This window comes from Arachis hypogaea, chromosome 6 (genome assembly GCF_003086295.3).
Source record: "Arachis hypogaea cultivar Tifrunner chromosome 6, arahy.Tifrunner.gnm2.J5K5, whole genome shotgun sequence".
In the NCBI taxonomy this organism is placed as follows: domain Eukaryota; kingdom Viridiplantae; phylum Streptophyta; class Magnoliopsida; order Fabales; family Fabaceae; genus Arachis; species Arachis hypogaea.
Window position 1 is genome coordinate 2,412,753 of NC_092041.1, and position 72,089 is coordinate 2,484,841.

General features: G+C 34.3%; 6 protein-coding genes and 1 non-coding gene across 14 annotated transcripts in view; 4 read left to right on the forward strand and 3 right to left on the reverse strand.

The window, feature by feature from the left end:
• Positions 1 to 429, forward strand: part of LOC112695303 (transcription factor MTB1) — a 2,963-nt gene extending 2,534 nt beyond the window's left edge. Inside the window, exon 1 of the mRNA XM_025747591.3 lies at positions 1 to 429. This exon is cut by the window's left edge and continues 2,534 nt beyond it. Within this exon, the coding sequence (XP_025603376.1) occupies positions 1 to 110 (110 nt within the window). The 3' untranslated portion in view covers positions 111 to 429.
• Positions 430 to 31,579: 31,150 nt separating this feature from the next.
• LOC112695304 (protein DEFECTIVE IN MERISTEM SILENCING 3) lies at positions 31,580 to 34,893 on the forward strand. 2 transcript variants are annotated; one of them, XM_025747593.3, is made up of 6 exons: positions 31,580 to 32,058; positions 32,662 to 32,782; positions 32,980 to 33,235; positions 33,467 to 33,658; positions 33,920 to 34,240; positions 34,498 to 34,893. In XM_025747593.3, the coding sequence occupies exons 1-6, from the start codon at positions 32,050 to 32,052 to the stop codon at positions 34,682 to 34,684; spliced, it is 1,086 nt and encodes a 361-aa protein (XP_025603378.1). In that variant the 5' UTR covers positions 31,580 to 32,049; the 3' UTR covers positions 34,685 to 34,893. The 2 variants fall into 2 exon arrangements, with proteins under 2 accessions (XP_025603378.1, XP_072053993.1); XM_072197892.1 differs by having other exon boundaries at positions 32,052 to 32,240.
• A 1,564-nt stretch (positions 34,894 to 36,457) lies between these two features.
• LOC112695305 (uncharacterized) lies at positions 36,458 to 39,834 on the reverse strand. Its single transcript, XM_025747595.3, has 4 exons — positions 39,113 to 39,834; positions 38,632 to 38,737; positions 38,023 to 38,113; positions 36,458 to 37,689 (listed from the first exon to the last, which is right to left on the reverse strand). Exons 1-4 carry the CDS (start codon positions 39,443 to 39,445, stop codon positions 36,771 to 36,773), a joined length of 1,449 nt encoding a protein of 482 aa, XP_025603380.1. The 5' UTR covers positions 39,446 to 39,834; the 3' UTR covers positions 36,458 to 36,770.
• Positions 39,652 to 39,723, reverse strand: TRNAQ-CUG (transfer RNA glutamine (anticodon CUG)). The gene has a single exon. It is a non-coding gene; the product is annotated as a tRNA-Gln (tRNA).
• Positions 39,835 to 42,757: 2,923 nt separating the features above from the next.
• On the reverse strand, positions 42,758 to 43,359 carry LOC140173548 (uncharacterized). Its single transcript, XM_072197846.1, has 2 exons — positions 43,210 to 43,359; positions 42,758 to 43,117 (listed from the first exon to the last, which is right to left on the reverse strand). The coding sequence occupies exons 1-2, from the start codon at positions 43,357 to 43,359 to the stop codon at positions 42,758 to 42,760; spliced, it is 510 nt and encodes a 169-aa protein (XP_072053947.1).
• A 1,671-nt stretch (positions 43,360 to 45,030) lies between these two features.
• LOC112695306 (lysine-specific demethylase JMJ27) lies at positions 45,031 to 53,980 on the forward strand. 7 transcript variants are annotated; one of them, XR_011862791.1, is made up of 16 exons: positions 45,031 to 45,488; positions 45,615 to 45,716; positions 45,872 to 45,996; positions 46,160 to 46,259; positions 46,344 to 46,470; positions 46,557 to 46,620; positions 46,830 to 47,604; positions 47,688 to 48,017; positions 48,526 to 49,071; positions 49,160 to 49,232; positions 49,318 to 49,403; positions 50,149 to 51,512; positions 52,217 to 52,329; positions 52,422 to 52,950; positions 53,448 to 53,567; positions 53,710 to 53,980. XR_011862791.1 is itself a non-coding variant. In XM_025747596.2 (13 exons), the coding sequence occupies exons 1-13, from the start codon at positions 45,171 to 45,173 to the stop codon at positions 53,782 to 53,784; spliced, it is 2,841 nt and encodes a 946-aa protein (XP_025603381.1). In that variant the 5' UTR covers positions 45,031 to 45,170; the 3' UTR covers positions 53,785 to 53,980. The 7 variants fall into 7 exon arrangements, 2 of the variants coding, with proteins under 2 accessions (XP_025603381.1, XP_025603382.1); XR_003150370.2 differs by having other exon boundaries at positions 52,253 to 52,329; XR_011862792.1 differs by having other exon boundaries at positions 50,149 to 51,495; positions 52,253 to 52,329.
• A 15,491-nt stretch (positions 53,981 to 69,471) lies between these two features.
• On the forward strand, positions 69,472 to 71,781 carry LOC112695307 (aspartyl protease family protein 2). The gene has a single exon (XM_025747598.2). It carries the CDS (start codon positions 70,090 to 70,092, stop codon positions 71,548 to 71,550), a length of 1,461 nt encoding a protein of 486 aa, XP_025603383.1. The 5' UTR covers positions 69,472 to 70,089; the 3' UTR covers positions 71,551 to 71,781.
• The last annotated feature ends 308 nt before the right edge of the window (positions 71,782 to 72,089 follow it).

The following is a 72,089-nucleotide window of genomic DNA, read 5'->3' on the forward strand; positions in this document are numbered from 1 at the left end:
TTGTAATTAAGTCCCAACAAGGATGTGAACAGCTCACAAAGGACATGTTGATTGCAGCACTCTCCCCAGAATCCAATTCTTTACAGCAATTGTCATCTGTTGGTGGGTAGCGCAGAGGATCAAGAGAGTTGCAATTAACATAGTTTATAGGCAATGATTCATAGTCTAAAGAGCTTCCTCAGAAATTTTGTTATACTGTTGGGGGATCTAAAAAGAGAAGCATTTGGAACTAGGGTAGTAGAATAATAGTTCCTATTAACTGTGTAGGACAACCAATTTATTAATGTTTGTTTATAGTATACACAGTTTATCATAAGTATTATTCCTGCAATTGTCAAATTATTTTTGGTTTTTGGTTGTCTAGATTAATGATCATAGGGTTTATTTTTTCTGTCTTCTTTTTTCTTATATCTCATATGCCTTCTCAAATCTCAAGTTCCTATTCTTTCTTTCTTGTATTCTATCAACTTCTATGCATAAGAGGAAAGTAGTGATTAGTTATGTTTTTGTCACCTATAGAGAGAATCCTGTCTATAAAAAATTTTATATTGTAATTAAAAGTTGCAGCATTATTATTATATTATTACCTTGGTTTTAATGTTTAGGCCTTATGAAACATTGCAGTATATATAGTCTTGCTCTTTAATTTTTGCCTTGGATATGGTATTCTCATTTAATAACTATGATTATCCAACAAACACAGAAGCTAAAATGTTTTTTATTTCCTTGTGGACATGTATAATTCTTGTAATAATGCTATCAGCCACTCTTCATACTCATTTCAATAGTTCTTTATGGTTAAAAGGGAATAGCTTCATCTCATGTTGCCTTCATTTTATCCCCCTAAAAAAAACCCACAACTTGTCCATAGTTTTTCTACTTGCTTGTAAAAGGAATGAAAAAAGGAAAAAGAAAATGACGGGTGTTGCATTTTGTTTCGCTAGTCTAGAAGTCAAAATATGGCAACACTCTTGTGCACAGAACATCCTTGTTTTTATCGCATCAACTAAATAGAGGAGCCGTAAAAGGATTTTCATACTGTAGTACTAGTACCGCTACTAACATTTTTTATTTTTGCATTATGTTTACTATATCTTGGGAAACATAGGAGATCATATCATTCATGCACATTATACAAACTCAGAAATCGTTTTTGAGCATAGACATTAAAATTATATAATTAATGTTGGATATTAGAGGGTGTTCAAGAACCTCGGTCCAAACCCAAAACAAGTTAGTCAAATTCAAATTTGTCATTTTTATCTTGTGTAACTTTTGAGTCAGATTTGAATCATATTTCAATAGACTTGGTCCATTTCAAAGTGAAATTTTACAACTAAATATATACTTTACAATGATTTGTTACGTTTATATTCTATTATATTATTTTGTTTTAAAATAATTTATTTTACTATAAATATTATAACATTTAAAAATTTATATATAGTAATTATACATGGAGTTAATTCGATTTAACTTAATGTAAGAATTAGATTCGAATTTTTAAAATAAATTTAATAAAATATTAAAATCTGGTCTAAATCTAATCAAACTCGCTCTCTCGGATACACCCTCTTGAATAGAGTTTGAATTCAAAGAAATTAAACGCAAAAATATACAAACTGAAATGGCAACAAAATGTTTGAGTGGTCCTGCAGCATACGCGTCATATTCCATTCCATTTTGAATTTTTGATTTGTGAATTGTGTAAAACGTAAAACGTAAAACGTTCACGTGCCGAGGTCCTTTCAACTAATGACCTCCTGCAATGACAACAATCATGTGGTGCATGTGTTTCCTTTTAAAAGTGATTGAAGCTTGGACTTTGCAAAAAGAATATGAAACAATGTTGGGAATGAAAGGCGTGACAAGAAAACCAATGTAGTCGTTAATGGGAGGCAGGGAGCAGGTAACAATAATTTTTTACACGAGATCAATACTGAACCCTCTTTCATTTTACAATTTACAATATCCTTTCTTTTTTTCTCGAGGAAAAGAAAAATACTTTTGTTTTAAGTGATTACTTAGTGCATGAACCATCAATGTCAAATACACATTCATTAAATTCGCATTGACAGTCTTGGTGGTTATTACATGCATGAAACTGCTTTGCTCCATTGTAATTAAGTGGTGTCTATGAGTAATAATGAGTTAGGTGTGCTAACCAGCAAAATACGTACTATATATATGGGAAAATTATTGCATTTAACTTTGTTTGCGGAATTTGGTGGACGAGTTAAATTAAAAAGGAAAAGTACGGGTAGATAATGAAAATACTAAATAATGTGAATAATGGATATAATTCAATAGGTATCCAGATGATTATGTTGATTATTTTTAATTGGAAGGTTATTTTTTTATTCGATTTACTCATGCACAGTTAACAATAATTGGATGTTTAATTCATTAGGTGTACAGATGATTATTCTAGTATTAAGGTTTACGAGGTAATTTGAGGGTGGAGTATTTTTTTACTTTATTTGGTCAATTCTAAAACTTATAATTCACATTATTTACAAAAGTTATTGTCTACTTAACAAAACCGAATTAAAAATAAACGATAGAGTGACGTTATTTTGTGCACTTTGTCAGTCAAATCGGTGGTAAAATTGTAAATTTTATATGGAATAAATAAAAAAAATTTAAATGCTATTTAAATCATAAAACTCTTCCACATAGTAAATTAATCTTTTTGATTGATGATAGGCTCTCGCTCGTGAACTTAAACATGTAACTTATTATTGATAAAAAAATGGAATTTTGTTTTATATAAGGCATTTTGACTGTTAATGATTTTATTACAAAAGTAATAGTTTTGACTATAAGAAGTGAAAACAGACAAGCTAAAGTTGAAGAAAGATGATATAAAGAACGTCGAAGTCGACAGGTAGTTAGTGCCTTTTCTTGAGCATCAAAGCTTGTTGCTCGACCTTCAAATTAAGTGGAGAACATGGGTGTAAGATTTGAGGAGCAAGTTGAATAAAACGTGGGACTTGAAGACCAAGGAAGATGTGGATGTCAAAATTTAGGGGTCAAGATTTTTTATGATCAAGGCAAGGTCATGATTGAGAAAAAGAAGGAAGTAAGATAGTAGACAATATGCTCAATGACAAGGCCATCGCCATGACCTATAAATAGTAGAAATTCAAAAAAATTTTGAGCCTTCTTCAAAAATACTAGATCATCATAGATAAGCCTCTACCAAAATTTTCCGTCCCAACGACGCAACGGAAGCTAATGAAGCATAAGTGTATGTGAGTATTGGAAGTCCATTTTTATTTTCTTTTCTTTTATTTTCTTTTTCCATTTATTTTCATTTATTTGATTTATACATTTTATCTTTTACTTCTGTTCTTCAAGCATGTTGCTTTCTGTCAATTGCAATTTTAAAGCTTCATCCGTTTATGTGCAATTCTTTAACATTTGCCACAATTCGAGCATGTCATATATTTTGACACGAACGCTAGATAATTCCTAGGTCGAGCCCACTCTTTTTCAGAGGAGTCGTATCTGATTTCCGATGCTTGAGATTTTGATACAAGCTTGATTCGACACCCTGTCGAGATTACAAAAAATTAAGTGAAACAAATTGGCGTGCCCAGTGGAATACTGGGTTAAGTAACGTGTTAAAATTTGTATGCAATTACACAGTAGCAAGTTAATAATGACCGATAAAGCCTCTACTTCGACGGATACATCGAATAATAATACTGGTGAAAATACAAGAGGCCTAGAGACAGAAGCTAGCCCATCAAGTCGACTGACGCACCTTGTTATCATTTAGGGAGTTCCTTCGACTGTACCCAGTATGTGGCCTCCATATGGAGTATGGTCTCCATACGGATTGCCTCCAAATTAATCAACATGGGATATATAGGAGGTACAACCACAACAAGGAACAACACTTTGTATAATCCTATACCTTATATAAGATATTCTCTAATAGGTATGCCAGTCAATCGTAACCCTAATATGACAAATTATAATGCTTATCAATATTTGATGAATAATCCTCCATATTTAGGGTGAATACTTATGTCCTTGCAACCTAATATAGCAGTGCCAAATGTTGTTTCGACACAAGGTATAGGGGCAACCCCAATATGGTTTCCAGTTGATGGAGGACATGCCTCCATATTTTAAGAGATGTCGAGACAAGTTTCTGTCAGAACAACGTCTCCTAACATGGTCAAATCTTTGGCTGTGTTTATACAATAAATTGAGGATAGCCATCAAAATTTGGTCAATATGCTTATACAGCGATGGCTACAGTTTTAAATCCTATGATGGAAAATAATAATGAAAGGATAGAGCAGATAGCTCGATGTGTCGATGATATTACAGGAGCAGTCAATCAACCGTTTATACCACCGATAGGTAGAATGTAGGGTAATAATCCTCCCCTAATGTTAAATAGAGGAGATGATCCAAATAAGATTTTGAATGAGGCTAGAGCAAACAATACTTCAAGCTTATGGTTAGATAACCTAAGCTGTCGAACAAATTTTAAATCGAGCAGGGTTAAATATCGTGGTGACAAATCAACCCTATTTCATATCTCCTTTCCAGATCATGTCTTTCAAGACGAACTTCCCACGGGATTCAAAATTCTCAAATCCCTCATTAAGTTTGTAGGTGAAAGCGAAGAGTCGACGGTCGCGCATATAACTCGCTATACAGTCAAAATCGGTGAGTTAGTTAGTAATGAATATTTGAAAATGATATATTTTTCCTCTTTTTTGACAAAGAATGCATACACATGATTTTCAAATTTGCAACCTAACTCAATCCATAGCTGGGTTCAGTTAGAAAGAAGTTTTCATGATCAATTCTTTAGAGGTGAGATGAAAGTAACATTGTCTAATTTATTCACGGTGAGAAGGAAAAAATTTGAGTTGAATGATGACTGTTTGATTCGATTCAAGAATATGAGAAACAAGTGTTTCACTCCTATTGCTGAACCTGAAGTAGTCAAAATGGCCATCAATGGTCTCTACTTCAAAATTCAAAAGATGTTAATGAACCAGCAATTTCTCAACTTAGCTCAGTTAGCTGATAAAGTTCAACAAATTGAAAAGGTAAATAAAGAAAAAGAAGAACTTAAGTCGAGTAAAAGAAAACCTTTCTTTAACAAAAAGGTAAATTATGTCGACTGTATTAGTGAAGAAGAGTCGAACAATGAGTCTGTCTTTACTGCAGAATTAAAAGATGGACCCCATATGTGTATCGATATCTTAATCTAGCAAAAGACAAAACTCCTTTGATAGGAGGAAGAAGCTACTCTTTCGACTTGATAAAAGCTGAACAAATTTTTGACATGTTATTGAAAGGTAAACAGCTTGTACTCCTTGAAGGGAAACGAATGCCATCTGTTTCTGAAATTAGAAATAAAGAGTTTTGTGAATTTTATCAAGCCTCTGGACATTATGCTGATAATTGTGTCCATTTCAGGGACCTGGTATAGAAGGCAATTGATGATGGTCGACTAACGTTCTCAGAAAAAATCTGAGATGAAAGTGGATTCTAATCATTTCCAGGTCACGTCAAACTTTGCAAAAATAGAGGAATTGACTTTCTCGATTAACATGGCCTCTGTTGAGCCTGCTGGGAAAAATGGTCAGTTCGAACTCGACATGTTCGAAACAAAAAGGCCCATCTATCCAAAGGCAGGAGAGGACCTATTGGATTTTTTGCTAAGGTAAAGAGAAGATGAAGAAAATATTGCTATTTATGCATCGATGCAGTGCTTTGTCCGAAACCTCAGCTAGTAAGGTTTTTTACTCATACAGAAAGAGTCAAGAATGTGTTTCTCAAGAGAAGTTGAGGCAAGGTCGACTGAAACAAGGAAGTAAGGGTCAATACCTTGTAAATGTCCCTGTTAAGCAGCAGATGCGTACGGCTGTCATAGTCAATAAGAACCCCGTAGAGTGTTGAGTTGAACAATAAATGGGTCCAGTACAATGCTCTAAACTACTCAAGAAACTACAACTTTAACGTTTCTAGAGGAGGTTTTGAAAATTGGGCTGGATACTAGAAAAGAGGCACTCTCAACAAAGGGGAAGCAGAAGAGATGGTGGTTGGGCCAAGTCTCGACGCAACCTTTCGGACAGAACTCCCTTCATTACAATAGCTATAGCTCAAGTACAAGGGACTTATGTCGACATATAAGGTCCATATCCCGAGTTGGGTAAAGACAGTAGATCACCCAATAAGGAAGAACAAACGGAGGATAAAATCTAAGACCCAAAAATTTCGAAAAATCTTATTATGAGTTAATTTCAATTTATTCATTAAAAATTTTATTTTCATAAACTATTTTATTAAAAGTAATTAAATTAAGTTTTAATAATTAAAATAGAAATTTTACTTAATTTTTTATATTATTGGATAATTTTCTATATTTAAACTATATAGTTTAGTAGTTATAAAAGAATAAGAATTTTATATGACTTAGTTTAAATAATTGAGATTTTAGAATTTAATATTTTAATTTTTATAAGCAAAGAAAATTAATTATATTATTTCTAATTTTGAATTAGAATACTTGATTAAATGCCAATTAACAAATTAATAATTAAATAATATTTTTAAAATAATTTTAAGGATTAAATTAAATTTTAAATTAATACAACATATCCTAATTTGATTAAAACTACTAAAGCGAAATATTTCCAAATTAAATCCAAACCCTAACATTAACCAAATTAAACCCTACCCCCCTAACCTAACCCTAACCACCATTCAACCCCCCAAAACCCTCAACCATTCATCGAAAAGAATGAAAGAAAGAAACAAAGGCAGGAAGAAAGAAAAGGGGAACGAACGAAAAAGAGAGGGAGATTCGAGAGAGCAAGGGGGAACGGAGAAGAAGGAGAGGGAAGAAAGGAAGGAGCTGGCCGGTGTCGTTGGGTCCGCCACCACCATTGCGCATCGCTGTCGCTGTGGAACGACCACCGTTGAGCCCAAGTCCAGAGGAGAGAGGGAGAGAAAGAGGCCGTCGCGAAGGTCAGAACTGAGACGAGAGAGCGAGCCGTGAAGGAGGATGGAACCGCGTGTCGCTGCTGTGCCCAGTCGCCGTCCGTGAAGCCATCGCCGTCGCCGAAGCTCTGGGTCGCCGTGAGCTTTGCACAGAGCTCCCATGGGTGTTGCTGTTAAACTTTCATGTGAGAGAAAGGGAGTCCGTGGGTGAGAGACGAAGGTGTTTCGCCGCTATTTGTCACTGCTCAACCATTGTTGTGCCTTGTCATCGTCGTCAAAGGCGCCACTGTCGTCTATTGAGGGCGTTCATGTCACTGCCAGAACTCTTGCCGGTGCCGCCGCTCTTCTAGTGAGCTTTACCACATTTCAGATTTCTCAAGTTATTCCGTTGCTGTTGTGAGGGTCATCGTTAAAGTGTTTATATTGAATAAAGTTATTACCTTGACTTACTCTGCTGCCTCTATCATTGAAGGTAGCTGCTGGAGCTGCCGCTGGTTCTGTTCGAAAGAATAAAAGCTGTTGCGACGTTGTCCCACTTCATTTCTCGTGGTGAGACTAATTGGTTTCATTCCTATTTACCACAATACTCTATTAACAATTATATTCTAATTTCATTTAATATCCATTTCGCGTTAATCCCAATTTACGTCTGATAATTCGTCGTTGCTGTGAACCTTGATTGTCATTGTTGATATGGCTTGGGAATCAACCAGTTTGGTGCTGTGAGTTAAGAATAGAAAGGGGACTCTTGACACGTTAACCTTTACGGGGGTTCGACTTTGAGGTAGGATTTTTCTTAAAATTTATTTATATTACAGAGATTTTGTGAATAGATATTGATGTAAAAAATATATTTCTGTGATTATGTTTGTCTTACAGATGTGGTTGTTTGCTGAACTGAATTACTGATTGCTTGAGTGGTGTGCGATTGTTGATTAGAAATTGGTTTGTAAAATTATATAGTTGGTTATTATGAAAAGTGGATTTTTCTTGGTTTTAGAGTTAATTTGATAATTTAAATGAATTGACTTTAGAAATGATTTGAGATATGGAATTGAATTGATTTTTGGAAGCAGTTTGATTTTGAATTAGTTTGATTTTGTAAATGATTTAATATTAGAGCTGGTTTGTAGAGCTCCTCCCATCAACCTAGGAGGTTTAGAAACTCATACTGATAGAAAATACAATGTGGAACTCGAAAATATGGCATAAAATTTTGAACAAGGGTGATCTTTGTCCTTTAAATACTAAACCAATGATTAAGGATTACATAAAAATAGTAAAACAGTCTTTTAGTGCGAAAATCCACTTCCGGAGCCCACTTGGTGAGTGTTTGGGTTGAGTTTAATTGAGATCCACGTGCTAGGAGGCTCCTTGGGCGTTGAAAGCCTGCTTGGGGGGTCCTTTGTGGGTGTTGGACGCTGGTCTCCTCCATGTGGGCGCTGGACGCTATAATAGGGCAGGAGGCTGGCGTTGAACGCCAGTTTTGGCCCTTTAATTATAAGCAAAGTATAAACTATTATACATTTATGGAAAGCTCTGGATGTTAGCTTTTCATTTCCATTAAGAACGCGCCATTTGGACTTTTGTAGCTCCAGAAAAGCTCTTTCGAGTGCAAGGAGGTCAAATCTTGACAGCATCTGCAGTATTTTCACCATCTCTGAATTAGACATTTGCTTCAACTCCTCAATTTCAGCCAGAAAATATCTGAAATTGCATAAAAGTACACAAACTAAAAGTAGAATAAAAAATGTGAATTTTGCACTAAAACCTATGAAAACTTAGTAAAACTTAAATAAAACATGCTAAAAACCATATGAAAATGATGGCAAAAAGCGTATAAATATTCGCTCATCAAAGACCCTTACAAATGTAGGTAATTCGAACATCACTAGTAGATCCCAAATCAATTTCCTCTAGAGGATCTTGGGACTCAAAGCCTTTTGCAAAGTCACCATCTTTTACTGAATGTTTCTCAAAACCCAAAGGTTCCAAATCATAGATGCATTCAAAAGAGAAATCAACAAATTCATTAAGAATGAAACGAACTTGATCATTTGCTGGTTTAAAAATAGCTTCATTTTCAATACAATGAAGTTCTGCTATTTCATCAGCATTTTGACTGATAACATCATTCGTTTTACAAGAAGAAAAAGAACTTAAACCATGACTAAATTCGATTGAAGAATCGAATTTTCACTATGAACAGAAGAAGAAATTACACTCCGAAATGATTCAACTTTATCAGAAGAATCATTTTTATTTTCTACTGAAAGGAAATTACTTATATATTTATTTAAAGTTGCTAGGTAATCCGAGACATCTTGTGCATGATCCATCGAGCAATGTCTCAAATCCCTTCTAAGAGGAACAGTCCCAACCAGTTGGGAGTACAGTAAGATGTGGATGACGCAATTTCACCGTCAAACCTTCTAAAGACAAATAGTAGCCCTCACAGTTTAAAGAATTTAACACCCTGTCAACATTTAAAGGCTTCAATTTTGGACTATATACTCTGAAATCAACATGTAGCTGTTCGACACACAGATTCGAATTAGCCTTAACAATTTTAGATTTTCCATTTTCTATCCAAAGGAGAACACTCTGATGCAAAATAGATGGTACAACTCCAACCCCATGAATCTAGTCCCGGCCTAATAAGTAATAAGGCATTATAACTTGCTTTCGAAGGCACTACCACGAAAACAGTATTTTGATCAGAAGATCCCACTCGCACCCCCTAAAGTAACCAAACCTTTAGCAGTAGTAAAAGTACCACTAAAGTCTGTTACAGAAATATAGGTGGGAACCAAATCATCAGAATGCTTGCCAACCTTCATCAGCATCCTCTCCGGCAAAAGGCTTATTGTTGCTCTGCCATCGACTAAAACTTTGTTTACCTTAATCCCACTCATGGTTGCGTTAATATGAAGTGGGCAGAGATGAGATTTTTGTTTTTCAAAAGGCCTCAGAAAATACCCTTGTTCATCTTCATATCGGATGAATGAAAAGACCTCTTCATCGTCCACATCATAATCCTCTTCAGGGTCACGTTCATACTCACCTGAATATTCAGTTGGGATAATTAAAATAGTCCCAACTATTTCATCATCCCCTTCTTCAAAATACTCTTCTTCTAAATTAACATCCTTGTCTTTATCAACACCTGAAGTGCTAACTACTGCTTTGCTTTTATCCAACTTCGCAGGAGAAGGAATACCCTTTGGACAAGTTTCTCCATCAGACGGAAAAATAATTCGAGAATGCACTGAAGGCGATGCCCCTTTGCCTCTATCATTTTTAGCCTTCTTTTTTTGCTAGTAATTCCTTCTTCCTCTACCCCTTGGGTATCCTGTAGCTCGGCCACGGTAATAGGGATATTGGCCTCGAAGAGGTCTTCGATGTCCCCACTGTGGGTTTCGCCTGTATTGAGCATCTTGATTCTGCAATTCTTGACAATTTTGAATCCATTGAACCCCTAGAGCTTAAGAGTGGCTTATTGGTGCGATTGTATTGTGTTGAGGAGCTTTAGAGCTTTGTCCTTCCACTCGTCAAATTGGTTGCTTCTGACGAGTCTGCTCCTCTCTATGAGCCATTTTTTCATCCTTTCTTTTTCAAAGATCGTTGCAACCTCAGCGTCAAACACAGCATTACATCGAGGACACAGAGATACGTCCCGATCTTTGAGCTTTTGCTGCACCAAGAAATCCAATAAATCATCCTCCACACGAGGGTATACAAATTGGACTTCCGATTTAAAATCACGCAAAGCTGCATCAAAATTGTAAGACATTCCAACCATATTCAGACCGAAACATGGCTCAGCGAAAATGGCTTCAGCATTAAAAGGATCAAAGTCAACCTTCATCTCCTTTTTTCCATCATCAAACTTCAAACGCCCTTCCATAATAACCTCCTGTATAAGGTCCCTGAAATGAACACAGTTGTTAGTCGAATGACTAGTTGCTTGGTGAAGCTTACAATAAGGTTTCCTTTTCAAATCTTTCACCGAAAGTAAAGTTCTGCCCTCAGGAAAAATTAACTGTTTATCTTTAAGCAACACATAAAAAATCTGATCAGATTTTGAAATATTAAAACCATATCTTTTTCCACTTTTCAGTTTTGAATCTTTTGACTTTTTTTTACCAGGGAGCTTTTTAAGCAAAGAACAAACATAAGTAGGACCCTTCTTAAGTTCGGCCAAATCAACCTCTGCTTCTAAATCAGATTTCTCTTCTGAGGATTCCATGATCACATAAGCAACTTTTTTTTTGAGTAAAGGGTCTACTCTTTAACCTTTTTTTATTCTCATATTTCTCTTTTTCCTTCTTCAAGAGTTCAAACTAACAATTCCTTTCAATCAAATGGGCTAAATCAGGAATATGCACATTAAGCATATAAAATCCTAACCCCATAATTGCTATTTTCACCACTTCACTCTCAGAAAATGACACATAACATATACTCCTAACATTTTTGAAACGTATCATATAGTCATCAATTGTTTCACCATCTTCTCAATTCAAAGCTACTAGATCAGTAACTGCTAGTTCAATTTCCCTCGATAAAATTGGGCATGAAAAGCAGTTTTTAACTGAGTCCAAGTTGTTATCGAATTTGGTCTAAGATTCGAAAACTAAGTAAATGCATTCTTCGTTAACGAATAGGAGGAACAAAACCACCCACTGGTGGAGTATAACCAGGAGGAAGGCCATAAGGGGGCAAACTAGTAGTTAGTGGAGGCTGTATTGGTGGTAAATTATCACGTGGACGAATATTGCGTCCATTATTTCCAGTCTGAACACTAGTAACTACTATGCTTTCACTTACAATCATGCCTTCTGATCACGAAGTAACGTTCGAAGGATGTGTAATTACTGGTATACTGTCATTGGTGGACGAACCACCATTCACATTCGACATTTCATCTGCCATGTGAATAATTCTTCCACTTTTTAATCGCATACACTAAATGACACCAAAATCATTTGACACACTTCAGTTTCAAACTGTCCCACAAGGCGTGCCAATTTGTTTTGTCAATTTTTAGCAAATCGATGGTGGTTTAATTCTAATAGTCTGGGAGCGAAACCTACTCCTCTTTTGCAGGTACCAGTTTTTCTATAAGTGCATCAAAGGTCCTCGAATTAGACGAGCATTTAGAAAAGTGAAAGGTTCAAAAGGTGTAAAATAAGATTTTTGAAAGATAAACTGACTGAAATCGAAAATAAAAAGTTCTCAATGAATTTAAATAAAGCGATAAAAATGCCTTCGATTGAATCAAAGGACTTTTGACATGAAGATTAAAGATACTGGAACATAAATTGAGCAAAGAAATTAAACATTACTTGAAAGGTAAATTTAACAAGAAAAATAAACTTTGCTGAAATTGTAAATTGAAAAGATAAAGATATGGAAGGAACCCTATAGAAATCGAACTCGAATGCAGACTCAGAAATTCGCTAGGATATGAGTGTGCTTGAGTGTATTTCTGAAGAAAAGTTTCAATCTCGATTTCCTAAGACTTTCTAATATTTATAACCCATTTTCATAACCGCTCATTAAGGACACGATGCCCCTTTTGTGCGAAATTTTTAGCAACCGTTTTTGCTCTTTTGCCCAAAAGCGTTACTAACAAACCCTTAATTCAAAGAAGGTCTTAGATCTTCTTCATTCGAGTAACTGCTCGATTCTTCATTCGAGTAACTGCTAGATTTATCGTTTTCATCAAATCCATGCTAAATAATTTTCACTTAATGCTTGCACGTGTATCTCTTTTAGTCTCTACTTTCATTTTAAATTTTACCAACATTTCGAATTGACTTAATTTTCGAAAGTAATTATTTTGGCTAAATTTTATCGAAATGGAACCTATATGTGAGCTTTTCTCAGATATGGAAGCATGAGGGACTAGACGTATATGTGGGACAGCTTTTTGACAGTGTGAGGGTGGAGAAATTGGACAGTGCGTTTTCTTTGAAATGAATTCAGCATATGAAATCGCACCGTGCGATTTGTATGATGATGAGAAATGAAATTTTATGCTACTGTAAATCGCACCATCCGTTTCAACTTTGGTTTGTTTTTTAATACGCAACGCCACAACAAGTCGCATGGTCCGAGTTCCATGGTTTGAATTTGGTAAGAACGCGGACCCTCCGTTTTGAGTGCGGATGAAATTTATTCGAGGAACTTCAAGAGGAAATTGCATGGTGCGATTTCAGTTGTTAATCTTTTTTTGAATCACGTTAACCTAGTCGAAGGGTGCGAGTTCGATAAAGTGGTCTATATAAAAGCGCGAAGTAAGGAGGTAGCTCACTCGCGTCTTCTTCCCCAACTTGAACGGCTGCATATTCTTCTGTTTCTTCTTTCTCGTTTCTTTATTATCTGCTGTTACAAACTTGAGAATCTAGTAGCCAAATCTATCTTCTTTTCTTTTTATATGATTGAGAGAAATGAGTGATAGAGTGTTGCTAAAAGTGTATTATTTTGGTCAGATTTTACTACAAACTTCGGAAGGAGTAAAAGTTATCTATGAAAAATCCTTAGATGTTGTTATTCCTTTTATCATCTCATTTGAAGAGCTGAAAGGGGTGATCGGTGAAAAGATTGATTCTGAGAGAGCAATAAAGATATCATGTATTCTATACAGATATCCCATACAGGTATTTGGTGGATTCGTCCAGTTTCAAACCAGATATGTGACGGACGAAGCGAGCATGAAAGAGATGTTTTCAATGTATATTGAAAACCGGGCTCAGATCTCGTTCATCGAGTTGTATGTTGAGTTTGAACAATTTGAGGCCGACCGAAATATTCTACGAGAAGATTATAATAGTGACAGTGAAGAAGAGTTCGAAAGTAACTACGAGTTTGTTGGTCCAGATGGAGATGGAGTTGAAGATCAAGGTGACGGAGTTACGGCACCAGATGTAACAGAGGTGGCAAATGCACTCGCAAACGATGAGCCGTTTGAGGAGCCATCATTCATGCGAGTTTTGGATTTGGAAGTCATGCATGTTCCGGAGTTTCTGGGATATATGACTGCAGGTACGTAAAATTTACATGAGTTTGTAAATATCATTCGCAGTTAACGGTTCAAATCTAGTGAACCAGACCGGTTAGGTTCCGGTTCATGTCGTGTGACGGTCGAATCGGCCTGTCTGGTCTAATTTTTACATGTTCTGCTGTTGTTCTTTTTTTAATTAGAGTGACGTAATAAGGTGTTGTCAGATTTGTAATATATGTGTCTCTATTTGATTTTTCCTATGGTGGTTGTCAAATGCAGAGATTCCTATTGTCGCAGATGGTGAGTTTGCCGTTGGTATGGAGTTCAGTTCGAGGGAAGCTGTTATTAAGGCAATAAAAGAGTATACCATACGACGAAGTGTAGACTACCGGGTGTATGAGTCTGAGCCGTTGACATTTTATGCCAAGTGTACGCAGTACGGATCAGGGTGTGATTGGCTTATCAGGGTTAGCATGATCAGCAGGAAGTACTGTTGGGTTATAAGGAGGTATAATGGTAGTCACACATGTACCCGAGCCACCATTTTACAAGATCATTCGAAGCTGGATTCTCTCACAATTGCAGAAGCGATAAAGCCATTGGTTGAGGCGGACCCCTCCTTAAGGGTAAAGTCTGTTATAGCAGAAGTGCAATCGAAGTTTAACTACACCGTTAGTTATCGGAAAGCATGGCTGGCTAAGCAAAGGGCAGTAGAAAAAATATTTGGAGGTTGGGAAGCATCGTATGAAGCATTGCCTATATGGTTTGAGGCCATGTGTCATAAGGAGCCATCAGCTGTTGTCCATTTTGAGACTATGCCTGCATATCAAGGCGATGACTTGGTGGGTGATATTTGAGTACTGCATCGAGTATTTTGGAGTTATTACCCCTGTATTAGGGCATTCAGACATTGTAAACCAGTTGTCCAGGTGGATGGGACTCACTTGTATGGAAAGTATAAGGGTTGTCTGCTAGTGGCAGTTTCACAAGATGGCAACAACAATATTGTCCCAATTGCGTTTGCTATTGTGGAGGGAGAGACTTCTGATGCATGGCACTTTTTCCTTAGTAACTTTCGTCAACATGTTGTCACTTGGGATGGTGTTGGTCTAATATCCGACCGACACGAATCCATCAATGCAGCTGTGGAACGCAGTAACGGAGCTTGGTCACCTCCTAGAGCTTTTCATATGTTTTGCATCAGGCATATTGAGTCAAACTTTTTGCGAATATTCAAGGCACCGTACCTCCAAAAATTGGTCGTCAACATTGGTAACCATTTACTAAATTTAGTTAAGTTATTAATAGATTTAACCATCAGGCGATTTCTTTTGACATCTATTATTTTTTTTATGTTGCTTTCCTCCAGGATATTCAAGGACGGTGCGGGAGTACGAACTGCGTTACCAGCGATTACGGGAACGGGGCGAAGCGTATACAAACTGGTTAAACCGAATTCCTCGCGAACAGTATGCATTGGCATTTGATGGTGGATACCGATGGGGTCACATGACGACGAATCTTGTGGAATGCATCAATTCAGTGTTGAAGGGTGCACGCAATCTGCCAATAACTGCTCTTGTGAAGGCAACATTCTACAGGCTAAACGAGTTGTTCACCCGAAAAAGAGTGAAGGCAGAAGCGCGGATTAGTGCTGGCCATGTGTTCTTTGATGTCGTGACCTCGAAGTTGCATGCAAACCAGCTTGCATCGGGAAACATTCAGGTCAGTTGCTTTGACCGCCTGAATGAGGTCTTTAAGGTGCGTGAGATGCCAAGTGGACTGGAGTTTGCAGTCGATCTACGTGGCCTTCGATGTGACTGTGGTGAGTTCCAGGTGGATCGGATCCCTTGCAGACATGTGTTCGCATGTTGTGCCAACCAGTGACTGGATTGGAAACTGTATGTCCATGATGTGTATAAGATGGACCAAATTCGGCGGGTGTACCGAGCAAGGTTTAAGCCACTAGGTAATCCTACAACATGGCCTGCTTACAACGGACCTCAGTTTGTACCGAATCCGTACCTTAGACGCGTCACGAAAGGTCGCCCCAAGATGACCCGCTTCTTGAATGAGATGGACACGCGAATGTTACGTCGTCCTAGGCGATGTAGGCTATGTGGAGCTGAGGGACATAGTCGTAGCAGATGCCGTCAGTCAGGTGGTGCAAATGCCGGCAGAGATGCTCAATAGGTTCACAGTCTCAGATGATATGACATGTGTAGCATTATATAGTATGGCATAAGTTGTCAATGTGATTTAAATTGACCTGATATATCTAACATTGTATAATATCACTCGGAAACTCGTATTTATGTAACATTGCATGACGTTTTTATTTTGCTTTTATGTTAAAATAGTAATTATTTTTAACTTATAATAATTTGTTAAGTAATTAATATGTATTATATTAATATCTACTACAAGTATTTATTAATATGTATTATTTATTAATATCTACTACTTATGCGGTTCAAATTTTGGACCGGACCGGTAGATGCTCGTGTCATCCGGTTCTCTGGTTGAACAGGTCGGTTCGGTCCGGTTTTAACAACACCAAATATAAAACACCTGTAGCATGTTAAAATATGATCTCAACTGCCCAATTGAGGTATATTGACATAATATCTGTTATAATAAGATAGTAAGATGATAGGAAACATCATCACATAGTCCACATAATATCTGTTATAATAAATTCATGAATACTCTAAAGGTACAATAGATATCTTAGCATCCTCCAAGTCATTAATACGTAATGTCCAATACATACAAATTATTCTTTTCAAAGTCGACATGATTAAAACTTAAATAAATACATTACACCACAACTACTTTCTAATTGCCCACTTTACATCCTTCACAAACTTTTTGCATTTCTTGGCCGCCTTTTTGAAAACAGATGGAGTGTAGCGATTAGCGCTACGACGTGGAGGATCAATCCTAAGGTTGTAACCTTTGGCTTGGTCATCCGGAGTGCGGGTCTGACCTGTTCACAATTTTATATACACAATTAAATATAGTCCATTAGGTACTCAAGTCAACATAGATACCACATATTATCCAGGAATAGACAAACAGATATACCATTTATGACCACACAATAAATAACTAATCTATCATGTAAAGCAAAATACTCAATATAAATACCATCATTACGGGACTCTTCGTCCTCATCGAACTCCTCTATTTCATCATCCTCATCATCGTCCTCGTCATCCGGGTTGTCCACTAGATACGCATCGATCTCCTGCTCGAGTGTGTTATCATTTTCTTCAATGAGTCCCATGGAAACAGCGTACGGATTTTGACTATTAAAAACTCCGCGTCCACCGTCACTCCTACTAGATTCAACAGATACGAATCCTCCAGATGCAACCGATGAGGTATGGCCTGGATACCTCGCATCCAACGAATGCCTCCCTGGCATTAACTCATTTTGATGGCCAAATTGAGATTGTCCTGCTTCTCCAGCCATAAGCCCAAGCAACTGGCTAAAAGAACCGCCTTTGCCTGGATCAAACTGTGACATACCCCAATATTGTTGATGCTGTGTAAATGATGGGTTGAAATGTGTCTGCGGTACATACTGGCCTGAGAACTGAGTTTGTTCTTGTGGAAGCGGATTCGTAGGTGGTATCTCAGGCGAATGTGGCTCCTGTTCTTCATTGTCATCATCCATATCCTGACTACCCTCATTCATATCATGATTACCCCCATCCAAATCCTGATTACCCTCATCATTCTCTTCACCCACAAGATTTGACAAATACAAGCGGTTCCCATATTTTCCTCGGTACCAATGCATATAAGTTTCCAACTGATGCTGTGAAGGAATGGGAAGCTCGGAAAGAATGTGATGATACCTGTTGGTCCAATGCATCACCCAACTGTAATGAGTAGGTGCCGTGGCCCAGTTAAAATTCTTAGGACCAGTGAGGACTTCTCCATGCGCCTTGTCCAGATTCCGCACCTCCTGAGGCACTCCCTGAACGAGTCCGAATTGTCGCCTATACCTATCGGTAGCATGCCACTCAATACATTCAAATGACACCAAAGGCACTGTAGCGCTCCACACAACCGAGTGCATATAGATTTCAGCAGGAATTATGTTAGGATCCACGCGATCCACAGCATACGCAACCCACACAAACTGAAAAAAAAAAAAGGAAATTCATGACTACAACCCACATAACAGTCACATTAACAATGGTTCATAAGATTTACACAGGCCCTAAACAGGAAACTAATACTACTTTATTGAAAACTCACCTCGCCTTCCTGAAGTTCATCAAAGGCCTTCCTAAAGTCAGCTAGCTTCATATATCTATATCGTCGGTCACCGCGCTCCCAGTTCCGCCACCTTATACGATACATTTAATGTTGACAATTGAGTTATAAATATAAATAAAGTGGTACATTTAATCATTATATTACCTGTTTGCTAGCGGAAAACTGCGGGGCTCCCTAGGAACCGACGATAGATATGGCAGCCGGATCCAAGCCCAACCGAGAAGAAGTGTTAGTGGGCCATCTATGCCTTTACAGTCAACTCGAGATGCCCGGCATAATGCCCTATAGAGGTGTGCTAGGCATGTAGATCCCCAACTGTATTGTATAATACTACCAAATTCACGAAGCAATGGTAGAAACTTCCAGTGCACACCTGCGCCTGATTTATCCCCAAACAAGATCGTCCCGATAAGCAACATAATGTGGCATTTGACATACCTCTGTATACCAATTTCATCAGTCAAGGGTAAATTTTCTTTAAGGTCCCGCAGCCAAGTCAGTTTAATGTAGCTGCCTCTACACTCCGACTTACGCGGTGCAACTCCGAATTGATGCAAACACTCAGCCTCCAACGCTTCGAAACTACTCATTGTCATCCCTGTAACTGGAAGTCCGTCCGTTGGAAGACCAAGAATTAGAGCAACATCTTCAAGAGTGACGGCACATTCACCAATGGGAAGGTGAAACGTATGTGTGTCGGGGTGCCACCTCTCGATTAAAGCATTCACCAATGCCTTTTGACATTAGACTACCCCAATCTGTGATGCATGGTAAAAGCCAGTAAGTCGTAGATGCTCCTCTACCCTATCGTTGTACCAATCCGGAGGAACAGGATGCTCACATGTCAACATTCTTAACTTCTGCAAAGAACATAACAAAGTATTACTCAACTTCTTAACACTTACTAGCTTACTACTAAAATAAAAATATTTTTTACCACGACAACTATTAATAATAATGATAACTAATACATAAATACCTAATCAAATCTCTCTACAATAACACATTTATCTTGAATAATATCTAATACTAATTACATATACTATTATTTAAACATATTTTACTCAATTATAAAAAATATTAATAATAATCACTCTATGCCTAAATTCTTTTTGGAACATCATTCATACCAACTAGTAGTTTGCCAAACTAAGACTAATAGTTTCTCACAACAACAACAATAACATTTACCTTCATTCATTACAATTATAGTTAATAATTTAAAAAAAATTATAAAAAGTAAACCTATTTTCAATATTAATTACAATTAAAATTGAACCGTTGGGGCTCCATTTTTTAATTTGCTTATATTTATATTTAAATATAACTATAATACAAAATATTCAAAATTCACAAATAAAATTTACGTGCTCTATAAGAAAATACCTAACGCAGTTTACATTTAAAAGCGTCCCAAACTAACAAAATAATAATAATAATTTCACTAACAATAATATTTACAATTAAAAATTAATTCTAAAAATTCTAAAAATTTTAAAAAATACATATAAATGCTAAAAAATAGTAATAATCATTCTATCCTATGGATATTTCGAATTTGCACTTCTAATAACAACAATCATAAGAAATAAATATTTTACATTAATACTTTTAAATAAAAAAAATTTAAAAACTTTTAAAAAAAACTTACATAATCAGAGTGACTGAGATAATGCATAATATGAAGTTCAGGTCGATCAACATCCCTAGTTTTATTTTTTTTTGGCATTCTTTTATGTATTCAAGCATGCAGAGCTGAGAGGAGAAAGAAGAACAACAATGGGAGCTTCAGTTTTGAAAATGAAAGTTGGGAGAGTGATGTTTTCGGATGGTGAGAGGAGTGAATGCATAAGTGAGGGTTTGGTTTAAGGGCACCGAATTGGGGAGCTACTGCTACGCAACACGTGTCCTTCCGTGAAGTAATCGGACGATGAGTGTCCTGAGACGGAAATCGGACGGTACGTGTTGCCATGGGGAACTCGCACGGTGCGAGTTGGGTGTATACTGACACCACAATCTGGTGATGCCCTCCCTCTCCCATAACGGCGTCTAACTCAACTACGAGTACAATATTAAAAATAAAAAGCGAATTATTTTAACTAACAACATATTTTAATATTTTATCGACTGTTTTATTATATTTAATTCCATTTTTCGTATGTTCGGCATTTAGCTAAAACAATTAAAACTTCTTATACTAGTCTTTGGCGTTAAATTAAAATTTTAGGAACGAATCGTAACAACTAGCTAATTACGTTGAACAAGGTCACTTTTATGGGGGTCCTTTATTCTACTTTGGATTGGGTGGGAGAAAATCCGAATTTCAGATGTTACAAAAGGATCCTCCGTATTTGGCCTTTGGAGGTAGTGAAAGGATCCATGCCAATTACTAACATTGGTAATGTGGGGTTCCTTTGTCTTATAAACACACAATTTCCAAACATATCATGTGTTATGTGGGGTTCACTGGTCATTGTTGAATAATGTACTTTTTTTTGGTTGTGCACTAATGGGTGCATGCATATATCCACGTCGATATTAAGGCCGAAAAGTAAGTTGTGGGATCCATTAGAGAAAAATATCATATAACAATTGAATTCCACACATAAGGCAGGATTGACATGGTTGACTGGATAAGGTACCAAGAAAGAAAGCCCATAATAGGAGAATTACATTTATAATTGGCATGGTGAAGTGAATGCATGGGCATGGATTGGCATGCGCACCACTCCCATTGGTTTAGATACTAGAGACCACTCCAGATAATAAGATTAGATTAGAGAGCTCAAATGGGCCACACATACATAACATAACATATTATCATGGGTTAAATAAGGAAAAAACTCGCATGTGTTTCTCGTTTTTAAGGGCTAAATAAATTCTCCCAACATATAGTGGTGCATACTGCATACTCTGTTGCTTACCACTTCCTTCACTAATTAGTTATTTCGTTTTCCTTATCCTTGTTTTTTCTTTATTTTTTAAGTCAGATGTGTAATAAGACAATCATCATTTCGTGCTTCTAGTAATTAGCAACAGTTCTAGTCATGAACTTTATTATGTACTAAGAAATGAAATGAAATGAAATACGTTAAATTTTATGATTATTTTATTTCTTTCCGTTGGTTGATTTTTTTAAAAGTAATTTAATTATTTAAGCATCCAATAACATCGCATATTAATTTTGTAAGTCGAGATACAGTGGGTGAATTGCATTAGAATGGTGCAATTTGGAGAACTACATATTTATGATGATCTGGGGAAATTATTTCTTGTTCTGACGTGTGGCTATAGCCTGCACAACAAAATTGATGGCACAAATTTTTTTGGATATGTTGTGTGGTGTAGAGAATATCTCAATTTTTTTTAATAATTGAAAGAGTAAAGTATAATTTTTTGTTATTGATTTTATAAGTGAGATTAAGAATAAATATAAGAAAGAGTAATAAAAAATAAGAAATTACACTTTATACTCTCAATTTTTTTTTAATAATTGAGAGAATTCATTACACATGGTTACCTTTTAAAATCGAATGGAAAAATTTTTATCACTACAAAAAACATCAGCTCTTTATTATCGAATTCCATCCGATACAAATTTTTTGACGGAAATACATGACCGTTGGATTAATCAATGGTAAATACTAAATACCACTAAGGATGACATATTGATAAAGGAGAATGTTAAGTAAATAATGACTATTTTGAATAATATAAATAATTATCAGTCAAGTAAAAATATATTCTACCTTAATTTAATGTTATTAATTAAATTTATTCTTTTAATCCTATTAATTCACATTATTCAAACATTGTTCAAAAATATTATTTATTATCTATACTTTTTTATTGATAAAATATTATCGTCGAATTTTTTTACTGTAAATATGACAATAATTAATGCACTATTTAAAAAAATTAATTAATTACCATAAAAATTATCTTATTATAAATCTGAGGATAAAATATGTGACCAATTTTAAAATTTTTTTTATTAAATATTTTAAATATCCATTATCTTGTTATCAAAATTTATATTTCATTAAACATATTGGAAAATAAATAATATTTTCGTTAGAACAATAAATTAAAATATCAATAATACAAATAAAATATACAAAATCTATAAAATATTAAATTACAAATACATAGTACTAAATGAAAGAAAAGAAAAATCTTAAGAGTTCCCGTAATTATCTGCATGGTCCTCTTAGTTGTCCCTTTTCTTGACATGGGCTGCTGCGATGGCTGGCTCTCTTTCCCTACCGACTCTTGCTCGTAAACTTGATCTAGCCATCTAGGTGCTAACCCTAGTTATGTAGGTTCTGGTTGGATGAAGTTGTGGATCTGTTCACACAATTCAGTGACTATTTATTAAAAAAAAAAATAGAGGTACACTAGTGGCTAATGCGGAGGATCCTTTAAAGGGCTTTAGCTATGTGGGGATAATAATAATAATAATAATGATATTAAACGTTTGAAATTGAATGTGTCACTCCATCCATGAGTTTTTCGGATTCCTGCACATGTCATTAAAAACCCTTTCAGATATTTGTTAAAGAGAAGCAGAAACTTAAGTGGTCGAGCTTTTCACAACACTGCTCAATAAAAGAAACAAATTTAGAATATAATTTTGTGATGTATAATTCTTTCTTTGCCATAAATAATTTATTTTGGAATTCAGTTTAAAGTCTTTTTCTTTTGGTCAATAACCATCACTCCTCATTACACTACTTTTTGTTTTTGGTCTGAGATCAGTGCTACCAATTTTGGCAAAACATTAATGGGTTTTGTTTTGGTAATCAGTCCAATTATCTTCTGGGCTATTTTAAAACTCATATGTCCGATTTCTACTTTTTTACTAAAGGCCCAAAATAGCTGGTTTTTATTGGAAAGATCGAAAGAGCATGACGGTGGGTTTCAAACTTTGTAATCATTGCTCTCTGACCAAAAAAAAAAAAAAAACTTTGTAACCAAATTGGATTGGTCTAGTGGTTAGTTCACTAGTCCGCTTAAGTAAGTGTCGGGGGTCGAATTCCGCCTTGTGCATGCAGCAACCCATTGGCCAGCGATAAACCCTTAAATGGAACTCAGTATCGCGGCGGATTAATCCTTGACCTGTCGGGTTGGAGGATACCGTGAAAAAAAAAAAAACCTAGTGGATGTTACAAACTTACAATACTCTTGTTTAGAATTTTAAAACTCCTTTATATTATTAATATTATAATATATGTTAACACATTATTTTAGAAGGTATTATATTAATGAAACTTTTAATACATATCGATAAAATTATTAAGTAATTAATGTATTATTTTTGTAAAACTACAAATAAATATTTATTATATTATAACAAATATTAAAGAGTATAATAAAATAATTACTTATTAATATTTTTTTTATCAAACTCGTTAATACTTTTATTATACTTTCAATGTATACAAGATTTTATTCTTCTATTTTATACCATATTTTTATTATACTATAAAAATTATTAATAAGTACAATAAAATATATTAGTAAGTACTATAAAAAATATTATTGAGTAATTATTTTATTATACTCATTAATATTTTTTATAGTAACATTTAAATATGGTATAAAAAAGAGGAATAAAAATAAATATGGTATAAAATAGAGGAATAAATATGGTATAGTAATATTTTTTATTTGTTTTAAAAATTAAAAAATTATTTTAATTCATTTAGATAATTTTCCATTATAGTAGTCTTTTATAATTAAATTTAAATTTTAAATTTTTAATATTAGTAAATAAAATTGATTATAAAAATTATAAAATTTAAATCCAAAAAAAAATTATTTTTAAAAGATACATTTTGAAATGAATATTAATTTCAGTAGATAGGTGTTTGAGAATATTCTTCAAAAGGGAAAATAAAAAATTATTATTCTACGTTCTAAAATAAAATTTATTTTTATTTTAAATTTTTCAGATAAATATGTTTTTGTAACTAAATCTGGACTGATCATATTAGTTTGTATTGATTTGCATAGCAAATTAGAATTAGATTTCTAAAAAACAAAAAAAGAAAAAAATTTGCAACAAAGAAAAATAAGAATAAACCAATCCTGTTACATCCTAACTTTATGAATTAAACATTAGAAGCAACAACTCTAGTTAGGAATCGATAATGTAACACTATTATGCTCCTTGATTTGTGACTACTTACTTAAAATTATTTTTGAATTTAGTTTTAACTATAAAAATCTAAAATTACATTCAACTAATAATCTAAAATAAACATCTCCAATAAAATCTTAAAAAAAAAATATGCAGTATCTCAATGCATCTAAATTTATTTTTAATATCTCTTTTTTTTGAAGTATCTTTCAACAAATTAATTTAAAATAACACTTTAAAAAATATTAATTATGTTCTTTATATATATCCTAATTAAATGGTATGTTATAATATAGTTAATTTTTAAAATCATGATGCTATAGATGAAAAAAAAAGTAATATATAAGACAAATTTTATGAGATAAATTATAATATCAAATAAATAAAAATTATTAATTAATTAAAATTTATAAACAAATTTAATAATTTTAATAACTTATATACCAATAGAACATGGTAAATTTCTAATAATAAGTCATAAAAAAAACTCACTAATATCATAATTGTCATTTTATTGAAAATATATTTTAGAAGTTATAATTAATATATTTGCAATTTCACAAGAGAAAACATTAATTATTTAATGATCCTATCACTGTACATTAAAAGTTACATTAATAAAATACTCCCTCAAATATTGCACCAAAGTATATTATAATATTAACAAGTGTAATTATCCGTGCCATGCACGTGATAAGATTGAAATTATAATTTTAAATTATTTTTTAAAATTAATTTAAATTATAATAATTTGATTAATAAAAAATTAACTATGTTATACATTGTTTGTTTATTTTAATTTATTATTAATTGGATTAACTCTAAAATAGTTATTAATCGATTTTAATAATCTATTTTCTTCAATAAATCAGGCATATATACTGAATGTGATCATAAATAATATAGTAATAGTTAAATCTACCCACAAACATATTGACTATTATCACACTCTAAAACAAATTAAATATAAATGCTATTAGCACGTACTTATAAATCTATAAAATCGCACTGTCTTTAATTCGTGCAAGGATTTATTTATCAAATAAACTTAAAATATAAACAAAAAATATTTATAAAATTGACCTAGCATCACTTGAAAGAATCATGGAAAATAATCAACTCACCTTATCATTCATAAGAACCATTTCTATGTAAGTCGTGTTGTTCTTGTCAAATTTGGATGAGACTTTTCATAACCTTATAATTCTTGCCTTTATTTTTCAAACTTTTTCATTACATAATCTATCATAGGTAATATTGTTGATAAAATCGTAGTTAGTATCCTTTAGGCATGAAAAATAATAAACAGAAGAAGTTCTATGTCTGAGGTACGAATTTTCTAGATGATAAATAATTGTAACAATACACTATTAATCCTTATATATATATATATACACACACTAATTATATACGGTAATAGTTAACAAATATTTTCAATGGAGATACTTACTCAATATATATGTTATCAACATTAATTATATGCCAATATTTTTATGAAAGAGCTAAAAGAGGAGATATATAATACATATAATATTATTGCTATATAGAAAGCATACATAAATTGCTACATTTTTTATTATGTTATACAACTTAAAATTATACTATTATGTTATTATTAATCTTAGATAATTGCTATAATTATATCAAATTTAATTATGAATCTAAATAAATAAAATAGATAACATTCAATATTATTTTTTTCTTTTTTACATTCAATATTACTGTAAATATAAAAAGTAAAATAATTAATGAAAAAATATGAGTAGAAAATAAAACATATTAATTAAAATTCAATTTGTTATCTAATTAATCTTGTATCTATACGATATAATTTTACAAAAATATTATGAATCACAACCTTTTTTATTCTACAAAAAAGAAAAACACTATATGTAGCCTTTAATAGTACAAAAAATAATTATAAAAATTAATTATTGATATTGATATTAATCATAATTGATTATTAATACTCTAATTTTTTAAAATATATTTTACCTTTTTAAAATATAATGCATGTACCGTGAAGACTTTATTATTATTATTATTATTATTATTATTATTATTATTATTATTATTATTATTATTATTATCCATTAATTGATATCAAATTAAATGGGTCACTATTAATGTGTGCATCAATTATCTCCTAATAAAATTATTGCACTTGAATGAGAATTAGAACTATATCAATTGATATAATTAGAATGATTAAAAATATCGATGATTTATAAGTAGTTTAATAACGCATTAAAAATTGATTTGATATAATTATAATGAAAATATTTTCTTAAATTAATATAATCATGCATTATTCATGAGCTAATTATAATATAATTAAAATAAATTTATTTGAGAAAAAAATTCATGTATAATTTTCAAAAGTTATAATAATTTTTTTATTTATATATACGTATATATTAATTTTGTTAAATAATTATATATATATATATATATATATAATTATATACATATACATAAATAAAAAAATATATGAATTATATTTTGTTAAATTTCATGTTACTAGCTATTAAAAATATTTAAATCACATGTATTAATTTTTTGTTATAATTATTTCGTTTTATATATATGATTATTTTTTATTCTACAATCGTGCAATAATATTTTTTATAATATTATTGCTATATATGAAGCAGCTTTATATTATTATAATTATATCAAATTTAATTATAACTGTAAATAAATAAAATAGGAAACAATCAAAACTAATTTTTTTTATAGTCAAAATTTACTGTAAATATAAAAAATAAAATCACTAATGATTAAAAATTTGAGTAGAAAATAAAAATTCATAAACTAAATTCAATTTGTTAACTACTTAATTTTATGTCCATATATTATTATTATTATTATTATTATTATTATTATTATTATTATTATATATTGATTAAAATTGTGAATACATACTAATAAAATTATTACATACAAATGAGAATTAGAACTATATCAATTATATTAATTATATAAACTCAAAATTATTATTATTATTATTATTATTATTATTATTATTATTATTATTATTATTATTGAGTAATGATGATAATTCATTAATTCATGTGATAATGAATATTACCTATAAAACATCTAAAATTATGTGACAATTATAATTCAAAAATTACTGTATATGAAGTCACGTGAATTATTATTATAATTGATATAATAATTGCTATAATTGCTACATATTCTCAATCTTATCGGTTGTATCAATTTAACTATATCAATTATATTCAAATTAGTAGTCAATTATTTTTATGAAAATTCTTGCTATAATTAAGTTATACTTATGAGATTATCTTGTATTAATTGTTATAATTAATTTAATAAAGATATTTATTAAGTATATATGTTATCTATATTAATTATATGCCAATATTTGTAAGAATGAGTTTACAAAAGCGATATATAAATATATATAATATTATTATTATATAAAAAATAGATTTAAATAATATATTAAATATTATTTTGATATAATTATAATAAAAATATTTTCCTAAAATAATATAATCATACATTATTCATGAGCTAATTATAATACAATTAAATGTATAATATTATTCTATATTATTTATTTACCGTCATGATTTGATTTGACTATTTTCTAGTTTATTTATTTACATAAATGATTAAAATATATAACATAACTATCGTAATTATTATAATTTTATGATATAATTATAATTAACATATTTTATCATAATTAAATATTGATTTGATATAATTATAATAAAAAAAGTTCCTAAAATAATATAATCATACATTATTTATGAGCTAATTATAATACAATTAAAGATATTATTATATCATAATGTCTACTTACTATATTAATATAATATCAAAAGATACATGTTTTATTATTTTTTATAGATAAAATCGATTTTTATTGGCAACTAAATTGTGTTTAGGTCAACGAAAACTATATGTTTAGGTAGAAATTTTTTGTCAAATATAATGAAAATACAAATAAAGAAATAAAGGATAAAAATAAACTTAAATAATATATATGGCACCACTTCATTTTATTAATTATTAAATTATTTAAAAATAGTACATCCACGAAAAATACTCATAATATATAAATTGAGGCAATAATTTAAAATTTTTTAATTATAATTTAATCAAATACTAATATTAAAACCAAATTACTTAAACAATATTGAATCTATTCTAGTTCTTAGTCACGTATAATATAGAGTCATTCTCGTATCGATAACCAACTGAAATAACATCGTAAATATCAACATTTAGAATTCGTGCAAATTCAAACCATCCTCTTGTTAAATAAGCTTCATCATCTGCTATTCATGCAATGCGGCAAGGTATAGAATTGCCACATCGAGAAACTAAACTAACCCTTATTCCTCTCAATGGCATTGCATGCATGCAAAAGAAAGTCGGTAATTTCTGAAAAAAATCACAATATGTTATAAAATTATTCTAATAATGAACAACTTAAAATAAGATAATTTAAATATATTACCAATCGTTGAAATTACATATCCGAGTTTGTCACGAATTTAGCAAAACTGAACTTAAACTGAGAGAATTCAATCTCATTATGTGCTCCACTTTGAAGATTTTCGGGCAGACATAAAAAGCATGGAGGGGATGGAACTTGAACTTGTCCTATAAAATTCCGTGGATGCAATTCCTCAATAAAAAATCGAGCTCTTCCCAAAAAAGCTAACTTTAACCACATTTCATTAGGTTGGTCATAATAGGTAAGTAGATCCAACCCTCCTTCGGTAAAGTAGAGATTATTGCCCCTTCTTTGAACGTTTACATCTATGTAGTTGGAACCTGAATCAGTGAAGACAACTCGATGAGGTATTTCATGGATGTGATGCATTGTAAACGATTGTGGTAAAAGACAATCGAACTGGAATATTAGACGATAAGAATAACTTAGAGTAACAACAATTAATAAATTATTAAAAGAATAATATAATATAATAAGTATATGAAAAATATTATAAAAAATTATAAATTGTATCTTAAAAGGATCAACTTCAATAAAAAACGAAGAATACATTCTTATTCTATGAAGTAGTAAAAAAAATACTAAATATAAAATTATGAGCTGACTCTCAAATTTAGATTCGTGTACCACAAAAAAAAATACTATTTATAGACCTTAGTAAAACAAAAATAAATATGTAAATTACTTATTATTAAGGCAATTTTTTATTATGTGCAGTAATTACGCATTATAATTGATAAGTAGTTTAATAGTGCATTAAATATTGATTTGATAATGAAGATGTGTTTTTAAATTAGTATAATTATATATTATTCATTAAATATTAATTATAATATAATATAATTATAATAAAGGTATTTTTTATAAAATAATTTAGAATAGATGAAAAATTTCATTTGTTTTGGAGAGAAAACGGACTCACGAGAAATCGACACGTCATCCTTATTAGCTGAAAAAACCCAATTTTAGTATATTAAGTAGATAGATAATACAAAAGAATTTCAAAACTTCAAACTATAGAGGAGTATGAAATCAGTCTCGTGAAGATTATGTGGACACTGTAATTGATAAATACGTTTGGAGTTGCTTATATTTATAGGTTCAGTTGATTGGACAACATATTAAATAATACTAGTGTTTTTACAGATCTGCTGCATAATATATAAAAAAATCAATAAAACTAATGAGATGCTAATTATTTTTGGTAAATGGAGACTAATGGATAAATTGTATTTTTTTCGTCTACGTAATTATGACTGGTTTTTGAGCTTGGATTACCATTTTTTTTTCAGCTGTGCAAAAATATTTTTTTTAGATAAAAGCAAGTCAAAAGTAATATTAAAAAGAAAGTGAGTTGATATTTTTTTTTATTTGTTTAGGGTAATTGAGTTTTTTATTTTTCAGAAAATGTGACTATGCTTCTCTGATTTTTTTTGTAATGGTGTTCTTATAAAATAGAAGAAATTTTATATTATTAAATAGATAAAAGAAAACAAGAGAATGTATAATGTGATGTATGTTAATAATAATAATAATATATAATGTATATCTAGTATGCTACAGTCAAATTAATAATTCATAAAGTCACAAAAAAAATTAATAATTCATAAAGCTTAATATATTAATACTTAATACGGTGATAATGATTATGTAATATAAAATATTTTAATCTTCTCTTAAAACATTAAATGTAAAAATTGGATATATTTCATTGTTAAAATAAATTAAGTTTATTATACTAAAATTATTAAAGAACGACTTTAAAATCAATTTAAAGATTATAAAGCAGAAATTGTACATCAAAAATCATAACCGTTAAAAATATTTTTGTTTTCTAGATCTAAAACAAAAATTAAGATAAAAAAATATTATTTTTATTATTTTTTAATGTTATTTTTTATTATGTTGTTATGAATAATTATTAATATAGTTTAAATTTTTATAATTTCAGTGTACTATAAAAATAGAAAATTCTTTTTAAACATCACATATGTCATATTAATAATATAAATTAAATCTTTAAGAGTACATAATTTATCATTATATTTATGAAAGATGTTAAAAAATAAATAAATAAAGATATTTAACACTTTGTCCTCGTTTATATTTTTATTCATCCGAATAAAAATATTAGTTTGTTTATTATTATTTTGTTATTGTTCTTATTTTTATTAGTATTTTTAATATTTATAAATAAAAAATTTGCTTACCCGAAACAAATCCAAAAACACATCAACTCATTTCTTTTTTAATGCTATCCTTGACTTGTTTTTATTCAAAAAAAATTGTTTTCTGTACAGCTGCACAAAATATGATAATCCAAGCTCAAAAATCCGTCATAACCACATAAACCAAAAAACACAACTTGTCCATTTGGCCTAATTTACCAAAAATAATTAGCATCTCATTAGCTTATTAATTTCGGTACATTATGCATTAAATCTGCAAAAATACTAGTATTACTTGATATGCTGTCCCATCAACTAAAACTGTAAGTATAGACAATGTCAGACGTATTCATCAACTACGGTGTCCACATAATATTCACATATATAAATATTTAATATCATTCATACCATAAAACTTTTCATTATATATTAATATTTTATAACGAAAAAGACTTCTCATTATAATTAAAATAAAATCTTTCTAAAATAAAGGATTCCTCTCATTTCCTCTCTTCCTACTCTATCTCTTTTCCTTCTCCACCCACAAAAAAGGGATTAAACAACAACGAATTTGTATCATTCAATTTGGTCTCATTCAAAGAGATACAAACAAAGTTGCTGGCTAGTTGACCAAAAAAACTGTACTAAAATACTTCAAAAACAGGGAATCATCCTCCTATTAGTTCGTTGTACATTTGTAGCAAGATTTATCTTTACCTGCTCTTAACTTTTTTTGTTTTTCTTTTCTTTTCTTATTGCAATAAAAAAAAAGCATTGAATTGAGTGAATTTACAATCAGACCCCAAAAAAAAGAGACTTTACCTCTGCCCCGTCTTAAATGAACAAAGTAGGTACAACAGTTGTGTAGAATTACGAAAGTACCACTTCAGTGCATAAGTGAGCGTGCAACAACCTTAGTGTATCTAATTTTGGTCCTCTCTCTGCGCTTCCCTTCGCTCTAATGTCTAAGGTGATATCTCTTCTCTCTTCTCTTCCTTCGTTGCTTCCATATTTTACTCCTCACTTCTTTTCTTCTTTTCTTTCTTCTTCTTCTTCTTTCAACACTGCACCAGTTAATTATATATTGAATGTTTATTTAAAAAAAAAACTATATCTTGAATGTATGTGGATGAAGCGGTGACATTTTTGGTGGTTGGTTATTTCCCACCTACTACTATTACATAAACTTAATTTGCTGCAATAACTCAACTATGTCCTCACTCCTTACTATTCATCATTTAGTTCTGCTTTATTTTGGATGATAACCATGTGGCAACAACTCATTCAGTTTTATGTAATGTACTCATAAGCAGCTAGGGCACCAAGTTTTTGCCTCTAACAACACCAGTTACCACTAGGGTTTATACTGTCTCTAATTTCAAGAATTTGTTTCTAATTTGATGGAGGAACTTATATCATTGCTATTAGTTTTGCATATGTGATTGATAACCCTAATTTATTTTGAATCATGAACATGAATCTCTGTGTTCCAGAGAGTACATTTTCTTATTTGATTTTGTTTATTTTATCCCCTTACTAAATTTTGAAACTATTGTTGTTTATCATTTTTCAGCTGAACCAAAATGATGCTAATCATGAGAGCATTAAGAATGAGATAAAGAAACATGAAGATAACCTTAAATTCCTTAATTCTCAATCAAATCGACTAGCCGAATCAATACTTGACTTACAAGGTGTGTTCATAAACCAATCTTTTTTGCTCTTACTTATTTTGTTCCATAGAGACTAGGTTACTAGAATTAAACCTGGTAAACTAATGCAACATGACATCAGTACTCATTGGTTGAATAATCGAAAACCAACTACTTCAGTTAAGTAGTTCATGTAAAAGTTATTAGCTGATTTGTTTTGTCTAACAATGTGTCTATAGTGAGTCTTGGTAGGTACCATTCGTGTAGTGTAATTACACCAGACAATGGAAGTGGTCCATCTAATACCGAGGACGATACAACACCATCTATTACCGAGGACGATACAACAGAACAGATATTGAAGAAAGAGAATTCAGCTGCTGGCATATTCTGTTGGCTGAAAGCCAATGCTCAGACATCGAATTTGGCTTTGGAAAAAGATGCTGTGGGAGTTGTGGCAACCCTTGCTAGGGTTGAGAGCGATGAACTTAGCAGGTCAATATCAGCTTTCATTCTCCCCAAATCTTTAACTCCCTTTTTTGTCCTTTGATATCTTTTTTTATCTTGCAGCAGGCACTATCTCTTATGGTTTTGCTTAATTTGCCAGATATTGGAATGTGGTTCTCTTAGTTGTTTTAAATTTTTAGTAGCATACATTGGAGAAAGAAACTATTATTTTTATTATAGATTGTGTTAAGATAATCCATCATTGTTGTCTAAGTGCAGGATTCTCTCTGAGTATTTGGGATTGGAGACCATGCTTGCAATTGTCTGCAGTACTAATGAAGGTGTTAATGCATTAGAGAAGTACAACCCTGAAGGCACAATAAACTGTAATGCAGGCTTGCATGGAATTGGATCTTCAATTAAAAAGAATGTAAATGGCCGATTTGCTGTCATATGTCTTGAGTCTTTCAGGCAAGTTTGATTATATAAATCTGTGTATGTGTGTATTAGGTACTCTTCATGTGAAGCTTTTTTCAATGGGGTTCTTTAGATAGGAATTAACATCAAAACCTCATAAGAATACAATTCACAGGGCATTGTTCAGGTTATTTCTATGTATGTCTCTTCTAATAGGACATCTGAGAAAGTTACATGATAGCATTGCTACATCATGGTTAAATGTGAGAAGCAAAATTTCTGCTTATAGTTTTCTGAGTACTGTTTGTTTTTCAGACCATATGTTGGAGGTTTTGTAGCCAATGATCCACAAAAGAAGTTGGCTATTCCAAAGCCAAGATTTCCAAACGAGGAGTGCCCGGCTGGGTTCTTTGATTATGCAGTAAACATGCTCTATTTAGAGTCCAATAACTTATCTTTTGTTACTTCTAGTGGTCACGGTCTTAGAGAGACACTATTTTATGGCCTTTTCTCTGGCCTACAAGTATACAGAACCCGAAATGAAATGATGTCTGCTCTCCCATGCATTGATGAAGGAGCTGTGTCATTAGATGGTGGAATGATCAAGAAAAATGGAATGTTTGTTCTTGGTAGTAGGTCAGTATCAAATTATCCTTTTACCTTCTTAATGTATGTCTGAGGTTGATCGTACTCTTTCCTTTTTTTAGCGCCTCCATCATGTTCTATACTAGTACTTGTGTAATTGTGTTCATTTATTACTTTTCTAAGTGAAAGCCTTATGTTATTCTCTGTAAACTTTCATATGCTATATTGCTTTATCATATGATTAACCTTTTTTTTTGGATCATATGATCGTAGAAACTTTGTGATAACACAACATTGTGTGGCTATAGGAAAGATGTAGAAGTGAAGTTTGGTATATTTTCGGGAAGAAGTGGTGTGGTTCCTCCAAATTATAGTCAAGCTGAAGAAGTGGTGAGGAGGCTGAAATGGGAAAGCACCAAGCTTGCTGAAGACATACAAAGAGAGCAGCAACTATTGGACCATTTGAAGGCCAAGTCCGCAAACAAAGTAGCTTGAAAAACTCGTTTATTACATAGAGCTGTTTATTTGAGCTACGTGGTTGCATATAACCACATCCAGTTGTGTGTGCATTAGCAGTTAAGTTTACCGCATGATGATTTTGTATTTAGATTCTCTTTTTGAATGTTGTACTAACATTTGCTAATGAACCAACACCTGACTTCGGACCATGTCCAGTGTTCATTAATTATACACTTATCCTCCAATTCTGGTTCGTTGTTAAAATTCTGGTCCTTTGGAGAGTTACCTTGAAAGGATTTACAAATCAAGTTGGCACGTGAAATTATAAAGAACAAAGGTCGTATGGATTCAAGATTCAACGGTGCATATAACACATTGGCTTGTGATGATCGCAAGGGATAAAAGCATTGCTACATTTTTTTAATTTATTTATTTTGGATTACAAGAAAAGATAGAGGCAAAAAGGGTATACTTTAAAAAGTGATCTTTGTATCGTAATGCAATGCAGATAATTGAAAAAATATAAGACGGTAAGAAAGAAACAAAAGTGGCTTTAAGCAAAGGAAGAATAAGTGCATATGAGGATCTCTACTAGTCCTTAGGCAAGAAAGAAGGAGAAAAAAGTATATATAAAATCGCAAAGAGCCATGAAAAAAAGAACGAGAGACTTGGACCATGTTAAGTGCATAAAGGATAAAGACGGGGATGTGTTGGCTCAAGAGAAAAAGATCAATGAAAAATGAAAGAGTTACTTCTACAAGTTATTTAATGAAGGACAGAAGACTCTTTTGAGTCTTGGTCGGTTATACATGAGGAAAAAAGATTAAAACTTCGACTACTATTGAATGATTCGAGATTTCGAAATAAAAGAGGTTCTAAAGCGGATGAAAAATGACAGGGCAGTAGAACCCGATAATATCCCGATTGAAGTTTGGAAGGGTCTTGGAGAGAAAGACGTCGGTTGGTTAACCAAACTTTTTAATGAGATTTTAAGATCTAAGAAGATGTCAGATGAGTGGAGAAAAAAAGCTTTGGTACCTATCTATAAGAATAAAAGGGATATACAAAGTTGTGGAAACTATAAAAAGATCAAACTCATGAGCCATGCCATGAAGTTATAGGAAATGGTGATAGAACGGAAACTGAGACAAGAGACACAAGTAATAGAGAACCAATTTGGTTTTATACCAAGTAGATCCACCACTAAAGCAATATACATGTTAAGAAGAATGATGGAGAGGTATCGTAATAATAAAAAGGATCTACATATGGTGTTTATTGTTTTGAAAAACACGTACAATAGGGTGCCAAGGAAAGCCTTATGGAAGGTTTTAGAAAAGAAGAGAGTAAGGATCACATATATTCGTGCAATTAAAGACATATATGATGGAGCTATAATTATTGTGAAGACTCAAGGTGGTGGGACAGAGAATTTTTCTATTGGTATAATATTACACCAAGGATCATCCAGTTAAGAGGATGGATGAAATGGAAAATAGACAAAGGGTGAGAGATAGAGGAAGAACTAAGAAGACAATCCTTAAGGTGGTCAAACGAAATCTACTTGTAAATAGTCTCTCTGTAGACATAATATATGATAAAGCTCAATAGCATTGTTTGATTCATGTAACCAACCCCATCTAGTAGGACAAGACTTTGTTGTTGTTGTAATATTTATTTTGGATTACAGCTATGCTACATTATATAACGGTTTATTTTCGTTTACAAAATTTTATATTGTTCAATGACGTACATTTTTCATCTGTTCAGTTAGTGCTTAAGTTTATAAATCATTTGTACATCATTTGCTTTATGTGACAATGACACATACATCATTGGTAAATTCATAAATCAGTTAGCCCATGGCGTGAAAACCACAAATTAAGAATATGAGCATTAGACTATATAAAGGGCAAATTACACTGACCCTCGATATATACCATATACAGTAACAGCTTCGATTATCGTAATTTAAAAAAAAAATTTCTAAAAAGAAGGCTATGAGTCTATGACAAAGATCATACCTGTACCCCATAATTAACAGAAGATCGTACCCTGCCTAATTGGGAAAATATATTTGCTATGCCTGCCGCAGTTCTTGCCAGGGAAACCTACCTAACAGCTAACAACCCCCCACCATGTTAACTTCTTGAGGTATACATACATCTTCGGCCTTTCTTTCATTACCTTGTTTGTCATATCTTCTCCAGCAGTGTTTAGAAAGATGCCCCTTCTTGCCACAAATATAACAGGCTATGCTCTTGCCATTACTCTCTGACTTATTCCTATGCATAAACTTATTGTCACTTTCCCTTGGTCCACCTTTATTGGAGTGGTTAAATCCTATCCTACTATAAGGTTCACCAACTCGTTTGAATCCGTTGCGAGATTCTTCCTCCATCCTAATACAATCAATTAGCCTCCATAAAGGGAGATACTCCTCGCGCATTGACTTGATGCAGAAGTCCTTCCAGGATGGTGGGAGCTTTGAAATGATGGCACTCGCATGAAAGTTTTCATCGAGAAACATTCCAGCAGCAACGAGTGAATCTGCAATGCTATTAAATTCTTGGATTTGCTCAACAATTGGTCTCTCGTCAACCATCTGAAACTCAAGATACTTTTTCACCTGCACTCTCTTGCTTCCATGTTCCTCGTACAGATAAACCAATTTTAAATCTTCCCATAACTCCTTAGCACTCATTTTTCTGTTTGCATAGAGACAAAATAGACTATCAGATAAATGAGTCAAGATATTGCGACGGCACATTAAATCATCATTCACCCATCTCCTTTCTGCATTCTTGGTTCTAGCAATTTCTTCAGCACTAGAATTTTCACCAAGCACAGCATTTGGGCTTAGTTCAGTAAGCACATAATCAATCTTTAACTGTTTCAAAAGTGATTCCATCTGCTGAGCCCATAATTGATAATTTTTCCCATCAAAACGGCTGACCTCAACAGGGACATGCTCAAGAGGAGGAGCCACATCAACAACTGAATTATAGGCATCTCCATTTTGCTTATCATGAAGCTCAGATCTACATTGCATTGATTAAATACTCCAGGTTAGGCCAATCAATGAATTTACACATAATTAATTACCTACAAACATGCTATCTTTTTAGCCAAAAAGTAATGTCTACTTGTTCAGAAGAATGATGAAATTTCTCCAACTATAGTACATCGGGGTATCATACAATTGGCAGTTACGAAACCATCATGGAAAGAAAAATAATATGATCAAAATTTTTCATATTGCATACAAGTGGCTTCCTCTCCATCACATTCCAACAATTAGCAATTAATGTCATTCTGAAGTCAAATATATGCATGTTATTTTCAAAGCTCATTAGTAAACATCAAATACTCACTTCATCTTTCCTTCCAACTTTGTAATAGCTTCCTCAATAGCTGGCACATTCTTCTTGAAGGTTGACCATTGTTCAGATGATAAACTTATCCCTAAAAATCGGCAGTAGTTAGAGACGAAGGGTCTTTCCTTTTTGGAGTTTAGATAATCAATTTCTGATGGAAACTGAGCCACATAAAATTAAACACACTAATTGCATTATAGAATAATTAATCCTAAAGCAAAATCAGGGGCGTGAAACACTACAAATTATGCAAAGTGCAAAACCAACAACAGAGTTATTCACGTTATACTGAGACTGCCTTACTGTGAATTACTAAGCATGAGCATCAGCCACAAAGATTAATCAAAGATTGTTACATATGGAAACCACTCATTAATGGCTGTCAAGGGAATTTATAAACTTGTACAAGTAGAAGGGAAATGAGCTATTGATATATTGACATATCATGACAGCCTGGTCCCAAGGTATAGTCCGTGTGGCTGTTTTGCTCAAATTCCGGTGACACTTGCAAGCTCAATAAAAGACTACAGTAAAGCAGGAAGTAATATGCAAGCAACATGTTCTGTAAGAGGAAAACAATTATACAACTATGCATAGAATAATCACCTTTGGAAGTGGGAATCTGTTTTCCATCTTTCTGGAAAAACTCCCTAATTGACACCAATGTTGTCCCTTTGAACTTTTTAACCACCACATTCCTTTTGTTTGACAGCTACATCAACCAAAACAACATCTACTGAGGCCAATGACCAGGAATTTAACATGCAAATTAATACAGCCACCAAAATTAGCCACTTAGAATACACATTGGAATGCAAAATACATGTTAAAAATGAGTTAAACTACATATGTATCCATATACAAATTCAGAGTGGCTTATCTTAGTGGTTAATTTTGGTGTGCAAATAACATTTTAAAATTTAATAATAATATATGATATTTAAAAAAAAAAAAAACAATAACAACAACTAGTAGCTTCGCTTTCTCGATTGAAAAAGAAAAAAGAAAATAGGACTTTAAGACTATGCATATGGAATTAATTGCATTTCACTAAGTTACCAATCGAATTTTGGGACCAGGGTTTCACCTGGAAAATGACTTGATCGCAGTCATCCTTAACCTCCGTACTTGGCTTCGGCAACTGCAACGCCGCTTCTATGGGCTCCTCCGGAGGAGCGATCAGTTCCGGCGGTTTCTGTTCGGCTGCAACGGTGGCGTCTTCGGCAGCGACGGTTCGAAGATAAGACTCGACGACGTTTCTGACGAAGTGCTTGCGGTTGGGATCGGAGAGATCGATGCCGAGTCGCTCGGAGGCGGCGACTCGGATGCTGAACTCAGTAGTCTCTTCTATGTTGGATTGCTTGAGTAAATCCATCACCATGTCCTCGATTTTCCGTCGAGTTTCTGGTTCCAAATCCATATTGCGCAAAAAAAACAAGAGACCTAGGTTACGCGACTGAAAAAACGAAAGAAGAAGCGCAATTTTGAAACACAGTGAGCAAACGATAATGATAACAAGTTAATGTTGACATGCTCTAGTATATTTTGATATTCTTGTGGTTTCATTGAGATTTGAGGCATGGAATTGTGACGAGTGGAAGTGTGTTAGGAAGACAAAGAAAAAGTAGGTTCCACCGAGATTTGAACTCGGGTTACTGGATTCAGAGTCCAATGTCCTGACCACTAGACCATGGAACCAAGCTGATAGCTGCTGGCTTTTCTCGTAATAAGAAGAGAGTTTTCATCAGAAAAGAAAGTTCTATCACAAATTGGGAGGTTACTAATAAAATGAGTTGCTTAGTTCATGATGATTTTTTTTTTCAAAAACTGGTGATGTTTATTTTAAAAAATTAAATCTATACGGACTATTTTTGGTGGGAAAATGAAAGGGTAGATTAAATTTCGACTAAAAGACTATTTAAATTCTTAGTCACTTGACTTAAGATATTTTTTTAAAGTGCCTATTTTTTATACTAAAGTGGAGCCTTCAAAATTTTTTTATGGACATTATCAAAATTCTACATAATAAAAGGAAATATGACGAGAAAGTAGATTTTATATCAAGGAGACTTACTTGGTGGAGGACAAAATATTGTGGACTTCAAACTATATAGTTTACACGAAGATTGGGAGATTGTGATTTAATTTTTTGTTTGTTAGTTTAAAAATTGGTATTCAAATTTCAGTCTATGTCTTTAAAATTTTAATATTTCAGTACCTCTAAAAAGTGAAAACATAGGTGATTGAAATTTTTTGGGAGAATGATTGAAATCTAACTAATATTTTTTTACCAAAATATCTTCATTCTAATCAATTAATTCCAAATTTACCCTTTGTGTAAATCAAATTAGGATTTCTTAGCAGCTTCTCTTCTCATTCGTGCATTTTCCATTCACTGGGACACCATTGATGTGTCATTGCCGCCATAGCCACCGTGGGGTAGTGAGGCGTCGTTGCACGTTTACCTTCGTAGGAACCGTGTTCTCAACTTCTCATCTTTTCCTACGCAGGACCAGCATCGAAAACCTCTAATTGCAGCCTCTGCATCGCCGGTGCTAGGTCCGCCACGTCGTCGTAGCCATTGCGAGGCATGTGAGTCGCCATTGCACGTTCATCTTTATAGTCACTGTGTTCTCATATCCAAATCTTCACCTATGCAGGACCAGCAAGACCCCAGCTATAGCATCTGCCGTATTGCCGCTGCAATTAGGTCAACCATTACCTTGTCGTTGTCATAGCTTCCGTGACCCAGGTTAGTTGGTCCGATCAAAATTTTTGTCCTGATCTACTTGTTTTTAGATTCAGCTTCCCAACTAAGAACATCTGGGTCCATCTTCCATACGCCATCCTTGAGAAAGGGACCATGAATCTTATTTATCTTCCATCGCACAAGAGTCTGAACATGGAAGAAACTGGTATTTCTGTCTCCAAATTTCACTCATTGTTTACTGGATTTTTGAAATCAAAGAAGTTCTTCTTGCACAAGAGTGTTATTATAATCCTCAACCAATTATTGCTCTTTTTGATGCATAAAAGAGTCTTTCCTCTCTTTCAAATGCTTCTGAATATAATTAATTTGACACTCCAGTTCATATTTTCTAATAAAGATGTTACCAAACACTGTAGAATTAAATTCAAGAGAATTCTTCGCACCTCCGAAAATTTTTCTTGCACCTCTCTAAAACGAGACCACAAGACTGTTTCACAATATATTTGTAAACAGGATGAGTAGCCCAAGCCGCCATAAAATGAAAGGGTATGTTCCTTTTTAACTGCAGGCGCCCTTTACAGCGCACGAAGATAAGACAACAATCAGACTACAGTCTATTCAATATTTTTATATAGGCATCAGGAAAAATAGATAACTATCCACTATTAATACAAATTTGGTCTAGCTTTTTCGCTACCTCAATATTATTTTTAAACGTCATGTACCAAAAAAAACGTCTTCCAATAGTCTTCAAGTCAAACAGAGCACTATCTCCCAAAAAGATTGGCAAATTGATCAGCATGTTGACTCGAAAAATGGCAACTCTTACATTCATGAGAGAAAATAACTTCATTAAAATCACCAAGGACAATCCAAGTTCCTTGAAAAGTCGATGACTGAGCTACCGGGTAATCCCAAAGAAGACCTCTTGAATTATACTGCGGACTACCATAAATATCACTACACCTCTAAACCATATTTTCAAGCTGAACTTCGATCGTGACACACTGATCGTAAGCATCAACCAATTTATAGCAAGTACCTTGCGTTGAAGAAAGGAACCATATACCACCTTATGCCCTAATGCTTACATTATACCAATAGGATGGTATTCAATTCTTTATTAGAATAATTTCAAATATTGAAAGGGAGAATGAGTCTCAACCACAATAAAAAAAAATAGGTCTGAATTTTCTAATAAGTTCTTTACAATTCACCTGGGTGAACTCATTAGAAGTATCTCTAATATTCCAAACTAAAATATTTAAACTATCCATAAAAAAGTGACAAGAGAATATCAAAATAGGTGAATTTAACTTGCACCACCAACTTCAGGAGAAGACTTATCCCCTGGAACAGAATGCCTCGGACCTCCATGCACCACTTCTTTCGATTTCGTTGATGAGGCGCTTTTCTCTCACAATCACAGAGACAAGTGGCAGTGTAACTCCCTCCGAAACTCCCTGCACCCTTTTCTTCTAAATTTTTGTTGAAACGTTATCCTCCCGAACCCCATTTGCAGATACCAGTGGCGATGTAACTCCCTTTCCAGATGGATTCTTGGCTGGACCCTCATGCATATATGCATCCACCGTCGCGCCTCCAATCGGTGAGTTTTGCAAGGAGGCCGGACGTGGTCGTTTCCTGATGGAGGGTCCTCGGATTGTTGTTGTGTGGAGAGAAGGTGGCGTCGCACACTGCTGGGTTACATTCTGCCCAACTTGGAATCTCGATTCCCTGGATTCGCATGGAGTCTGTGGATTGGGCATTGGGTGACCACCTAAACCAGTAGTCGAGTGTTTGGTTCCTTGGGCCTTAAGTGTAGGCTTGTGGCCCAACTTAGCATTTCCTTTCCTCAACACTTGATGTTAGCCCACATCTTCTTCTCTACATGCCTCATTTGATATTGACCCCGGTCCTATTCAATGAATCATCCGCTGACTTTGCATGCAAATTAGTGTAATTATCCTTGCCTAAAATTTTGTCCGTATCAATAGTTTCCATTTTGCTTGTTTTTTGAATTTATGGATCCGATTTAGTGCCTTCCTGCGGCTCCCCCTGACCAGACTCCCTCTTTTCTTCCAAGGGATCCTTTGCCAAGCATTGAGACTTATCATGGCCATATTTTGCACAAAATTCACAAAGCAGAGTTAGAGTTTCATACTCCACATCGTAAATGACACCCTCAACAATGATATTCTTGATCACCGACAACCTTAGATTTATTTGAACACAAATATGGGCATACTCCCTTTCTCTGCTAGTTTGGTGGCTAAATTGACTTTTACCGAGACTTCTATTGCAGTTGCAATACGCAGCATTACCTGCTCCTGATAATACCAGATTGGGAGACCTGAGACCTGAATCCAAACTAACGTAGAACTGAAAGATTATTCACTGGGTCAAAAATCAATAACTCATGATTTTATCGTGACATAGTGTCCCTCGATCAACCAAGGACTACCAAGCATGACCTTCTCACGATCCTCAGCGGCATCGAATTTTAGTAAGAAGTACCCAAATTTCACATATAGCATATTAAAACCTCCTTTGATGTGCCATACTACCCTCAGCTTATGAGAAAGAGCTGTGTAACTATACTTCCTGTCTAGGACCTTGATCATTAAGGCTTCTCTATAAGATTTGGCCAAACAAGTCTTCGCCTCTTTCATAAAATTTACACACGGTGGCTAAAAATCACCATGCTTGCCTACCTTCGCAATACCATCTCTTGATAATGCTCCTACGAGTGCAAATGCCTTTGACTTTTCTATACCAATGACCTTATTTCAAAATGAGACCTTAAGAACCTTTTAAAAATCATCTCGAGAAAAATTCTCCTTGTCACGGGATGCACACCCACTTACACTCTCTCCTTTATTTCTTCTGATGACATGGCCATCATCTTCCCCATGTTTCGCCCTCAATTCCTTGCTTCTATTCAAAGCACTTTTGATTGAAAAACCTTCAATTTTAATTATAATGATTTAGGACTAACAATATTTTGGTATTAATTAGATAGTAAAAATGGTATTACTTGTCTTTTGGTGAAACTGAATGAATGAATTAATGCTACATACAATATTATGGTATTACTTGTTAAGAATGGTAATACTTGATATCTAAATATAATGTTAATTGCAATATCAATATTTTTTGTGAATGTTTTGTGAAGGTTGGCTGCTTTTTATAATTTCATATTGTAAGAAGAAATTACTAGCAATAATGTTTTATGTATCTACTTTCTACTAGCAATGTGGTTGATATCAACATAGAATTATTTAACATAACCATAATATGCCAAAAACAAACTCATTTAGCAAACTAGTTTCTACAATATGTCCATATACTTATTACAATCCAAAGTACATACTAGAATTTAAAAAATAAGACTATGATTTGAAGAATACAAACTACTAAACCAAAAATGTGAAAACACACTAACAATTTCAGAAATATAATTTTATTATCTAGTTTTTCAATTCGTTCGTTCAACTTCAAATTGGAACTAATATCACGACAGCGATCTTCGATAACTTTTTTAGAATGTTGGATTCTTGGATATTAATTAGATGGACCTGTCCATCTAAACCATCCACATCGTCTTACAGGACATGCATAATATTCGATACTCAAGTTAGTAATACTATTTGAGACTTATAAAGGAGCTCTGAAAGCGCACTCGTAAAAACCTTCGCCCATTACGCGAGTAGGATGCATGTTGCCATTTCTAACTATGTAGTCTATTAGAGTGCTTCCAAACAAATGAAAAAATAATTTATTAATACTAAATAAATAAAGATGAATTAAATTTTATGTGTTTTTTATGTAAAAATAAATTATATATCTTATATTAATAAAAATATAATTTTTAAATTTATTGTTTAAAAAATTATGAGCATATGTTGAAATAGGTTTTTGAAAAATTTTGCATGAGATGTTTTCGTCTCTAAAATTTTTTTATTACATTGAATCTCTAAACTTTACAAAAGTAAGATATATAAATCCTTATTTTAGTTAGATTTATTTTTTTCACTTAGACAAATAGATTCTCAAAAGTGTAATGGAAGGACTTATATGTTTTATTTTTATAAAATTTACCGATCTCAACGTATTAAAATTTTTTTGAAGGCGAAAATTTTCGACGCAAAATTTGTTAGGGGCTATTTGGATATATACCCAAAAATTATAGATCTGATTAAATGATTATAAAATACATTAAAATTTAACTCTAATTAAATAAATAGAAATAATAATTATTTTTTTATAGTAAACAATAATTACTTTAACTATATAGAATAATAGAATCTCTCTTATTATAAATTTATAATGAATTCTCTTCTGAATACCGATAACGCAAGGGTTTAGAGGCGAAATTCATTTACAACAGAATCCACAATTCACCTCCTCCTGCAGCTCGTAGCCGTCCGATCAGATGACGGAGTCACCGTCGGATAGGCGGTGTAAGCGCACCGCCGGCCCAAATTGGCGGTGCAGCGGGGTGGCGTCGCTGGGAAAATCGTTCTGCGAGAAACACTTGCAGCAGCGTGCGCTTCAAGACCAGAAACGCAGAATTAAGAGGAACGAAGGGAACGAATCAGAGCGCAGGTCCAACAAGACCAAGAGGAGGCTGTCGACCGCGGATGACGTCAGTGCCGGATCCGAATTGGAAGTTTCCGTGTCCGAATTGATTGAAAACTCCGTCAGAAAGAAAAAAAAGAACGAGACGAAGAAGAAGAAACCACTTGATCAAGTTAGCTCAGCTTTATTTTTTTTTTTAAATGACTGCTACTGTAATTTTGGTTTAATTTTGTCATGCTCTAGAACTGGAAATGTAGCATCGTTGTTTCCAACAGTGTTGAGTCGTTTGCATTTTCAGGAGAGTGTAAATGAGTGTGATATTCACGAGGACTCTGACAGGGGAATGATGAGCGTGAACGGTGTCAAGAAGGGTTCAGGAGTTGAAGATAAGAAACAAATGGTGAGGAAACTGCTATGTCGTGATCATTTATGAATTCCAACTGGTGGTGTTTAATCTTTTTAGAAAATTCACATTTATTAATCTTCATGATCATTATTTTTTATGTTAATGATGAAGGATTAACTTTTATTTTCACTGCAATGTTGGCTCCTCAGGGTAGCAAAAGCAACGAGGGTGGAAGTTTGATGTGTCATCAGTGCCAGAGGAATGATAAGAGTGGAGTTGTCTTTTGCTCAAAGTGCAACAGAAAACGCTACTGTTATGAATGCCTTGAGCGGTGGTAAGCTTTGCCCTTCCTGATGTTAATATTTTGAGAACTTGAAAACTGTTATATGCAGTCATCTTGAAGGAATTAATAATCTTCCCATTTTGATATAAGGTGAATAGCCTTTTACCTTTACTACTTTAGAGTTTCCAGCCTCTCACTGATTGTCTTGAATTAGGTACCCAGGTAAAACCCTGAAGGAAGTTGAGGAAGCATGTCCATTCTGTTTAGGCAATTGCAATTGCAAAGCCTGCTTGCGGGAGGTTCCGGTGCTTATGGTAGATGGCATATGATGAAACTTGGAAACTTTTGAAACTTGCTTACCTTATGTCCTTGTTTAACTATCTTCTTTGTTTTAACAGGACCGAGAGGTAAATTCCAGTGTCAAATTACATCGACTGCGCTACTTACTCTATAAAGCCTTGCCTGTTCTGAGGCATATTCACAGGGAGCAAAGCTTAGAACTAGAGATTGAATCTAAAATAAGAGGTAGTATGTTATGGGCCAGTCTATAGAAATTTAGTTTCTTTGAATACTGTCTTTAATTTACTTGCTTTAATGATTCTGGGCATTAGGTGAGCAACTGCAAGAAAAAGGCATAGCAAGAACAGAGCTAGACAAACGTGAGCGCTTATACTGGTATGTTTTCTGAGTTTTGTAACCATTATGTTCCATCATATTTGCTTGTGATCTATCACTTTATCTAGGACTTTTGTGTATAGAATGATGCACTTGGTATAAATTTGCTGTGACAAGGTTTTGTAGCTGCAAGGGTTGGACTACTTCCATCTATAATTGTGTCAGTCCTATGTTGGTCTTGAACTGACTGCCTCCATTATAAATGGCAGTGACAATTGCAATACATCTATAATTGGGTTTTACCGGAGCTGCCCCAATCCCAGTTGCTCTTATGATCTATGTCTCATGTGTTGTCAAGAGCTTAGGGAGGGTTGCCAACCTGGAGGCATAGAAGCTGAAACATCCCAGGAACAATTTTCTGAGAGAGCTCGTAATCATGATTCATCAATAACTAAGAGTAAAAAACAAAGTAAAAGATATGGATGGGAGAGCCAGCTTGTGCCTACAAATTTTGATTTTCAAGCTGACATGTCCACCCCCTTCCCTGAATGGAATGCTAATACAGATGGTAACATTCCATGTCCACCAAAACAGCGTGGAGGATGTGGTACCACATTGCTAGAATTGAGACGTACTTTCAAATGTAACTGGGTAGTGAAATTGCTAAATAATGCTGAGGACCTCACCAGAGGCTACACACCGCCTAATGTTGATATTACTGAAAAGTGCTCTTTATGTCAGATAAATACTATTGAAGGAAAAACCAATCTTGAAGCACGTAGGGCAGCATTCAGAGATGATGATAATGATAATTTCATATATAGCTCAAATGCCCGTGATATTTCTGATGATGAAATTGAGCATTTCCAGAGGCACTGGATGAGGGGAGAACCTGTTGTTGTGAGAAACATTCTAGATAAGACATCGGGTCTTAGCTGGGAGCCAATGGTTATGTGGAGGGCTTTAAGAGAAACAGGCTCCAAAGTGAAGTTTAAAGACGAAACTCGAAGTGTAAAAGCTATTGATTGCTTCGATTGGTGTGGGGTAAGTTATGCAAATTAATCATTTCAAAGAATTTGATCTATTGCAATGAAAATTTATGTTATTTACATGGTTCAGTTTCACAGGTTGAGATCAATATTCACCAATTTTTCCAAGGCTACCTAGAAGGTCGAATGTATAACAATGGGTGGCCAGAAATGCTGAAATTGAAAGATTGGCCCACATCCACCACTTTTGAAGAGCGCTTGCCTAGGCATGGCACAGAGTTCCTCATGGCACTCCCCTACAGGGATTACACTGATCCAAAATCTGGGACTTTGAATTTTGCCTCTAAACTTCCTGATGACTCACTAAAGCCGGATTTAGGACCTAAAACATATATTGCTTATGGATTTTCTGATGAGCTTGGTAGAGGAGATTCTGTGACAAAGCTGCACTGTGATGTGTCAGATGCAGTAATTTCTTCTCTAGGGACTCCTTTCAATTTTATTTTCTGAACATTGCCAATTTTCTTATTAAAAAAATGTTATTTATAAATTGTACCCTCTTTTATTGTTTACACATATTATGGAAAGGTTTAGGTTAATCATGTGATATTTATAATTACAAAATTTTCCAACTATTAGACATTTGATAATATTGTCCATTTCTATCTCCAAGTTTTCCTCTTGGAGATTGGTAAAATAAAACTTATTTTCTTTTCTTTACTTACTCTTTATGATCTTCCCTGCATAATAATTCTATTGAATATGTTCTTGTTTCAAAATGAAACCTCTAATAATTCTATTGAATTTGTGTTTATAGTTATTGTCTTTCTGAGTTCATTTGGACGGGAGGAATTTGGTTTACAAATGGAGTCTAATCAATGTTAAAACTCCTAGCCTCCTTTTTTGACATTGTTTTAACTAGGTGTATTGTGTACCTTATAATACTATACTAATGTAACATAAATTTGTGATTTAGGTCAATGTGTTGATGCATACAACCAAAGTGGAGATAGCTCCTTGGCGGAGAAAAATAATAAAAGAATTGCAGAAAAAATATGCCGAAGAAGACTCTCGTGAACTTTTATGTGAAGCTTTAGGAGATGCTGATGAAAGACCTAAATCTGAAGCATTGAGCCATGATCAGAAGGCAGACATTGGAATTGGTAATATTTCACCAACTAGCCACGTGGATCAGTGCATTCCATCTATATGTGAAGAAGGCAAGAGTCAGAAGTTAGAAACACATGATCTATCTGCAAGTAGCTTAGCTAGTAATATGAGCAATAAGGAAGACAGAATGAGGATTGATTTTATAGATGATAAGGAGCCTGATGGTCCTGAGCTGAGAGAGTCAAAACAAGGCCTGGAGAAAGATACTTTGCAAACTGAAGATGGAGCTGAGGTTGCCCTCGGTGGTGCTGTTTGGGACATCTTCCGCCGGCAAGATGTCCCTAAGCTAATTGAGTACTTAAGAAAGCACAAGAATGAATTCCGTCATATAAAAAATCATCCTGTAGATTCTGTGAGTAGCTTTGCCAGTCATTGTTGATGCTCCCTCCCATATCTGGAAAGGGCTAAGTCAGTTTTTTGATATACTGTTTCTTTTACAGGTTATACATCCTATTCATGATCAAACTCTGTTTTTAAATGAGAGGCATAAGAAACAGCTGAAAAAGGAGTTCAGTAAGTTTTTCAATTAGTTTTCTTAGTTTAGACTTAGTTGAAACGTAATACCACACCGCATTAAAGATCCTCCTTTTTTATGCAGATGTTGAACCATGGACCTTTGAGCAACACCTTGGGGAGGCTGTCTTCATTCCAGCAGGATGTCCTCATCAAGTGAGAAACAGACAAGTAATTCATCATCTTGTGACAAACATGTCATTTTTCTTGGGTGCAACATGTCTGTTTTAAGTTCTAGCAAATTTCTCTTCTTTTTTGGCGGGATAAGGTTTTTTTGTTGTTAACAAAATTGTGGATACTTAAATATTCGAGTCACTTTTTGCAGCCACTAAAACGACCTAAAGTAAGTGTCTTTGGAAAAGGTTGGCATTATGGTAACAAGGCGTTACATGTTGAAAAAATTGAATTAACTAGAAGAATAAATAGTATATATTTGACTCCCCCATCCAATTCCTTTAATTATTTTTAGTTCCCATGGGGTCTGAGGCGAATAGTAATAGTAATGCCAATGCTGAGGCCCAAAAGAAACAAGAGGATGGGCCTAATGAAGCCATTATGCAGAATAACCCAAGTAGCAAAAGGGTGAGGAAACCTCCCATATGGATGAAAGACTACAAGAAGTATGAGTGCATTACAAAAAATTATTAGCTTGTGCTGAGGTCAGAGTTAGTTACAACAGATTGGGAAATTGGTTGTGATATAAAAAGGAAATTATAGGGTAAGAAAAGGAATGATAGGTATTATGTTGCTATTTGATAGTGCAGACCTCCCTTGAGCTCAGGGTGGTATTAGTATACTGTGTCATTGATTTTTGCCTTATATATTAATTGAGTACTTTATATGTCAATTGAGTACACTTATTCTCCTTTGTCATATTGCTACTGTGATTGTTGTGAATTGCTGTGAATGTTTGTAGTGCCTATTAATTGGTGCTTTCATTGAGAGGAAATGGAGCCATGGCCCACGGAATCCGTTTGACCCGACTGGAGGAACTCACCTTGTCCAACACACAGGAGGTAACCACTCTTAACCGCAGGTTGGTGGAGGCAAATGAGAGGATCACCGACACGCAAATTCAACTTACAAACATGGACTCCTAACTGCGATCTATTGAGAAGTTTCTACGTGAAAACTTTAAGCTGAAAATGAAGGCCGCTGATTATGGCCCCGTTGGTGACGATGCCACAGATGGCTGTTCCGGTGTGGGATCAGTAAGCATGGGCACTAAACAGCCGTGGCCTCGGCTAAGGGTGAAAGTCGCTGATCTCCCCATGTTTGACGGCGAAAGGGTGGAAGATTGGGTCTTCCACGCCATCAGCACTTGGAGACGTTCGAGATACCCATGGAGCAGAGACTTTGGGTGTTATCGTTTCATTTGGTGGGAGCGGCGTATGCATGGTATCGATGGGGGCATTAACAACAGCATCACCTACACCTACACCCGGGACACATTTCTGGAAGCGCTAGTAGTCAGATTTGGGAAGAGTCTCTTCTATGACCCTTGCACCGCCAAAGAATTGAAGCAGAGTGGATCGATGGAGGAGTACGAGAGCGAATTTGAAGAGTTGACCAACAAGGTCAATGGGCTGAATTAGGAGTGGATCATCTCCCTCTTTGTTGCTGGGCTTCAGGACCTGCTCAAATGTGAATTGCTCCTAGCCCAACCCACATCTTATGTCCAAGACGTTTCCATCGCTAAACTCCATGAGCAGAAGAACGCGACAATGCTGGGTTATCTCGGGTCGGTAGCAATAAGGCCACAGTAGCCCAGAACCCCCAAGAGTTCTCACCCAATGACTACCCCTTCCACGAGTTCCATAGCCTCCGCTAACACACCCTCTTCTTTCCCAACACCATAAACAACCCCACAGCATTTAAGAAACTGACCAGCACTGATATTTGAGCACGAAGGGAGAAAGGCTAGTGTTATTATTGCGATGAACGTTACAGTCAGGGGTATCGCTGCAATGCTTCTTATCAGCTCCTCGTAGGTGAAGAGGAACTCCAGGAGCTCTTACATGGCACTGCCGGAACACTTGAAGAGGAGAATGACTCCGATTTGGAAGATGAGGGACACAGAGGAGGAACAACCTCCACGAATCAGTCTCAACGCCCTTGCCGGGGAGTTCCACCTTGAGACTCTGCACGTGAAAGGGACACATGCCAACCGACCCCTACTAATTTTGATTAACGGCGGTAGCACCCACAACTTCATTAAAGGGTCAATTCACTCAATTGCCAGGAAGCTCAATTTGTCTCTTAGGTAGCGTTTGTTTTGAGGTACTGGGACGAAGATTGGGAGACTAAGACTCAGTATTATGTTTGTTGGCCCAAAGACTGATACTAAAATTTCAGTTTTTGTTTCCAAAATTTCAGTTTTTCAGTACTTCAAAAAAGTGGAGGCACAGAAGACTGAAATTTTTTAGGACAGAAACTGAAATTTTAATAATATTTTATACCTAAAATACCCTCATTTCAATTAATTAATTCTAACTTTATCTTTTGTGCAAATTAAATTAGAACTTTATTCTTATTTCAGTTTCTGTTCCTCATTTTACACCAAACACAATACTGAGACTTATATCAGTCTCAGTCTCTCAGTCTCTCAATCTCTATCTCTCTTCCAAAGGTAGCGTTTGTTTACATGCACAGGACACTAAGATAGGGACACAAAATCGTGCTTGGTAGATGAGACATAGACAGAGACATTGTGTTCAGAGACACTGAGTTAGTGTACTTTGTGTCTATTCTGACAAGAAGGACATAGAGACACTAATAAAAGACAACTTATTTTTCATTTTTTCTTTCATTTTTCTTATTAATTTTTCATAATTATATTTTTTATTATTATATTTTTCTTCCAAAATTTTTTGAATGAAAAAAATGAGAATAAATTGGATTTTCATAATTTGTTCTAGTTTATCACCAAACAAAATATAAGAATATTAATTTTTCTGTCTCTATCCTTTGTGTCTTATTATCAGTGTCTTGTCTTGTTCTGTTCTTAAAACCAAACGCAGCCTTATGTACTGGATCTCAAAGGCGCAAATGTGGTCCTGGGAGTACGCAAATGGGTTCCCTGCCACTATTGTTTCCGGTAGAGACCCTCTCTTCTTAAGTCGCATCTAGAGGGAATTGTTTGTGAATTGGGGTACTAAGCTGCTCTATAATATATCGTATCATTCGCAGGCCGATGGTCAGACGGAGGTTGCAAACCGAATGCTGGAACAATACCTGCGTCTGTTCACCCATTCCCACCCTGCAAAATGGTCATTTTATCTCAGTTGGGCTGAGTTTTGTTATAATAACTCGTTCCACACCACAATTGAGATGTCTCCACATGAAGCATTATATGGGTTTCTAGCCCGAACCATTCCAGGGTATGTGTATCGCTCATCTTCGGTTCAGGAAGTAGATGATTTGCTGCGAGTGCAGGAGTCTCTTTATATGGAACTGAAGTTTCGCCTCCAACAAGCATAGAACCGAATGAAACGATTGGCTAAATAGTCATCGTCGAGAGAAATTGTTCAATGTCGATGATTGGGTTCTGTTGAAGCTGCAACCATATAGGCAAAGCTGAGTGGTGGTTCATGGTAACTTAAAGCTTGCTAAGCAGTTTTATGGGCTGTTTAAGGTGCTGCAGGGGGTAGGGGCTGTCGCGTACAAGTTGGAACTTCCAACTGGCAGTGCTATACATATGGATGAAAGACTACGAGAAGTAAGTATGATGCGTCATAGGGAATTATTAGCTTGTGCTGAGGGCTGAGTTAGTTACAACAGATTAGGAAATGGGTTATGATATAAAAAGAAAATTATAGTGTAAGAAAAGGAATGATAGGTATTATGTTGCTATTTGATAGTGCAGACCTCCCTTGAGCTCGAGGTAGTATTGGTATACTGTTCCATTGATTTTTGCCTTACATATCGGTTGATTACTTTATATGTCAATTGAGTACACTCATTCTCCTTTGTCGTATTGCTACTGTCATTGTTGTGAATTGCTGTGAATGTTTGTAGTGCCCATTAGGGTCATTGTCAAGGTCGAACCATTTATGTTTCTTATTCCACACGTATGTGGTTGAGAGAGTGATTTGTATAATTAGCAGCACATTTTCTTCCTACTTTTATTTGAAATGGACTTCATATGGTTCCATCTACCATGCTAACCAATATTAGTTTCTTATAAATTGTCTTAAACTTGTTTTTGTTGATCAGTCTTGTATAAAGGTTGCTCTTGATTTCGTTTCTCCGGAAAATGTTGGAGAATGTTTACGACTAACTGAAGAGTTTCGTTTGCTCCCAAAACACCACAGAGCCAAGGAAGACAAATTGGAGGCAAGTTTTTATATTATATCTTTGTTCTTTTGTCCATGTCGATGAGTCTTGTTCGTCGCCCGGTTTCCTACATAACTTCTATAAAAATATTATGTGTCATGGAAAGTGCTTGACAGTTTTGTGCAATTCTCTCTGTTTACAGGTTAAGAAGATGACGCTTTATGCTGTAAGTAATGCTGTTAGACAAGTCAAACAAATAATACCGGTCAACGAGTAAGATTGGTTCTACTATCTTAGAAGTTTGTTCATGTTTTAGCTACTTCTGCCATTGTTTTGACGAATACTTGTTACAGTTATAAACAGATTCCCCTTTTTCTTAATAACATTTAGGTGAATAAGATTATGAAATATGAAAATGACAAAATGTATCACTGCCATGTTATAATATCTAGCTTTTTTAGCTGATGCAACAATATCTTGTTAAAATGTGTTTGTAGTATTATTACAATCTTACCTTTAGCCAGTTCGGCTTTTTTCAGCGAGTTCTAAACTTTTTTGGTTTAGTCTAACAACATCTGGGAACCTTTGTCAAAAGAGCTTTAGGAGAAAGCAAAAAAAGAAAACATATTTGGTGTCAACTAGTATTTTTTTTAGGCCAACAAAGAAAGACACTAGACAGGGAAGCGAAAGAGAAAGAGCTAAATATCTATTAAATTCTAAACTTCTTTTTATATATATATATATATATATATATAGAAAAAAGTAAAAAAATATATATTATTCTCCCTACTGATGCGGGGTCCATATTTCCTCCACTGTCTACAAGACCCGCCCGCTTTATCCATTTCACGGATAGGAAAGAAATTTAGGAGGAATCACGATTCTGCTCCGGTTACATTAAATATTCCATCCCCCTTGAGTAAATGAAAATGGGTAGAGAAATATATTATTTTATCATTGGATACAGCCAACGGTTCTGGCCCCTCATTGCCGAACTTATATTTCTCTAATCTGTTCCCCTACAAACAAAATCAGTCTCACACTTGCCAAGGCATTCTCAGATTATCTCCTGCATGCCTGCCTATTTGACTCGTTTGATTCTGCATGTGCAACTTTAATTCACTTTCACAACCTATAATTATAAGGGGCACTCTACTATACATATTGAGTGGTATAGAGAGAGAAAATAAATTCCTTTTATAGTTATTTTTGATTATTTTATTGTTATTCAAAGTGTGGATTCTACCTTTTTCAATCTCTCCTTCATCCCATAAAAAGAAAAATCTGTAAACTTACATCTTTACCATATAATTCACCTAATTATAAATATCCAACGCTGGATATAACCACTAGTTCGCTGATAAGTTGTTTTAGTGATGCTGTCCAATTTTAAAAATAAGTTATAGAGTATTATTTGTATATATAATATGTCAATTATTATGCTGACTTACAATATTTACTATTAGATTTTATCATTAGATGATATATGAATTTCACTCAAATTACATATATATCTCATTTGCTGACAGATGATGCATGAACCAGCCTTAGGTTTCATTCAGGCAACAACAACAATAAAGTCTTGTTCCACTAAGTGAAGTGGATTATATGAATCAAACGATGCTATTGTGTTTTGTCATATATCATGTCTACAGAGAGACTGTTTATATGTAGATCTTGTTTGACCACATCATGGAAGGTCTTCTTAGGTCTTCCTCTGTCTTTCGTCCGTTGTCTGTCTTCCATTTTATCCATCTTCTTGACTGGATGTTCTATCGGTCTTTTTTTCACATGTCTAAACCACCTGAGACGCGATTTAACTATCTTTTCCACAATAGGTACTACAACTCTCTCCCTTATATCTTCGTTTTTTATTTTATCCAATCGCGTATGACCATTCATCCATGTCAAGTTGTCAACATCTTCATCTCTACCACAATCAGCTTATGTCGGTACTCTCCTTTAGCTGCCCAATACTCCGTACCATAAAGTATAGTCGGTCTTATAGAGGTGCAATAAAATTTACCTTTAAGTTTTAAAGACACTTTTTTGTCGCATATAAAACCAGATGCACTCTTCTTATCATACACTTTTTTTTAAATCGGTAAACACCATATATAGATCTTTTTATTACTATGATACCTCTTCCATAAAATACATTAAGTTTTCATCCAGACCCGAAAAAAAAAAACACACCAGGTTTCATATATTAATTATCAAATGTACGTGTAGTAACATTTTTAAAAAAATATAGATTTGTAAATAGAAAAGGATTATATAGCTGTAATATATATTTATTCTAGGATTCCCTGATCAAGCTATTACTTTTTGAAACTTAAATCCGGATTCACTGTACGGACATAAGTGCCATACCATAAATTATTTCTTCTTTTTTCTTTCATAAGTGCCATACCACAATTGCATTACATACGAAAAATGCATGATTTGTACGGGTGAGAAAGGGACACATTTCACGAGAATCCATTCCCCAATCATAAAACACCCAATTTCTTAAGCTAAGGTGAGTAGATAAATACAAATACATCACCATTCATAATTCCATTCTAAACTCTAGGGAGAGAACAAGGTGTAGGTAGTAGGTGTTGAGCTGTTCATGCATGGTTGATCAATGCCGGAGGTGAATCACGGTTTGTCCATGTTATTTGAAACTGAAGAAACAGATTAGTTTTTTTTAGTTGTCCACGTTATCCTTCAATTCGACAGCCAAACAATTAATTTGTCACAAATTTGAGCTTTATTTAAGAATTTGTCACTAACCAATAGTTGCTGTATGCATAAGATTTAGGGGTGTATATGGGTTGGGTGAAACTAGATTTGTTCTAACCCAAATTCGATCCAAAATATATACCAGATTTATTTTTTAGACTCTAACTCGACCCTAGACCTGATGAAACCTAAACATTTTTGGGCCACAATTATACTAGATCCAAACCGTGCTTTTAAAATTTTAATAATAATTTATAAAAAAATTATATATAAAAATATTTATTTATGATACACTTAACTGTTACTAAGAAGTTGATATTCATATTTAAACTTGAATTTATCTATAAATTTTAATTTGATATTTCTTTGATCTATTTTTTAATTTAACAAGTGTAATTAAAAATAAAATAATAATCTTATAATTAATATAACATAATTAATTTAAAACATATATACATTTTTTAGTTCTCTTAGGGTGCACATGAGTTGAGTGAAGTCCGGTTTGCATTGACCCAGATCCGGTCCTAAATAATGACTGAGTATAGTTTTGAAATTCTTACCCAACTCTAGACCTGGTGAAATCACATCAAATTTGCCTTAAAATGTTTGAGTTCGGGCTGGGTCTTCGCGTCGAGCCGGATCATGTACACCCCTAATAAGGTGGGATTTGAACCCTCGACATTTATTTAAGCGGGCAAGTGAGTTGACTATTCGACCAATTCAAATTGGTTGAAACAGAATAGATTTTAATTCTTTATATATTTACTGGATTTCAGATTTTATTTTTAATAGACTGGAGTTTGGAATTATGGATATATTTTGGTATTATTTTTTATTTTTTGAAAAAATGATAAATAGGTCTTTTTACGGATATTTTTTTCCTTGACCATTTTAAAGTACTTTTAAGTTTTTGACTTTTTTAAAAGTGGGGCATATGAATCCCTTCGTTTATATGGGTTCGTTAAACTCAACAGAAAAATATGACATGGCTCTCGTTGCGCTGACTTAACCATTACGAAGGCACATGTGGAAGAAGAATTTTCAAAACGAGACAAATAAATCTCCCTTCTTTAAAACGATGTTGTTTGATTAGCACTCAAACAAGCGTCACAAGACCTTCAATACAACCACGATAACACATCACTCGCCATTATAGAATTCCTCGAGCTTCACACCGAGTCTGATACAATACTCTCCAACAACCCAAACCTCTCCACTCTCTCCTACCATCTTTCCCGCCTCAAGCACCTCTTCGACCACATTATCTCCACCACTTTCCGCCACCGCCCTTACTCCCTCTATTCCTTCGTCTCTCGACGACTCTCCACTCACTCCATCTCTAAGCTTACCAACTCCATTAAGTCTGAAATCCAAGCATGGATTGACCGCAAGAGAATCCACTTCCTCTCCTGTCACCTAAATGACCATCTTGCCCCTGACGACTTAATCACTCAGTTGACTCAGTTCTGTCAACGCCTCTCCGAGGATTTCAACTGTGACTTGCAGGTCCTAGTTCTCAAGAATAAGATTTTCTCTTCACTTGAATCGGTTCTCTTCAACGGTAAGTGCTCCCTCAATGTTTGGGAGCACGTAGGGCTGGTTGTGGCAATGCTGATTCAATTTAAGAAGGACATGTTTGTTGGGCAAGTTTTCATGGGCCATACCGTTCGAACTCTGGCAGGTACGGGCTTGCTGCGTTCAATTGAGATTCTGTGTTCTCTAATCAGGTCAATCAAGTCGCTGTTTGTGGACGAGATTGAATCAAACGGTGAGATTTCGAACATCATTGGATTTTTGGATTGCCAGGAATTGGAAATAAAGGTTTTAAGGATGGGTTGTGTGCTTGAGATTGGATATTTTGGGAAGAAGGAAGCGGTAAAGGCCATTCTTAAGGAGGCTTTGGTGGAGAAGTTTGGGAAGCTACAAAAGTCAGAATTTAGTGGAGATTTGATCAATTTAGATTACGAGAAGAAAGAGGAAGATGAGAATGATTGTGATGAAAATGGAGAAGTTGGAAACGGGAAAAAGCAGAAGAGATTCTTAGAGGGACACCCTTTTGCAAGCTACATAGTGAAGTTTGCAGTTATGTTGGAGGCTGGAAAAGGATTGAGGCAGAGGAAAGAGGACATTTAAGCAGAAATTCTCATTAGGGTTAGGAAGGCTTCTGTTTCTGATGCGGAAGCTTCCACCATTATTGCTAAGGTTTTGTGAGACACCTTCATATGTGCATCTGTAACTTCTAAGAAAGCACAATGAGAATTACGTCAGATTTTTTTCGTTAGGTCTGATGGATCTATATAAGGATGTCAATGGGCGGGGCGGGGGCGGGGGATGTCTCCCTGCTCCCCGTCCCCGCCCTCAGATTTTGTCTCCATCCCCGCTCCGATCCCCGCCGTGGGGAGATAATTGCCCCCATCCCCATTCCCCGCGTTCCCCGTGTTCCCCGCGGGTCCCCATTCCCCATCTCTTTATGTTGAATATTTATATGAAAATTACAATAAAAATTTTAAAAAATATAAAAAAAAAGACAAAACATTATTACAACACACAAACATACATGTCTTATCCAAGATTACAACTTACAAATCAAGAAATATAAAATAAGAAATCATAATCCATAAAACGAAATTTTAAAATACAACTTCCATTCTTAAAAAAAGCCATAAAATAAAGTCTTCAACTTCCAACAAACAACTCCATGTTCTCTGTTAAAATACAACACAAATATGAATATGTTAACATACATCATAAACAAGAATATCATATATTTAATATGAATTTGACATAATAAAAAAATAATTACCTAAACTCCTAAATCCCCATATCCATCACATAGTCCCAAGGAATTGGAAATTTCGACCCTGATTTATCTATATTATATCAACCAACAATTTACAAGAGTTAAATTTAACATGAAATTGAAATTTAATACGAAATAAAATTTGAGTTATTAGTATTTTTACCTGAAGAGTGTATCCAGTGCTGAGTGCAAATTAACGCCTCAACAAGTTCACAATCCAATTTATTGCGATGTGGATGTATAACTCGACCACCGGTGCTAAAAGCAGACTCTGAGGCAACAGTAGAAATAGGAATGGCTAGAAAATCTCTTGCAATCTTTTGTAAAGTTGGATATTTCACTCCAATATTTTTCCAGTAGCCCAAAATGTCAAATTTTTCCAAATTTGTTTTATCTACCATAACACTCTCTTCCAAATAGAAATCCAACTCAGTTTTTGCGGCGCAGTCTTCAGATGTATCTTCCACAAATTGCAAGTAGATAGAGTTAAATTTTCTCTTTGAAGATCCTTCATCATGTCCAACATCCAAAGTAGAAGCTGAATTATCATCATTTTTTGCTCTTCTTTTAACCCTAGCCTTAAGTTGATATTCACATATTAATTCTTCCATCATTTTCTTCACCTTGCTCAGATGATTCTCACTTTGAGATCCATATATTTTAGGGAAAAAAATTTCAAGAACTTCATCTTATACCTAGGGTCTAAGATAGCTCCCACAGCCATGACTTCATTAATTCGATCCCAATACTTTTCAAACTTACTAATCATATCTGTTGCCATTCTATGAACTATCTCATTTGAACTACACAACCACTCATTCAATGTCAATCTCATTTCACACACCTTGGGAAAGTACAAATTTGTCGTTGGATATAAAGTGCCAGAGAATAATTCAGTCACACTATAAAAGACTTCTAATTTATCAACAAGTTCATTTGCCATTTCCCACTTATCATCAGATGGTACAACTTTATACAGAGATTCACGGTGTCTTAAACGCTCAAAAACTTCTCTATATGGCAAAGCAGAGGCAAGCATTAGATAAGTTGAATTCCATCTAGTTCTACAATCAAGTGCAAGCTTTCTCCTATAATTAATATTCAATTGCCTACAAGTCTCTACAAATTTTTCTTCCATCTTCTGTGTTGCAACCCAAAAAGAAACACTATCTCTGATTTTTTCAATAGAACCATAGATTGCATTCATGCCATCTTTCACAATCAGATTAACAATGTGAGCACAACAACGCATGTGAAAAAATTCCCCTCTCTTAACAAAGTTAGATGGTGAAATCTTATCAAGCAAAAGATGAATCATGGCATCATTTGTACTACAATTATCAACCGTTAAAGTTGATAATTTTCTATCTATGTTCCAATCATACAAGAAATTCACCAAAGCATCACTAAGAACTTCAGCAGTATGAGGTACAGGCACATATGCAAACCTAGAATAATGTAAATATAATAAACAATCATGACATTAAAAAATCAAATATTTAAAAGATGCTAAAAGCATAAATAATACCTTATAAGTCGACATTACAAGTTCCAACCATCATCAATAAAGTGAGCCGTAATCGCCATATAGCCTTTGTTTTGACAATCAGCACTCCACATGTCAGTAGTTATAGCAATGCGGCTTGAATTTTTTCCCAACAATTTTAGAAGCTTTGCCTTTTCAGCTTCATACATCTTCTCAACATCATTTCTCAATGTATTTCTTGTATAAAATTTGAACAAAGGTTGAGTCTCAGCCATAAACTCATGAAAACCCACTTGTTCAACAAATGACATAGGGTGTTCATCCCTAATAACCCATTTTGTGAGTGCTCGTCGTGCTGCCTCTTGACTAAATGTGAAGTTTCCAACCAAAAGTCAATCCGTTGGCCTTTCCGTTCCTGTAGAATCTGATGATTGTTGCACTGTTTTTAATATTGACTGTTTTGGTCCCCTAACAGTACGAATCGAGCAAATTCTAATGTGATCATGCAAGTGCTTAGTTCCTTGCTTCGTGTCACCTCCAATCTTTCTTTCGCAATATTTACATATTGCCTTCCACTTTCCATCTATTTTCTCCCTCCTAAAATGTTTCCAAGCCTCAGATGTTAATCCTTTTTTGTTAGGACTGTTTTGCACTTCTTGGCTAACTTCTTTTCCTCCCTCTTGTGTTTCTTCTTGTCCTTCCTCTTGTGTTCCTTGAATATGTGCTTCAATTGCTTGACCCTCATCATCTTGAGTTGGTTCTATCTCATTATTATTTTCAATAGGAGTTGAGCTAAAACTATCCATCCTGGACATAAACAGCAAAATTTAACACAGAAACACTAAATTAGATTCTAGCTCAACTTCATATACAAAGAAAAAATTCAGAAAACAAAAATAAAAAGCAAAACAGGGCCTGTATAATTCTAAACAACTATATAAAAGCAAAACAGGGCCTGTATAATTCTAAACAACTGTATAATTCTAAACAACTATAAATAAAAAGGAGTGAAAGTGGATGATCTTGAATCACACAAGTTTGCAACGGGACTGCCATGTAAATTGACGCCAACACTACAAAGGAGGATTTTATGGAACCATTATTTCATTCTTCTCTATTTGAATTGCTGAAAAAGTTAATTTACTAACAATACAGTACAAACATTGCTTATGAGTTGAAACTTGAAAGCTAAAACTTAAAAGTAAGTAGAAAAACATATATAGAACTCCATGTATGGCATGCTCACAGCATATACATATATAAATTTAATTAAATTAATATGTTTTAAACTATAACTATTAAGCATCCTCACAGTACATACTTGTGATGCTGATGGCTTTGAGAACATGCATGTGATACCAAATACACAAATTGCAGAATGTCAACCAAGCATAAGTCCTTTTCATTTGGTATGAGATGCCAATACCAATATGTTATGTATTTATTTATTACATATTGTAATAATAAAAAAGTGACATTAGTAATGATAAGTAAAACAGGGCCAAGGTTATAAACAGAACACAGGAGGAATGATTTAATATAAACCACACAAGTTTTTTGTATTGCATAGAAGGAATGGCATGAACACAACATGATAGAAAGAGAGAATTGCTAAGATCGTAAACAGAACACAGCATGGTATAAACAGAACAGCCAACAAAATCAGAAGTTGAGAACCGCATTCATTAACAAAAACAGCAACCACCAACATAAAAAAATCAAAATCAAAATCAAGTTCATGAAAAAAAAGAATTTTAAAGTATGAAAAATTACATTATCAGAAACTAATTATTAATTAGCATGCATTCAAATTAATGAAGTAAAATGCCAAAATCCAAGCAGAAAAGGAGAGAACAGTGAATCTTACCAGGGATAAGGGAGAAATGGCCGAAGAGGTGACATTCGCAAGTGAAAAGAAGAGTAGAGATGCGATGTAACAATGCAAGACGGCGGCGGCGCAGGAGTTGAACAGACTCAACGGAGCAGCAACGTTGGCGAAGAAAGAGGGGAACGGCGAGGTGCGGTGATGACGCGGTGAGTGGGCCGGCTGAAACGGACAGTGGTGAGGCTGCGAGGGAGGTGTTCGGAGGTGGCTGGCTGGGTGCAAAGAGGACGGAGAGAACGCAGAAGGGGGTTCGCGTCTTCGCGAGGAGGGTGAGGGTGACTGGGTAGCTGACTAGCTGGTAGCGGCACTAGTATGAGGAAAGAAGGGCTAGGGTTTCCAAATTTTCGATATATATATATATATATATATATGGAAGGTGAAATGACTAAAAAACCAAAGTAAAAAATAAATTACTAATGGTATTTAAGTAATTTAATATATTCGGGGAATGTGGGGAATATGGGGACGGGGACGGGGATCCCCGCTCGGGTCCCCGCACCTGCTTCGGGGGAATTTTGTCCCCCATCTCCGTCCCCGCAGGGAAAATTCCCCGCCATCGGGGCCCCATTTGGGGCGGTCCCCACGGGGATCCCCGCCTCTTGGGGATTTTTGACACCCCTAGATCTATATGAATGGAGGAATTCATATGTCCAACTTTTAAATAGGTTAGGAACTTGCAATAATTTATTGGCCAGCGACAGACCCTTAAATGAAGTTCCGATTTGCGACGGATTAGTTCTTGGCCTGTCGGGTTGGGGAATATTATAAAAAAAAAAGAGATTAGAAATTTAAAAATGTTTTTAAATGGTTAGAAATAAAAATATTGTGAGACAAAAAGTTAGGAATCTATTTTTTTTTATTGTTGTTGTTGATGGAATCGTATTTTATTATTTACAGATTTTATCCACTTTATTAGATGGATGCTCACATTAAATAGAAAAAAAAATAAATCATATTATGTATAAAAAAAACTTAATTATTAAATCAGATTTTACACGCATAATAAATAGCAATTGCTTTTTAACAAATATGCAAGAAGAAAAATATATCAAATGCTGAAACGAAAAGCTAAATACCAATAAATGCTCTGTCTGCTATGAAGTATGAACTATGATTAGCTTGAATTGCCTCATCAATATACCGCTTATTATGTCTCATTTTTCGTTGGTAAAAGCTGAACTTGAGCTTTCAAGTCCCTGCCTCACATGTTTCAAGCTCATTAAGCATCGATGGATTTTAGACCCCATTGATGGATCTCAAAGAAATCAAGAGAATAGTAAAAGAAGTAAAATGAAAGAGAATCGAACAACTAATGCAATAGTAAAAGATTGATTTGATTAACAATGAATGAATTCTAAGAGGATACCAATGAATGCCTTGTTCTTCGAATCTAAAGGAGAGAGATTCAAATGAACGTAAATTAACTCAATTCCATTCTTGATTTCTATATTACAATAGAGGGTAATCTCTTAATTACATTCTTATTTCTGTCGCTAATAATCCACTAACTAATTATTACCTAATTATCTTTTTTTGGGGTCCAAAATAATAATGATTGGCATCAATAATTCACATCCAATCAACGTTTGGAATCACATTTCTTCTTATGCAAGGTTATTCTAGAATATTTTTCTAAATTCATTATTACTAAGAATTGAGTTTAAGAATATATATATATATATATAAACAATTTCGATGATTAGTTCGAAAGATTAACTATCAATTCGATATTCAAAAATTCAGCCACTGAAAAAAAATTTGGAAGATGTTATCGACAAAACATCTTTAAAATGATTTTAAAATACGATAAAAAAAACCTAATAAACATTATATCTTTTATAATTAACAAAAAAATTTCATATTTAATAAACAATTTATTCGTTAGATTTAAAATTTTGTGGTAACATTTGAATAAATATTTAAAAGGTGTAAAAAAAATTTGAAGCAAAATTCGATCTTAATTTTTTTTATTTTTCAAAAAAATGTGATCATTCACAATTTTTTTAAAAAAAAAATTCACTTGACAAAAAATGATCAAATTTTAAGAATGAATTTTTTTTATTTTTTTAATAATAATTGCAAAAATTTATATCAAAATTTAATATCTAAAATCGTTTTTTAGAATATATATTTAATATTTAGTTCTTTTTGTCGTATTTTAAAATTTTTTGACAATTTTTTTGTTGTTAGCATTTTTGGGATTCATTTTTTCAGTGATACAAACTTTCAAATACTATTTTGATAGTTTATTCTTATCTCGAATTTAAAAAAGATTCCATAAAAGATGTCACAAAGATGATAATAATTTTTCATCAATTAATAAAATACCTAATAACTCATTTTATGAGTTTAATGGCTATATTATAACCATTATTCTCTCTTAAAAAAAGAGGTTATAATATTGGTTAGATATGTAAAAAAATGTGACTCAATAATGATACCGCAACAAAATATTAAGCAACTTATAAGAAGAGCAATTAATTCTTCTAAATCAACAAAACCTAAAAGATCATTTATAACCTCGGAATAACATAAGGAGAGGGAATTTTTTTCTGAAATAAAAAAAAATTATTTTCAGAAACAAACTATTTGAACTTTAATTTTTAAAATACATTTTTTTTTAGTTTAGGGCAAGTTTGCGACACTTTCGGTGAATTTCACGTTGAGTTTCCAAATAAAAGCATGGTTGTTGGAGAACGGAGCACAACACCATTATTCCATTCTTCTCTTTGGTTTTCATCTTAGCATTTTTTCTCTACATCAATAAATCCATTGTTATCCATTCATTATGATGGTGAAATAGTGTATGATGAAAAATGTTTTATTGTTTTTAAGTTGAGGCAACCAATAATTACGTACATGATATTGAAATTCAACAGTCTAACAGCGTTGAAGAATTTGATATTGTATTCTGTTGGATAACAACACACGAAAGAGTGAAAAAATTTATTACAGATATTCGTCAAAGTAGATGACAATTTGTTTTATAAAAGGTATATTATAGTTGTCTTTGTTCTATTGTTAATTATGTTTTATTAGACTACGGTTTTGAGAAATATTTCTGTTGTTTTGAATTAGGTATCGGTTACGTGACGACGAGAACGTACGTCTTATAAGGTCGTGGCACAACCTTTGGACAAATATTCATCTGTTGAAATTATTCGTGTTTCTAGTTGAGTTGGGTGGACGAGGATCATCTGCAGATACTATTGATGATACTCCATTAGGTGGAACTGTTAGAAGAAATATTAAAAGGACTATGGTCGATTTAAATATGGTCAAATGTTGAACTTAGTAATGTTGACATGATGGAAGATAATGTTAAAAGTCATGAGGGTTCTGCTATCAGGAATTCGATGATGGATCCGTATGAAGTTAACACTACAAGAAAAGAGAGCTATTTTAACATGATTTTTTTTAACCGCCATAGTTAAGTGTAAAAATTAATATATATTTTTGACAAATGTTACAAATGTCAAATTTTTTATATTTTTTTATGAATAATTTGATTGTAGAAAATTACTCCTCAATTTTAACACTTATTTATTTTCAACTTACTCTATTATTCTTTTTCTTCGTTAAGCTCCGTCAATTTTGGCATCACACTACTCTCAATTTAGGATCATATTACTCATTCTTCATCTTCAAAATCTCAGTTTATTCTTCAGTTTCAAGATCTCATCTCATTCTTTGTTAAAAAAATTTTGTTGAGAATTTTTTATGGTTAATAAGTGTCAAAATAAATAGTATTTTTGACGATTAATAAGTATCACAAAAAATATATTCTCAAATTTTTCTAACAAATTATTTTAGATGGCCAATATTTATCAAAATAAGATTTAAACTTTTTTTTACAATTACTTATATGTCAAAAATACTATTTTTGACAAAACTTTTATTAACATATTTTTATAGTTAAAATAGTGTCAAATTTTTTTTTTATAAATTTTAATTTTTTTTACATATAATAATCCTAAAAAATAGTCTATATTGTTGTAGTGTAACCCCGATGACGGAGACGATGTTGGTAATGAACCAACGAAAATTTCTAATGATAGTGACGAGGAAGAAGAGAAGAACTATTATGGTGACACACAAATTGCTCTGATACAACCTCCCGTTTCTCGGCCATATGACTGTCCAGGTCACTTCTCCAGGTTGAATCTTAATGCAATGACTTTGGATTGGTTGTTTACCCATGGAGGCCTCGAAGAGGATTCAAACAATGAGTTCGAGGTTGGACAACAATTTGAAAATAAAGAAGAAGTCATGTTGGCAGTTAAGAGGTACAGTATCAAGAGAGATGTAGAATATAAAATACTAGAGAGTGACCAATTGAAGTATGGCGTACAATGTATCCAGTTTGGGCCTGAATGCTCTTGGAACATACACATACCATATCGCCGAAAGCAAAAGAAATGGGAGGTTAGGAGATATAAATGGTACGCCACTAACAGGATCACCATCGATCTTGAGTCCCAATTGGTAAGCCATGTCTTGCAAGGTGATAGTCATCTCACCGCATAGCAGATGAAACGTAAGGGACTCGGGTCTCCATCTCTCTATCAACACTGACGCCAATGACCAATAATGCTCAAACTCTACCATGTACGCCACATGCTCAAACCCAACTCGTTTGAGATATGGCGTAATCTGCTCAGGCAGGCGTCTCATCAAATTTCGTCTAGTGCACAAGATCAGAGATGCCTACCGAACAAAATAAACAAGTAAAAAAAAGAGAGTCAACACATAAAATTACAAATCACATTTTATTACAATATAATAAACAAGAATGATAAAAGAAGTATACCACTCGATCAAGTCTGCCTGCAATGTGCTCATCCTGATCTAATCTACAAAGCGTATACTCGTACCCTAATAATTGCTGCTCCATCTAACTACAGTCTAGTAAAATAAAATAAAATAAATTGAATTCAGTTCCTTTCACATTAACTAAATTTTTAAAAGACATATTTAAACTAATAATTATCTACCTTACATCTTAATTAGTTTATAAACTTACTAATTAATATGTAAACCAACTACATGATCACATCAACTAACTTTATAAACATACTAATAAATAATTAACTAATAACTTAATTTTACTAACTGTGTACTATGAAGCACGGATTCTCTCATGGTGTCGGCGTATTCGTGTCGGACGCGAATCCGACGCCGACACGTGGTGGATACTTTAAACGAGCGTATCGGCGCGTGTGTTCTTGCGGTGTAGAATTTTGGTAGAGCTGTCACGAATCCGAACAAGTCCGACTCGATTCAGATGTTCATGAGACGAACCTTTTTGTTGGACTGCAAATCTTCAATTGATTTTGTGATTTTATGGCCCGATTAACTAATTTTTTCTTTCTAATTTTAAAATATTCTAAAATTAAAACAAATCCAAATTTAAATTTAAAAATAAAATAATTAATAAATCAAAACCTAAATCTACTTACCATTTGTCTTTGGTAGCTTACTTACTCACTAGCTTAAAATTTTTTATTTTTTTAATAATTACATAATTTTAAGACTTTTTTATGCAACTATATTTACTCTTATATTTACAATATGATATTTTATTAATTTAATATATTATTTAAATTTTGATTCACAGCGTATCCTAAACGTGTCATATCCAATTTTTTATAAAAAGAACATGTCGCCGTATCCGTGTCGTGTCGTGTCCGTATCGCGTGTCGTATCGGTGCTTCCTAGACCGTGTATCATTCTAATATAATCTAATTACATATTTAACTAACTCTATAAACATACTAATCAATAATTAACTGATAACTTAATTGTTCTATGTATCATTCTAATCTAATCTAATTACATATTTAACTAATTAACATCGAACTCACAACTTAAACTAACTATTCTGGCTAAATTAACTAACAATTAACTAATAAGTTACTCTAACTAACATGTTGTAAACAGTAAATAGGAACTCTACTTAAAAATAATAGCATAAAAAATCTGACTAACATGTTATATACTGATCTGAAACTGATGATCTAGTACATAAAGGACTTTACGGATGTACGAAGATAGAAAATCTCGTAGAAAAGATTCTGAAAATGACAAATGAAGAAGAAAGAAAGGAGATTTGGAAGAAAGAAAAGTTGAAAACAACAAACTGAATGGCCCCACGGTTTATATAGTATGGCGAACTCTATTAAAATAATAGAGATCGACAGGAGTGCGGCGAACTTGTCATAAACTCCAAAAAAAGAAAAAGAAAAAACTGTATCTTTGAAACTAAAGTTTAAATAATTTGTTTTTGAAAATAAAATTTTTTTCTTATTTATTTCAGAAAAAAAAACCTAAGAAGAGGATCTTATAACATCATAATTTTATCATATATGTATTATTCCAAATACATGCACTTAGGTATAATTTCTAACTTAGTACTTCTAGTGACCCATGTTAATTTAAGTGTCGAAGTCCTATAAATACAATTTCCTCGGTCCCCCCACAGAAATGACAAACTCAGGACGTTGAGAACTCGAAATAAGAGGATGGTAATAACATTGTGTTTTCAGTCCACTTTTTTACAAATTTTATTCAAGTAATTCCTAAATTTAAAAGAACAAACACACTTTTGAACATATGTTTATCAATGGGCGACAATGTCCCCCTTCCCCCAAAAAAGGGATTTCTTTGTCAAATCTAAGCTCATATTACAACATTCAGTAAATGAGGAGCAGAAGATGGTAACGGGATGTAGGAGAGGGACAGAGGATTGCATGATACATATGGGATTTCCTTTGTTTATGTGTCTATTCTTGACATGAAGCAAGGTTCAAGGAAATAAAGTGACATTCAATTTGAAAAGGCAACAATATCGTGACCTGTGTGGTATATAATAGAAGGATATTTCGAAACGAAGCTACGCTTTAACGCGTTTTGTCTATTGCCATTCGCATAGATTGCGGGATATCATGTGCAGCACTCCATGTGCACTGTTAGAATAATCAGCAGCATCATCTGCATTTAATCACGAGTTTTAGGTAGATGTTTATAAACGTTCACATTGAAGCATGTTGCGCTTAGAATTTAGCAACCGACTTAGTTATTTCCCAAGCGATGTTTTTCTATGCACGTCTATCACATAATTGTCATCAATAACACTTGGATACAAACCCAGTTTTCACTACAAAAGTCGACATTTCTTCCATGTACAAGTATTCACAGTAGGGGCGGCTATGCAAATGATTTTAGTTCAGTTCTCACATACTATTTTCAGAGTTAAATAACTATTCACTTGAACAAAATAATAAAATAATCCTACTTTGAGTTTTTAACGCACTAGTCAGACAATTGATCCACCTAAGATAGTTGGTGTCTTTAATAAGGCTGGCCACTGTGATTCAGACTCAACTGTTTGGGTAGCATTGTAGCAACCAAACAAAAGCAGTAAAAGGAGGTGATTACCGTGGAAAAGTAGCATATTGATATTGGTTTGGTTTCATGAGTCATGAGTCATGGCCATCCCAACTATCATCATTATTAGGCTCCGCTTTTTGGCAAATGAAATTGCACCGGTAACTAAAAGAGCCCACTCACCACCCACCGCCTTTACACAAACTCACTATTCTTATTCTTACTATTTATAATTCTATCCCTCTTGCTCCTTTTTCACACTCTCTTTCTTCACTCCTCAGTCTCTTTCCTTGCAACAATGGAAGAAGCAAAACCCAACAAGGCGGCCCTGCTCTCATTCCTGGCCTTCTTCCTCTCACTCTCCGCAGCAGCAGCCACTTCTAACTTCCAAACACAAACACTAACCGTCAACACTCTCCCTCACCCACCCATCCTCTCATGGCCCGAATCCGAATCCAAATCCATCTCCGATTTCGACACAGCCGAATCCGAAGCGGAATCCACCGCCATCTTCTCCCTGCAACTCCACCACATAGACGCTCTTTCCACTAACACAACACCACACCAGCTCTTCAACCTAAGGCTCCAACGAGACGCCGCCAGGGTCCACGCCCTGACCTCCATTGCCGCAGCTACCAACCGGACCCGTGCCGGGACCCGTTCTCCCAGATCCGTTCCGGGTTTCAGCAGCTCAGTCATCTCTGGTCTAGCTCAAGGAAGTGGCGAGTACTTCACGCGCCTCGGTGTTGGAACCCCAGCCAGGTACGTGTACATGGTGCTCGACACCGGAAGCGACGTCGTTTGGCTTCAGTGCGCGCCATGCAGAAAATGCTACCAAGAAGCCGATCCAGTTTTCGACCCATCTAAATCCCGCACCTTCGCGAAAATCCCCTGTGGCGCCCCTCTCTGCCGCCGCCTTGACTCTCCGGGATGCAACCGGAACAAGGTCTGCCAGTATCAGGTCTCCTACGGCGACGGTTCCTTCACATTCGGTGATTTCTCCACCGAAACGCTCACATTTCGAAGGAGGAGGGTTGCGCGCGTGGCACTCGGGTGTGGTCACGACAACGAGGGTTTATTCGTCGGTGCCGCTGGTCTTTTGGGCCTGGGTCGTGGAAGGTTATCATTCCCAGCTCAAACCGGACGCCGGTTCAACCAGAAATTCTCTTACTGCCTCGTTGACCGATCCGCTTCTTCCAAACCATCTTCAATCGTTTTTGGTGACGCTGCCGTTTCTCGAACCGCTCGGTTCACTCCGCTTCTCAAAAACCCTAAGCTTGACACCTTCTACTACGTTGAGCTTATAGGCATCAGCGTCGGCGGCACTGCCGTTCGCGGAGTCTCCGCCTCGCTCTTTCGGATCGACGCCACAGGGAACGGTGGCGTTATAATCGATTCGGGTACTTCAGTAACCCGCTTGACCCGACCCGCTTACATCGCCCTGAGGGATGCTTACCGTGCCGGAGCCTCTCATCTGAAGCGTGCGCCGGAGTTTTCGCTCTTCGACACGTGTTACGATCTGTCGGGGCAGACTTCGGTGCAGGTTCCGAAGGTGGTGCTGCACTTCCGAGGTGCTGACGTGTCGCTGCCGGCTTCGAACTACATGATCCCGGTGGACAACAGTGGCAGCTTCTGCTTTGCGTTCGCCGGAACGATGAGCGGGTTGTCCATTATTGGCAACATTCAGCAACAAGGGTTTCGGGTCGTGTACGACCTTGCGGGGTCTCGGGTCGGGTTCGCGGAGCGAGGGTGCGAGTGAATGAATCCTGGGAATATCTTTTTCCCCTGTTTTATTATTATTGTTTTTAATTATTATTATATCTTAATTAAGTTCTGGAAATGTTAGATTAGATAAGGTAGATGAAGATGGGAGGAGAAACTAAATGAGAATGTGTGTAGTTTCTTCCACCTCTCTATTCAGATGTGCTTTGTTGTTGTTCTTTTTACCCTTAGTCTTACCGATTTGAATATAAATATTACTACATTCTTATTCGATTTAGCAGCATGCTTTGGCGCATGGCAAATAGTATAGTATTGTTGAAATAATGTGTTAGTTCTAGACTTCTAGCTCCACAGCAAATATCATTTTCAATATACTCACATTTAGCTCCTATAGTAAGAAAAATAGTAAGTTGGGGATGTGAATTTCGTGTTTAGCTTGACATAGACCCGTAGTTAGTTTCAAAACACATCTTAATCGATTATTTATGGAGTAGAGTATGTGTTGTTTTGCACTTGAATGAAGCGATGTGACCATGACGAGCACGCGTGGACCGTCAATCACGTACGGAAGAGCAC

Coding starts and splice junctions, on each gene's coding strand:
- LOC112695304 (XM_072197892.1), top strand. CDS start 32,208: ATGTATGTGGATGAAGCGGTGACATTTTTGGTG. Junction 32,783..32,979: donor ATCAATACTTGACTTACAAG/GTGTGTTCATAA, acceptor ATGTGTCTATAG/TGAGTCTTGGTAGGTACCAT. Junction 34,241..34,497: donor ATGTTTGTTCTTGGTAGTAG/GTCAGTATCAAA, acceptor GTGTGGCTATAG/GAAAGATGTAGAAGTGAAGT.
- LOC112695305 (XM_025747595.3), bottom strand. CDS start 39,445: ATGGATTTGGAACCAGAAACTCGACGGAAAATCGAGGACATGGTGATG. Junction 38,114..38,631: donor ACAGATTCCCACTTCCAAAG/GTGATTATTCTA, acceptor GCCGATTTTTAG/GGATAAGTTTATCATCTGAA. Junction 37,690..38,022: donor AAGTTGGAAGGAAAGATGAA/GTGAGTATTTGA, acceptor AATGCAATGTAG/ATCTGAGCTTCATGATAAGC.
- LOC140173548 (XM_072197846.1), bottom strand. CDS start 43,359: ATGATCAAGGTCCTAGACAGGAAGTATAGTTACACAGCTCTTTCTCAT. Junction 43,118..43,209: donor CCGCTGAGGATCGTGAGAAG/GTCATGCTTGGT, acceptor ATAATCTTTCAG/TTCTACGTTAGTTTGGATTC.
- LOC112695306 (XM_025747596.2), top strand. CDS start 45,171: ATGACGGAGTCACCGTCGGATAGGCGGTGTAAGCGCACCGCCGGCCCA. Junction 46,471..46,556: donor GATTGAATCTAAAATAAGAG/GTAGTATGTTAT, acceptor TCTGGGCATTAG/GTGAGCAACTGCAAGAAAAA. Junction 48,018..48,525: donor ACTGTGATGTGTCAGATGCA/GTAATTTCTTCT, acceptor TTTGTGATTTAG/GTCAATGTGTTGATGCATAC.
- LOC112695307 (XM_025747598.2), top strand. CDS start 70,090: ATGGAAGAAGCAAAACCCAACAAGGCGGCCCTGCTCTCATTCCTGGCC.